The 72089-nt window shown below is 34.5% G+C and overlaps 1 protein-coding gene across 9 annotated transcripts; it reads right to left on the bottom strand.

Moving 5' to 3' along the window:
- Positions 1 to 25462: 25462 nt before the first annotated feature.
- On the bottom strand, positions 25463 to 51295 carry LOC110098930 (ubiquitin carboxyl-terminal hydrolase 15). 9 transcript variants are annotated; one of them, XM_020825882.2, is made up of 16 exons: positions 51000 to 51295; positions 50746 to 50917; positions 50079 to 50216; positions 49492 to 49832; positions 44258 to 44678; positions 43656 to 44154; positions 43430 to 43581; positions 43240 to 43328; positions 42470 to 42555; positions 42221 to 42383; positions 41969 to 42092; positions 41587 to 41744; positions 41429 to 41513; positions 26808 to 27020; positions 26526 to 26587; positions 25463 to 26384 (listed from the first exon to the last, which is right to left on the bottom strand). In XM_020825882.2, exons 4-16 carry the CDS (start codon positions 49776 to 49778, stop codon positions 25841 to 25843), a joined length of 2883 nt encoding a protein of 960 aa, XP_020681541.1. In that variant the 5' UTR covers positions 49779 to 49832; positions 50079 to 50216; positions 50746 to 50917; positions 51000 to 51295; the 3' UTR covers positions 25463 to 25840. The 9 variants fall into 9 exon arrangements, with proteins under 9 accessions (XP_020681541.1, XP_020681545.1, XP_020681546.1 ...); XM_020825886.2 differs by having other exon boundaries at positions 26526 to 26581; XM_020825887.2 differs by having other exon boundaries at positions 44309 to 44678.
- Between the last annotated feature and the right edge of the window lie 20794 nt (positions 51296 to 72089).

Below are 72089 nucleotides of genomic sequence, written 5' to 3'. Positions count from 1 at the left end.
CCTCCCCCCAATTTCTTATTGGAGAGATGGAGGTTATCAATAAAGGGAGGTGGAGGATTGCTTATGTATATGAGAGTAAGGATGTTTACAAAAGGAGGAGACTTTGGGAAAGGCTAAAATTTTACTCCTTTAAAGATTTGCCAATGATAATAGAGGGATACTTTAATTATCTTCTTTCTATGGAAGATAAAAGGGGAGGGAAAAAATTTATTTTTTCCATAGGACCAAAGGAAATGAAAAGTTTTTGTCTTGTAATGACTTTCATGAGGTGGGATTTGTTGGACCAAGGTTCACTTAGGGTAACAATAAATCTGGAGCTGATCGGATCCTTGGGAGACTAGACAGATGTTTCTTGAATTCAGCTGCTTTAAACTCTTCTCATCGGATGATGGTTAGGCACCTGGATCGAGTTGCATCGGACCATTGTCTAATACTTCTAAATCTCCTTCAATTTCAATATCTAGAAGAATTATTAAATTTGAAGATGTTTGGGCTTCAAATCCAGCTTCAGCAGTGGTGGTAAGAAGAGTTTGAATAAAGAAATATGATAGTACTATGTCCCAAATTCTGAGTTCCAAAATGAAGAAGTCATTGAAGGCATTGTTCTATTGCAGCAAAGCCAAACATAATAGTTTATTAAAATTAAAGGAATGTTTGTGGAAGGAAATAGAGGAACTTCAACTTAAAGAATGTATGGATGAAGACTCTCAATGTAAAAGTAGGTGAACTCAATTTTAGTCTTGCTCGGTTGGAGACTTGGTGGAGGCAACATGCTAAGGTCAAATGGCTAAAGGAGAGAGATTATAATTCAAAATTCTTTCAGCATTTTGCTTCTACAAGAAGGAATTCAAATTACATTGTTAAAATTAAGGATGAAGATGGGATCATGGTGGAGGATCAAATTCAAATTGAAGAAGTTATGGTTCAGTTCTTCAAGAAAAAATGGAAAGATAGGAATTGTCTTCTTCATGATTGGCTGGATCTGTGGAAGCGCTTAAAGGATGATGATACAAAAATGTTGAGCAAAGACTTTTCAATAGAAGTAGAGGCAGTGATCAAGAAATGTTCTAATAACACTGCTCCAAGGAATGATAGGATCTCCTATTCCTTTATCAAAGCTTTTTGGGACATCATCAAAAAGGATTTCTGGAATGCTATCAACCAATTCCTTGAGATGGGTTGTATGGATCCAAATCAGAAAGAAACACTAATTGTTCTCATTCCAAAGGTGAGTAACCCCTTAGTGCCTTCAAATTTCAGACCAATTAATCTATGAAAAATAGTATAAAAGGTGGAGGCAAAGGTTATCATGAACAGGTTGTCTTCAATTATCCCCAAATTGATTTCTGAAGACCAAGCAAATTTTTTGAAAGGGAGATCATTATCAAATCATGTGTTGGTAGCTCAAGAACTCATTCATAAACTCAAATTTTCTAAATCTTCAAAAGGATTTGTTTCACTCAAAATTGATGTTGAGAAAACCTATGATTCTATGGGTTGTCCTACTTTGGAGAAAGCTTTGGAGTATTTTGGTTTTCCATCAAAGTTTTCAAAACTTATTTTGGAATGTGTTCAAGAACCAAAATTTTCAATTTTGATCAATGGCAACCATTCTAGTTGGATTAATGCTAAAAGTGGCTTTCGACAAGGTTGTCCCTTGTCCCCATTCTTATTTCTTCTTTGTTCTCAATTGCTTTGTAATGCATCTAGGCAAAGAGGGAGTTCATGGGGAATTCGCGTGAGTCCAAATGGTCTTAAGATTTCGCACTAAGTATATGCAGATGAAGTTTTTATCTTCTCAGAAGCCAAGCTTAAGATTTTTAAAGAGATTAAAGAAGTTTTAAATAAATTTTGTGAGTTGACAGGACAAAAAATAAATATCAATAAATCATGTTTGGTTTTTGGAAAATCTGTAAATAGAAGGAACAAAAAAGCCATTTCTTGGGTCATGGGGTTTAAATCTGTTAAGGAGATGATTTACCTTGGGGTAAAATTTGCTCTTAAAAGAAAAGTTATGATTTTCAGTTTATTGTTGACAAGGCCTTGAGGATGATAAACATTTGGGGAGGGAAGTTGATTTCCTTAACTGGGTAAATTCTTCTTGTAAAAATTATTTTATTTTCCTATGCAACTTTCGATTCTACTAATTCTTTGGTTCCTAAAAGTGTTCTTGATGACGTTGATAAGCTTTGTAGGAGCATTATTTGGAACAAATCAGATGGGAAATAAGGGATTCATTATGTAAACTGGAATTTGATGCGTTTGCCAACAAGGTGTGGAGGTAGAGCTCTCAACCCATGTTCTCATAAAGTTGGGCCTCTAAGAGCTAAGCTTGCTTGGAAATACTCTCAAGAGAAAGATACCTTGCGGCACAAGGTAATGTTCTCTAAATATAACTCTCAGTTTGTGGATGAATCAGTGAGGAAGGGTGGATCAAATGCTTGGAAAATTATATTTGATGGTGGGGAATATTTAAAGCCTATTACTAAATGGGTCATAGCTAATGATGAATCAATTGATGTATTCAAGGATACTTGGATTTTGGGCAAATGCTTAAATAGATGGCCCACTTTTGTTGTCGCTCATGAAGACAACAACATCTCAGTGAACATTTTCATTTTAGATAGAGGCTGGAATGTGAATGAACTCAAGAAATATATGGGGAGCGAACTCATCAAACTCATATGTCAAATTCAAAATTCACCTGAACTGGGTGAAGTTAATATGAATTTATGATGTCACTTATCTGGTAAGACAATCTATGCACTTGCATATGAAGATTCAGTACAAAACTATACTCTTACTAATTTCTGGATTTGGATTAAAATAGACAAACTGAACCCACAGGTGGAGAATTTCGGTGGAGAATTTTTAATAAGGCCATCCCAACTTATTATTTCTTATCTTATAAAAGATTGCAAAGAGAAGTTGGGTGTTCGAGAGGTTGTAAGGAAGTTGAAGACATTGAACATGTTGTAGTAAAGTGTGAAAAACTGCTGGCTGATGTACAAAAACTCAACGGGTAGGGATTTAATATTCCATCCTTTCACTCATTTGAGGAATGTTGTAAGTGGATGTCTAATCAGAGATCATTCTTAACAAAATTATATTGCATTGTGGTCTTCTTCTCTTAGAAGTCAAGGAATAAGTTGATTCACAAAGGAAATGATGATAGTTCTTTAGCTATTGCTGCTAATGCGTTGAGCTATGCCTTCTTTTATGCTGATGTGATTAGTATAAATTTGGGTATATTGGGCGCAAACCAACCATCTAGGTTGTCTAATTTGCATTGGCACCCTCTTTCTCCCTATTGAATTGAATCAAAGTTAATGTTGATGTGGTGTTACTACCATCTTATAAAGCTGGAGTTGGTGGTGTTTTCCGTGATTACAAAGATAGGTTTCTTTTAGCATTTGGATATGCTTGTGTTCATTGGGATATTTCTAGATTGGAGCTTATAGCTACTCAATCTATCAAAGGAGTAATCAAATAATGGATGTACAACTACAAGTGGATTATTATAGAAGGTAACATTGCTATCATCATCAAATTCCTTCAAAATTGCAAATCAAATAGTGACCCAAATTTGGAAACTTTTCATTATATCGATAATTTTAATCATGTTATTTTTAGTTTTATAGATAGAAAAATGTAATAAGTTAGCGGACTTATGTGCTAACTATGCTTTGATGAGTTCTTTTATTTGGGAAGACATTAGCATGAATAAGGTTCCTCCTTCTTTCTTATCCTTATTAAAGGAGGAATCAGTTGTATGATTGTTTGTAGGTTGTATTTTCTTTTTAGTTTATTAATGCAGTTGTTGCATTTTCTTCAAAAAAGAAATAATGCTTATATTTTCTTTGATCTGTAAATAATAAAACTCCACTTAATAAATGTAAGTTTATGTGCTGAATTATGTAATAAGATGATAGAGTAGAGTGTCCAACTCATAAGAAAGTGTTATGCTTACTTATAAAAAAAATACTTACATTTACTCTAATTGCATGATTATCCTACTAAAATAAATATGATGTTTTTTTGTGTTTTAATCATTGAATAAAATATTAGAATAGTCAATATAATATTTAATAAAAATGTTTTGGATTGATGAATATAAGTATCATATTTTTCCTTATTATACTCTTCATAATAATATGCTTTATAGTAGATGCATCCTAAGATCTTTGTCGAGCTTGTAAGGGTGAAAAAGATATATGTTAAGCTCCCATAGTTATAATATCTCCTTAAGAACCTAGAATAATTAAAATCCTATGTCTAAGCATACCAACATTCTATTTTAATATTCCTGGTTGCTCTTGTATTCCTCCATCAGGGCTAAAGATCACATTATATTTTAACTACATATATGACCACTAATACATCAAATAAATACTGTGATAATATTAAAAACAACATTAGAGATTTAAAAAAATAAGTGACTACATTAGTACTTAATATGCTCTTTACATCATTAATCCAAAATAACAGATTTAGCCAGACAAAGAATAAATGACAAGCAAACTCATTTTCATTAAATTCATAGAAGAATGAAAATACAAGAGAGTGATATCACCATGAAGGATCAAGGTATCTCCTCTACGCTTCTTCTTTCTTTACTTATAAAGTTGCTCCAATAAATACAGACTAAACACTCTAATGGATTGTATCATGTACTTACCCAACCTCCCTTAAATTTTACTTTGAGAGGGAACTAGAGAAGTACATTGAAAAGTACTAAATTTACCCAAATGATTGAACTCGTTTATAAACAAAATATAACAACTATTTATAAAAATAAATAAAAAAAGATAACTAGTGTTGTGATACTAGAAAGATTTGTGTTGTGATGCCCTTAAAATAAACTAGCACCTCAGCATAGAATTTTCTGCTCTGCCACGATGCTTGATGATATAGAATGGTTGCTTAGTGAATAGTCTTGACCTTTCACTAGAACAATATAGGCCTTGGAAGTTACAATTATAATGCTACTGTGCTATTGAAATTCGAGTGCTTTGACGCCTAATTGAAAAAAATTAACGCAAATGTGTGAGAAATTATGGTGCCACAACATTTAAATTCTTGAGAACTTGGCACTGCCAAGTTGATTTTTTGATGCAGCGACGTTGGAAACACTATGATGTTGGATGTGTGGCCATCGTAGTGCTAAAGATAGAGAATAAGGCACTGCTATGTCAAAAATGTAATGCTTTATATCATTTTGAGTTTTTTCCTATACAAAATCAACTAAAATAACATATTTTTACTAAAAATAAAATATATTAAATAGTACAAAATTTACAATTATCAAATTCTCCTAAACTTAAACTCTTGCTTGTCCTCAAACAAATAAAAGTAATATGTACTTCTGATTAATTAAATAACCTAAGTAAAAAAATGATACTTTAAAATTACTAAAATATAGGATAATATATCACAATCTCGAAGTAGTTGAAATGAATAAAGTTATAATTCTAGTTTAGAAAAAATCTTAACAATTATCCTAATTAATCACCCTTACTATTGCTTGTTTTGAATTTATATATTATGAATATAATTAGTGACTTTTGAATTATGAATTAAATAATTTAGCTAAAATAATAGAAATATTTGTAGTTAAAAATTAAAATTTCATTAGTTCACCATCATCTATATTAGTTCTCCTATCTTATCTTTTGTAAATTTAAGTATAAGACTGCAGTCAGATTCTTAGCTTTTAACTGATAGCAATTTTTTAATGTACTCATATTCTTTATTTTTTTAATAACTCTTTTAATTTTTTTTTCTATACATTTTTATGAAGTACATAGTTAATAATTTTACATATGAGTTTTGCTTAAAATTTATTACAATCTTAATGATTTTGATGTTAAAAATTTTATAAGACCACTAATGCCAATTTTAGGTTATTATGATTTTTAATTTTAATCTACTATATCTATTCTTTAAACTTAGTTATTCATTTTTCAATTCAAAGATCAATGTATAAATGTATAACTTATAAGTTTAAATTAAGTCAATAACTTAAATAATTTAAGTTATTTATTCTAATATATAAAATATAAAATAGTATTAATTTAAACTATAATATAGAGATTTATTATTATCCTAATTTAATATGATTTTTAATTATTATTTTTACTCTTGTTAAAAAATAATCAGAATGTAAAGATCTCTCTCTCTCCCTCCCTCCCTCCCTCCCTCCCCTTCTTAAGCCAAATAAGAAAATTCCTTACTATAAGAATTTAGATCTTCCTCCTCCTCCTCCTCATAATTATCATTTCTGTGCCTCTCACTATGCTACCAAACAAAGGATCATAAGTAGGTGCAAGAAGAAACTAAGGCTGGTCATTGCTCCACAAATAGGAAACTTTAAAACATCCTAATAAGAGCATTATTGAAATCAGCCATGTATCTATAATGCTTTTCTTACTGATCCATGCTTTGATCCATCCTCATCTTCATCACAAGCTGTCATTCCTTAGATTCCTCATAAAAATGAGTCACCTCTTTCATCTTCCCTCTCAAGTTAGATACCTGAACACCGAAAGTCTTAGGAGTTCGAACACTCCTACAACTATTGTTTCTACAAGGACAACCAAATAATCTAGGCTTACTAGGGTTTCTTTCTTCCTCATATTTCTCTCAATTGTTCTTCAATTTGATCCCCCCCTACATCATCTACAACACATAAAGCATAAACCATTGAAGGGTGCCCCAATCTAACAGTAGTGGTACCCTTAATGATATATATCAAAGGAGAGAAAATAGGCATTAATGGAATATCCCATTTGAATAAAATAATTCAAATGGGCATGATCACGAGTGACTTCACTAATAATTCTATTAGGTAGTAAATGGGCTGAAATAAAGTAATGTCAGACTTTGGTGGTTTGCGAAGATAGGTAGCAGGGAAATTAATAATTTTGTTCTCTCTCTTCTTCTAACTTGTTCCATTGTTAGGTCCACACATAATGTTCAAAAATATCCTCAGGATTTATAGGCATCCCAAGGAAAGAGGTATACTCATCAAATTTGAAATATCTAAGTTTATAAATTTTGTTAATTGGTACAGAATTAAAAGGGACCCATATAGCTCTTACATAGCATTTATTATCATTTGCCTCCTTTCTATTAGAAAAAAATTCTCTTACTACATTCACTATGGAAGCAAAGGGCTCCTCACATAAGTGTTCCAACCGCTACTTATAATAATTTTCATGATGGGGTGACTAGGATTCTTGAAGCTTCTCTCTGGAATAAGTTATTTAGTAACAACGAAGTTATCAAACCTAGCCTCAGGGGCGGAGCCACGATGGGGGCACTGGGGGTACGTGCCCCCACTGGCTTGCCAGAAATTGAAGGAGAGCCACAAATGGCTCAGTCAGCTGAACGGAAGGAAGGCTATCAAAGATAAAGAGGCTCGTCTTCCTGGGCGGCAGAACCAACTGCGCATGAGATGGAGGTTGGCACCGAGACCTGCTTGGCGATGTGAGCAGAGTAGGATGGTGATGGAGAAGATGCTGGCTAGTAGGAAGTACAGGTGACGAGTGTTTTGAATAAAAGGGGATTGCAGAGGATGACAAGTTCACACTCATGATTAAAGTTCTCTGCTCTCAATCCTTCAATCTCAACTTTTGGCTGAGCTCATCTACACCGTCCAAGCCATCTTGCTTAAGGACTCTTTTACTCATATATATACACGTGTAGTTGCTGTTAATGAATATTAGTACTGTTTAATGCTTCTTCTACTTAGACTCTATCATCATTCATCTATTAAATTTATTTTGAAATTAATTTCATATATGTATATTTTGTTTTCCACTAATATTAAAATAAATTTAATAAATTTTTTGGTCAATTAAATTAGGCAAAGTTGGTTTTTTTTTTCATTTTGATATCCGTACAACACTAAGACGTAGGATCATAACTCTATCGCTGCGTATATTCTAGTATGCACAAACAATTTACCATCTTTACTCTTATATTTATCTTCTAATAAATCTGATTTTTATATGAAAAAATTTATGATTGCAAGTATTAATGAAAAAATTTGAGATAATATTTATAAAATTTAATTTGTGCCCCCACTATAAATAATTTCTGACTCCGCCCCTGCCTAGCCTCTGCATCTACAAAAAAGAACATTCACTTTTCATAAAAAGAAGAATTCCTCTTCGTTCCAAATATTTTGGGATTCATTTTTCATGAGAAGGAGATTTTAAAAGTAATAAAATTTATGTAATGAAATAAAAAATGGACCCCCTTTTATATGAACTTTTATTTGGTCCGGTGACCGGACGTAGAGCTACGTTTGGCCGGCACTGAGATGGCGCCACGTAGCATGCACAAAACCACGTATTTGTCGATTTTGCTCGACAATAACGAGAAATACCATTATGTGAAGACAAATATCAAGCAATACAGAGGAATACCGAGTTTTTTTTAGAAAAACTTGGTATTGCTCGGTATTACTCGGTATTGGCCTTCAAAGAGCGGTATTTCTCATTATTGCCAAGCAATACTGAGCAAATACCTAGTAACTCAGTGGTGACCGACGTAATAATTGTTCCTTTTATAGATCGCAGGAGCATTGCAGTGCTATGCGAAGCACTGTTCAGCGCTCAATGCATGAATAAAATTAACAAAAAAAGGTCAAACAGATAGGCACGGTTACGATTCAGGCCACATGGTGCAAATGCACTATTTATTGGAAATTATTGCATCGGTTTGAAATCGGCCATCGCTGCAGCTTTTGACACATGTAATAAGCGCAACAACGCTTGAATCAGTAACCGTCGCTATGCTCTTAATGCATTAATAATGAAAATGTTTTGGTGCCATGATGTTAGTTATCAACGCTGTGGCACTCACCAAAGTGTCATGATTAAAGATATGATCATATGAAGAGAACACTTTTTTGACTTGCATGATTGAGTTTGTGACGCTTAAATGAGTAGCACTGCGGTGATTAAACGAGTAGCTCAGCCATGCTAATTAAGCAAACATAAAGTGGTTTGAAATGAGAATTTTTTAGATTCTTTAACGGTCTAGTGCTTGCTTTCAAAATCATGACACTTTGAAGAGTTGCGCTGTTATATTATTTTTTTTCTCATCTCATATTTTTTTGGAATTAAATTATAACTTTAATAAACAAAATAAAATAAAATGCAAATTAATTCATGAATAATAAAATATTAAATATGATGCATTTAAACTAAAAATTAACATGGCATACTAAACACAAAATTGGGTTGCCTCCCACACAGCGCTAAGTTTATAGTCTTCAGCTAGATTTTCTAATTTTTTTAATTTAGTTGGGGTATATCACTACCACTCTTTAAGTGGCCGGTTTTAATGATATATTTCCCTTTCTCTTTTGGGTTAACTTTCGTATTTCTAGGCGATGAATTAAGAGGTCTTCTACTAATTGAAATTATAAGCTAACTTAATTGAGTTTTTTTTTTAATAGAAGCATCTTGATTTTGCAATTGAGTTCCTAACTGCATCACTACCTCTTCTAAAGATGATTTTCTACTTTCAAATTGATTGTTTTTATTACATCGTGGAGGATATGAAGTTCTAGGATTAATAGCAGGTTGTTGAGAATTTTTCTATTCCCTTCTTGATTATTTTAAGTTGAATTCTATTGATTATTATCATCAATATTATTTGACCAATTAAGATTAGGATGGTTCCTCTAACCTGTTATATATATTGGAATAGAGATTATCTTATATCTCAATCAAATTAACATTTTTAATCCCTTACATATTATTATCTTCATTTAAATCTTGATCCTCTAATTATATAGATGATTTAGATCCTAATCAAGAGTTTACTCCTATCATGCTCAACTTCTTAAAAATTGCTACAACTTGTGCATTCAAAATTGATAAAGTATCTAATTCATAAATTTTAGGTACTTTCATAGTATTTATCTTATCAATAGGCCACTGAAAATTATTAGTAGTTATTTCCTCTATTAATTCATACGCTTCTTAAAATGGCTTAGGCATTAATGATCATCCACCAAAAACATCTATGATTGCTCTAAGAGATCCCACTAATTCATTATAAAAAGTTTGAATAATTAACCAAACATGTAAAGTATGGTGAGAGCATTTGTTAAGAATTTCCTTATATCTCTCCCAACTCTCATTAATAGATTCTCTTTGAAATTGAGTAAAAATGTGATAGTATTTCTACACTTGGCACTTTAAAGGTGAAAAAAACTTAGTAAGAAATTTATGAACTAAGTCATATCTGGTGGTTATAGAACCTAGGGGTAAATAATTCAACTACATATTAGCTTTATCTCTTAGAAAAAAATGAAAATAATCTAAATCTAATATCATCATAGCTAGCATCATTATACTTAAATATTGCACAAATTTCTAGAAAACTAGCTATGTATAAATTGGAACCATCGATATGAGTTCCCCTAAAATAGCAATTTTGAACCATTTTAATTATGACATGTTTTAATTAAGAATTATTAGCTTGGATAGTCGGACTATTAATTCTCTGATGAATTTTTTCTACTACATAGTTAGCATAATCCCTAAGATGTATAGAATGATCTTGATCTAGTACTGGTTTAGATCTTTTTAATTTTTTTTGAATTTTTGAAAGGGTCCTTTCTATTTTAGAATCAAATAACAAAGGTTCCTTTCTAAATCTATAAAGCACACAACAATGAACATAAATAGTAAACAAAATAAAATACAAGATAGGTCTAAATATATAATTAATTTAACAATATAGCTAAAATTGTAATAAGAAAATCACTTCCCCAACAACAGCACCAAAAACTTAGTGGGCCTGTGGATCAAACTTTTGAATTATGTAATAATTACATGTTCTATCAACCCTAAATAATGAATAGTTTTCTTTGATATATAAATAATAAAATCCCACTAAATATATTTAGGTATATATGCATAATCAAGTAATAAAGTGATAAAGTAGAGTGTTGAACTCACAAGAAAGTGTTATACTTACAACAAAATACTATCATTTACTCTAATTGTACTCTAATTGTATGAATTATCCTACTAAAATAAGATTGATATTTTTGAAGTTTTTATCCCTGAATAAAATAGTAAAAAAGTGGTTATAATATTTCATAAAAATATTTTAGAATGATGAATGCAAATTCCATATTTTTCCTAATTAGACTCTTCATAGCAATGTGATTTAGAGCATATACATCCCTAGATCTATATCAAGCTTGTAGGAGTGAAAAAAATATATACTGATCTCCTATATTTATAATATCTCTTTAAAAATCTAAAATATTTAACATCCTATATCTAGACATGCCAATATTCTATTTTAATATTCTTTATTATTCTTATATTCCTCCATCAAGGCTACATATCACAATATATTTTAACTACATATATAGCCACTATGTGTATTAAATAAAGATTGAGATAGTACTAAAAATATCATTAGAAATTTAAAGAATAAGAGTGGTCATTAGTACCTAACATACTTTTTGCATCATTAATCATAAATAAGAGATTTAGCTAGATATAGAATAAATGAAAAGCGGACTCATTTTTATTAAATACATAGAAGAATGGAAATACACGAGAGTATTATCACCATAAAGGATCAATGTATCTTCTTTACACTTCTTCTTTCATTTCTTATAGAGCTTATTTAACAAACACTGGCTAAACACTCCAATGGATTGTATCTTGTACTACCCTAGCCTCCCTTAAATTTTACTCAGAGAGGAACTAGAGAAATACACTAAAAAGAACTAAATTTTATACTGGTGATTGAACTCATTTACAAATAAAATATAACATCTATTTATAGGAATACTTAAAAATTAATTGGTGTTGGAGTGCTTGAAAGATTAGCACCGTGAGCCCTTAAAATGAAGTAGCACCTCGGCGATTATCTGCTTCACCGTGATGCTTGATAACATGGAATAATTGCTTCACTAGAATAATATGGGCCTTGGAAGTTACAACTGTAATGATGTGACGCTATTAACATTCGAGTTGTGCTACGCCTGATTAGAAACATTTGCACCAAAGTGTGAGAAATTATGGCAATGTGACATTTAAATTCTTGAGAACTTGGCACTACCAAATTATCTTTCTGACATAGTGGCACTGAAAACATTGTGGCGTTGGATGTGTCACCACTGTAGCAGTATAAAATAGAGAATACTATGTTGTTATGTCCAAAATGTGGTGCCTCAATAATGTTAAAGGTGGTGATGCGATGTGTTTCTTCCTACGTCGTAGTGCTATGGTCTCCTTAGTAGTTTTACCAATTTTTAGTTTTTCCTATATAAAATAAATAAAAATAACATTTTCATAAAAAATAAAATATATTAAATAGTATATAATTTACACTTACCACTATAAAGTGAGAATAATATTATCTATAAAGATTCTCTTAGCAATGAAGACAGTACTTTGGTGTCTAAGAATGATATGGGGAATCAAGGACTTTGATCTATTATAAAGAAGCTTAAAATCACTTTACAAAAAGTATTATAGAGAGAAATTGATCTAAATTTAGAAATCCTAGTAGCATGAGTGGCTTTGGGTGTTATCGAAATAATAGTCACCTTAGCTATATTAGGAAGGTGGCCAGTAGATTTAAAGAACTAAAAGGCATAACCATCTGAGGTAGGTGTAGAGGAGGTCCGAGCGGAGAAAATGATGTGCGTAATTTCAAAATCAGTGACAGAGGTAGTGAAAAGGGGAGCAAGGTGAGGGGGGGAGTCTCATTACCTGCTCTTCTTTAAATGAGACACCCCTATCAATTAGAGATTCCATTAATGACATTTGGACTCATTAGAATACCTATAATAGTTAAAATCTCCCAATATGGCCCAAGGCTGAGATATATTAATAAAAATATCTATTAATTGATCCCAAAGTATTAACCTTTCTTCAAATGAGTTAAAATGCATAAACCACATAAAGTTGGAAGAGGGAGAGAGCAAAAATGAATGGTACTATGGACTAATTGGCTAGAGGAATAAAAGTGATTAAAATGAATAGTTATAGAGTTCCACTTAATAAAGATTCTACTAAATTTGGATAAACCAAAATTGTTACAACTACATTCATTCATAAAACCTTTGTGAGATGTATCAAATCAAGGATTGTCTCAAACAGAGGCATTAATAATATCTTCTTCAAGAATGCAGAGCATATCCAATGAAAGAATATGAGCTAACTCCTTATAGTGAAGAAATTTATATAGGTTGTTAAACCATGAATATTCCAAGTCAAGATAGAAGGTTGGGTCATTAGACTCAAACTTTTGATTTGTTTCCTTTTTGGTAAGTTTGCCTCTAGTGGATTTTTATACCTAAGAAATTGGCAGGCTTGGAGGAGAAACCTATTATGGTTGGTCATCGAATTGCAAAGAAGTAAAGGGGTTTCAAGATATGAGAGTATCAGCGGAAAAAATGGTGATAGGGTTGAATAGAGGAGAATGTTTGATCATATATAAAAGAGTTTAGGTTTGGGATGATGCTTTTATCGGGTTAGGAAGGGAAGAGGAAGAAACCATCATAGGGGAGGAATGTTTATCATGCAAATGCAAGTTTGTTGTGGATTCATTATTTTGTATGTTAGATAAGAGCTAAGAGGAGGAAGGGGGTTTGCGAAGGAGCTTGGATAATCGAGGGTGAAGCATTTTGCATGGATATTCTTGAAGGGGATTTTTTGAGTCTTCTAGTAGAGCTCATTCCTTTGAGAGGGAAGGTAGGGGCTTTGTAGAGGGGTTTTTTTAGGCATAGGGAGGGGGTGAAATAGAGACCCATAACCAAAACATGGTGATAGCTTCTAGTCATATTGCACCTTAAGAAAGATAACCTACCCAACCATAAAGGTACAAATTTCATTAGGTAAGAAAGATTTATTTTTAACATGAACACAAATTCTAGAAAACTAAAGCCTAGTTTTTTTAGCAATTGATGCATCTACAACCTATGAGACACCGATGGAACTCGCTATTTTAGTGATTCCATCTGAGTTCCAATGAATGAGGAGAAAATTATGGATTTTGATTCAGAGAGAGATGGAAGAACTCATCCCTCTTTGATCTGAATTAGGGTGTGTGTGTGTGTGTGGGAAAACATCAAGGAATATGTAGAGAAAGGCAAAGAAAAGGTGGAGGGAAAGAGAAGGGAAGTCACTATAATAGCCTTTATTTTGATCTTTTCAAATAAAGTTTTTAGAAGTTAATATAAGTCCCAATCATAAACTATCTTTGTCATACCATTGATATTATAGTATTTTAATCACATAATTTTTGGACATTGGTGAAAAATCCTTAAGAAATTGGCACCTATAAATGCAAGTGAAGATTTTGGGATAGCTAGTTGTTCATTTTAAAAATCAATTTTACAATAATTTGTTTTAATAAAATGTGTTATTTTATAAAAAAAAATTATAATTTTTGAAGCCCCAAAATAATTTATATTACTTTTAAATTGAAAACTAATTAAATTATATATTTATATTATTATTTATATATAAATATCTTAAGCCAAACTATTAAATTCATTAAAAATCTTATTTAACTCATTAAATTGGCTAACAAAGAATAGAATAAGAGAAATGAAAAGAAAATATATGAGAGAGAAAATAAAAGCTACGATTTTGAGGGCGTAGAGCAATTTTTGTCCAACACTATTGAGAGATTTGCTCATCTCACTATAAGGAATCATTACCCTATTTTTCATTTCAATAATTTTGTATTTTTGAAATTTAGTTGATCAAATTTGTATTTTTATTAATAAAATATGAGGATAATTTTGTATTGATAAAACTTTCACCACATAATATTTATATGTTATAGAGCTTAAGATTATAAACGTATTGAATATTTATTTGTTATTTTTTGCCAAGTGATTTTGAAAAAGTAGTAATTTTTTCCTATTCAAAAATTTATTTTGACATCTAAAAATAATGCTTTAGTTCAATAAAAGCTTCATAATGCTAATATATACAATCTCTGATAATTTGGTAATTTTATGAAAAATATGAATTTTTGCTTAGTAGGGTTTTTATTTCTTATCGTTGGGTCATTTTGGCACTTTTTAAATTAAGTCAAATCATGCATTATTTAGTGCAATGTATTGAAAAAGAGTATGGATATCTGGTTAAGTGATAGCTAGTCATTTATTACTATTATAGTACTATGATAATAATATAGATGTGGAAGAAAATATGTAAAGACTAATTATTCACTAATGTTGATTGTAGACTAATTGACCTATACAAGATGGTGGGCCAAAAAGTTTTCCATTAAATATTAGGATTGGGTGTTATCCTCTAATAACTGATGTGATACACTTATTGGAGTTATAATTAGATAATTACTAAGCCAATGGGCAAAAAATGATAACTATATTTATTGAGCTAATAGGTTACTTGTTGACCCTCAATTTGCCAAACCCCTTGTCAAAGGGGTTGACCTAGTCAAATTGACCAGTCCAGGACCCAAGACCTCTCCCACTCAATTCTTTGGGTCAAACCAAATTTGTTGGGCCCAAACCTAGGCCCTAGGTCGACCTGGTTAACCAGGTCAACCTGGGTTGGCCCAAATTGACCCAAACCCCATTTATTTGATTCTAAATCAATTTATGTGATCCTCAAGCCCAATTCTCACCTCCACTGGACTCAATGTGTCATACCCAACCCATTGGGCCTAGACCCTTAGCCGAGGTCAACCTGGTTTGACCCATTTGGCCCTTTTAAGCCCAAATCAAATTCCAATCAATTCAAACCTATCCCTGGCTCAATCCACTGATTCCTTGGACTCATTTGACCAAATTGACTAGGTCAACTCATGGCTTGGTTAACCCAAGTCTTGTTTAGTCAAACCTAGCTTATTTTGGTTAAATTCAACCTAATTAAAACATTTAACACATCCCTTTTATTCCTCTCATTCAAATCCAGTCTAATTCAGCCTAATTCCCTCCTAATCAAGTTTTGATTCAATCCTAGCCGTCCATATTAGGTCTAAGGCTTTAAATAAGAGAGTTAGGGAAACTTACAGAGGACATTTATATTATTTCCATTTCCAATAGCTCCCAAATCAAGAGATCTCGTTTGTGAGCTCTCTTAATCTTCCTCCACCCTTTTCAACTCAAATCCACTGGGAAATCCTCGCCGGTGGCTAGCTTTCCGGTGATTACAGGCTTGAAATGTTCCAACGAAGATTCTAGTTGATCTAGAGCTTTTCAGAATGTGATTTCTTCTACAAATAGGAGCATGGATAGTCTACAAGTGCAATAAGCCCATTTACGGTCCAATCCATCCATAAACTAAGGTAAAAAGCTCAACCCTAGTTAAGGACACTTAAAGTTATTTAGCATTTCATTAAGCACATTTTAGACCGCACTTTTGCTCCCCCACAATTGTTCTTCACGTGTAGAAGCTAAGTTTAAATTTTTCATGAGATTTGGTGCACCCAATCAAGCGAATGAGCCAATTTATTATTTTAGGGCACGGGTTCAGTTTCGCATGTGATTGGGGTTGATCTCAATCGTTGATTGCTCAGTAAACAGATGAGATTCGATCGTTCCACAGTTCAAAATGATCGTGGGGTTTGATCCCATTGATCAGTGCTTCATCTGGTGTCATCAGCATCGTTGATAAAAAATGCACGGAATTAATCGGACAGCCTGCGGACCATAATGACGTGGATAAGTTAAATCGCAAATGAAGCAATCATCGCCGGTGGCACAATCATTACACAACCAGGAAATGATTGCCCCGTAACTTTGGGACCACTCCTAGGGCACCAAATGTCATCCCGAGGGCTTTTCTGTGTTTTTGTTTTAATAGTTTTAACCTATTTTAACTTTAAAAAATCATAGAAAATCCATTTTTATCCAAAAAATATATATAATATATTGAATTGATCATATTTTAATTCCCTTTAATTTAAATTAATTTAAATTAAAAATATTATATATTTTTGAGATATTATTAAAATAGTGATATAATTTTCTTTTTATTATTATTATTCTTAATATTTTAAATTATCATTATTTCAATCTTTTTTTAATCATATTATTTACATTATTTTGTTACTGTTTATTATTATTATTATTATTATTATTATTATTATTATTACTCCCATGAGTATGAACATTGGATTACTTTGAATTACATTAATTTCTAAATTTAAATTATTTAATATATGTATTTTAAATTATTTTAAAATTAAATATTTTAAATTTCCTAATTTCGGGAGATCAATTTCATGAAATTTTAAACATTGATTATACTTATGAAAAGCATTCATGGGGGAGAAGATTAGTGGGTAGTTAAATTCCAATCATCAAATAATTGCATCGTAAAGCATGCTCAATTACTGTTTTATCATCTCTTGCATGTGTAGAACGTATGAGCACTTAGTTTAGGCCCTCCTAGATCATAGGAATTGGTGTGTTTATTTTATTTATGTACTCCCTACATGTTACTTCAAGGGTTAGTCTAAAACTCAATTTATTCTCACTCAACGTAGTGACACCCTAAGGATAATAATTAAGGACTAGTTTAGTAAACTTAGAAAAATTTTACGAGCTAAGATAAAAAAATTCTATGAGCTAGGATAGATCTCTGATTGATATAAAACTTTCAAAACATAAACTTAGTAACATCCTAAAACTCCATGAATTTTCTAAGAATTTTTAGGAGCCTTTAGACTCCTTAATTAATAAACCCTAATTTACCCCATAATTAGGCCTTGATAGCTTCCAAAAATTATAATAAATCAATTTTAATTCATAAAATTACACATAATATGACAAACTACTCATAATTCAGCCCTTAACCTTAGATAATTATGGCCTTTTAATTGGACATCAGTTTGAGCCTTAATTTAATCTTAATTAAAAATTACTTTTTTTCTCTTATTAAATAATTAAAAATTATTAAAAATTCCAAAATTTCCCCAAACACTAGGGAACATTTTCTTAGGTCATTTTTGACCTTTGGGGGTGATTCCAATCAATTTGGAGCTGATTTGGATCAAAACCTTAAAATCACCCCTAATGAGATAATTTTTGATAATTCAATAATTGTATGAATCTTCTAAAATTCATATCTTTGCCTAAAGAACTCTAAATCCAACAAACTCAAAGCCTAACCACTCCTTATAAGTCCTAATATTTAACTAAAATGCTAGAATCCTCAAATATAACCTATTTTCTATAGTGACCTTTTGGACTCCCTCAGCCTAGTACATAGGAGGACACGAGACCTTCCAAAATTGGCTAATACAATTTAAACTTTAAATATCACTACCCTAAGTATTAAAATTGATCCACAAATAAAATTAACAAAAATGAATCATAATTCATTAATACTTAAATGTTAAATAAAGTTCCTTTTCAGACATTTAACAAACTTGAACTTTTAGGCAATCTGAATCAATTATCCTACCTAAGATCTATCCAAAGCCATATAAGACTACTACACACACATAGATTTATTAGGGCACCACTTCTAGCTTTAGGATTAGGGCTGATGTTTACTTTCTTTCTCTCCATTCTTTTCTGTTCTCTATGATGTGATTGTGTGTGACACGTATGCTGCTTGAATTATTTTGCTCTATTTTGTTGTGATAATGTTTATTTTATTATTATACTTTCTGTACTTTTCTTGTGATGATATTTATGCGTTAGAATGCCTATGGGCTAGAGCCGCTTTCATACTAACTCAGTCTTATGTAGGTGGCCACACTCGTGCAGCGCAAATAAAGGGGAAATTAATAATCAAGCTTTAAATACTAATGATGTTTTCTGCATGTACTCCAGAGAAATGCTTAGCCCCCTAAAATTAAAAGAGCGTGGCTAAGTGTGTTTATTTATCTGCACATATATAACTGCTTGTGATGTGACATATTAAAACTGATTGAGATGATTTTTTTTAGGATAACTATGTAGGAGTCTGGGTCTAAATTTTCACTTTAAATGTAATTTGTATGTATATTGTGTTGTGAAAATCTCTAAAAGTTTTCTGGTTCTCTCACCCTAAGGCCGCCAGGCAGACCCCGACACTTCAAGTAGTTCCTATAGCTCCAATTCTCATGGTCACCCAGGCAATGGGTTCAGATGTTCCTTCCTCCTCCACCTCCGGCCTTGAGAGAAGTGACCGAAGGAAAAGAAATAGAAGACTACATTTGGCTACATCTGAGGCAGATAGATTGAGGATGATAGAGTCAGTAGCTCACTAGGAGCCTGTTCGAAGGATAGTGGTCCCCGTGTAGCGGGAACCACGACTAGTTAGAAGCAGTCCAGGGAGGATGCTTCTCTCCACAAGCACATAGTGGTGATGAGGAGGATGTCGCTCGCATTACGGTGACCCCTCCTATCACCACTACGCTACCCCGAGCTAATTCCCCTTGGGATGATGCTGTCTAAAGCCTCTCTCAGAGGATTCAGAGTATCGTCCGCCTAGCACAAGATCGAGGGCCTGTTAATCAAGAGAGGTTACTCCGCCAGATCTCTTAGACATCCTTTTAGTTACAGAGGAAGACCTTGAGACAGAGGTATAGGTGGTAGAGAGGACAGCCACCTAGGCAGCCATTTAGTTTAGTTCTGGCAGTCCAACCACATACAGTTACTCCTAGAGGTGGACGCTGCCCTAGTCATTGTGGAGCGAGACAGCGGTTGGAGCGTACCAATGCTTAGATCAGTTTAGTAGTTGTGGCCCCTCAGCAGCCAGTTTCCCCTTCTGGGCCCTACTATAGTAGGTGGGTCTGGAGACAACAATAGCCAAACACCCCTGTCTAGATAGAGGTAGTTGCTCCTATCGGGTCTGAGGCAGTTTTGAAGGCCGTTTTGGTGGTGTGCGATACAGATGTTATAGAATCCTCTGATGGTTCACAGAGTCCACACATAGAGGCACTTTGTTAGATCTTCATCGAGGACTTACTTAAGGATGAGTCAGACGAGGAGTTATCAGTACACAAAGTCTGTGTGATTACTCATTGAGATCACTCAGACGAGCAGAGAGAGCCCGAGGATAACGAGGAGCTGGTAGAGCCTAAGGTGGGTGATCTCCCCAGTTAATTGATACAGAGGCTACCGTTCTACTCCTTCAAACTCAGATGGCAGAGATGGCCAGAGCCATGGTGGCGATGACCGCACAGTTGACAGCACTAGGGGCGATGCCTTAGATGATGGGCGTAGCCACTCCTACTATGTCCAGGAATGAGCCCACAGTCCCCCCATTAGCACCATGCCCACCTACAGTAGCTACCACTATAGTTCAGAGTCAGTCAGAATAGTTATCAGTATGACAGATTCAGGACTTAATCGCCTAAAAGGTTGAGCAGCAGATTTCCTCCATGAAAGATGGAGAGGTTATTAGTAGAGGGAGACCCTACCCGGTTGAGTACGAAAGGGAGCCCTACCCTCTTGGGGAAATGCACAGTTGACAACACTAGGGGCGATGCCTTAGATGATGGGCGTAGCCACTACTACTATGTCTAAGGATGAGCCCATAGTACCCCCATTAGCACCATGCCCACCTACAGTAATTACCACCACATTTCAGAGTCAGTCAGCATAGTTGTCAGCATGACAGATTCAGGACTTGATAGCTCAAAAGGTTGAGCAGACGATTTCCTCCATGAAAGTTGGAGAGGTTATTAGTATAAGAAAACCCTACCCTGTTGAGTACAAAAGGGAGCCCTACCCTCTTGGCTTCGTTTCCCCATGTTTTAAAGTTTTCGAAGAGTTTGGGAACCCGAGGCAGCACGTGGCTCAATACCAGGCTGTGTGTTGCAACATAGGGGGAAACAATGTACTGATGTTGAGACTCTTTATTAGCAGCCTAGTTGGGGTGGCCTTTGCTTGGTACGCCGACCTCCCCAATGACTTAGTCCGGACCTTTGCACATTTATAGTAGCTTTTTATTTAGAGGTTTGTCAGTGCAGAGCACTGGGTCATAGTTGGAGAGTTAGTTGTGACTAGACAGCATCCTCGAGAGAGTCTCATGGATTATTAGTTAAGTGGAGGAACCTTAGCCTGTAGTGTGAGCCTCAATTATAGAAGTAACATGCAGTGGAGATCCTATTAAAGAATATTGATTGTCTAATAGCACCCTACCTTAAGAGTTTCAGTATTAGAACCTTCCAGAAGTTGCTGACGAAGGTTATTAGCCAGAATATATTGAATGCACGTCATGGTCGAGAGGTAGAATTTCTTTAGGAGTATATTTATACCCTTAGGGACAATGCGGGAGTTGAAAATAAAGTTATTGATGCTCTTAGTCATCGTATGATGACAACCACTGAAATGAGAACCGAAGTCATAGGATTTGAGCAAATTAAAAAGGACTATCTGAATTGCCCCGACTTCAAGGAGACTTACTCTCTTTTGTCTATAGGTAGCACACACCTTGGGGGTGATTTTCTTCTAGAAGATGGATATCTTTTCAAAGCTCAAAATCTTTGTATTCCTAGCACTTCTCTTTTAGAATTCAGTATTTGGGAACTCCATGTCGGAGGACTTGCTGGACACTTTGGTTGTGATAAGACTATAAAAGCTATAAAGTACCACTTCTTCTGGCTCAGCCTGAAGAAGGATATTGGTAAAATGGTTAGTAGGTACTACACTTTCCAATTGACCAAGCAATATAAAGAAAACATCAGTCTCTGCACTCCTCTAAATGTTCCCAACTGCCCGTGGCAAGATGTTAGCATGGACTTTGTCTTAGGCTTGCCCAAGACCTTTCGTAGGAATGACACCATCTGTGTTGTAGTTGATCGCTTTTCTAAAATAGCCCATTTCCTAACCTGTTCCAAGACATCTGATGCTTCCCATATTGCCAAACTTTACTTCAATGGGGTCGTCATATTACATGGTTTGCCTAAAATATTGTATCTGATAGGGATGTCAAGTTCACTAGTTATTTCTAAAAAACCCTCTGGATGAAAATGAGCACTGATCTACAATTTTCAACAGCCTTTCATCCTCAAACTGATGGCCAAACTGAAGTGGTCAATAGGAGTCTAGGTAACTTGTTAAGATCTCTTGTAGGTGAACACATTAAAGATTGAGATTTCAAACTCCCTATAATCGAATTTGCCTATAATAATTCTGTGAATCACACCACTTTCTTAAGTTATTTATGGGTTAAAACCTAGATAGCCTCTAGATCTCATACACATGTGTTCTAAGTAGGATTTATGAGTCTGCATCCTCATTTGTATCGCATTTGCATGAACTGCATAAGAAAATTGCACTCCAAATTGAATAGAGCAATATTAGCTATAAACTTCATATTGATTTTAAATGAAGATTTAAAACTTTTGAGGTAGGTGATTTAGTGATGGTGTGGATTCGTCTGGAAAAGGTTTCCACAAGAAATTGTTAAGAAGTTACATGCTAAAAGTGTAGGACCTTTCAAAATAGTCAAAAGAATCAATAAGAATGCTTATGTGGTGGATCTGCCTGCAGAGTTCAACATTAATGTCTCTTTTAACGTAGAAGATTTAGTAGCCTATGAGGGTCCATAGTTTAACCCACCAAATCCACTTCAAAATGAGCCTTGTGTGACCCCGCCTCATGAGAACTCAAGCCTACGTCCACTCCAAAATATTTCCAAAATACATATGGCGGAGAAGGATGACATGATCCTAAATGATGATATTATTTTCGCAAAAGAGGGTGGATGAAGAAGGTATTTAATAAGGCGGAGAGGAAAGCTCGAGTCAAAGGACACCTGGTTAGAGCGTGAGGAGCTTCAGCAGATTGACCGAGACGCATTAGAGTTTTATGAGAGCACTTGGGATACGTACTCGACGGAGTCGATCTCTTTTTCACCCTGGGAGAATGATGAGGACATCCGACCTTGGAGAGTCTACCAGAGACGGGGCTGACATTCGACGGCCACGATTACTCCACTTTATTTTTAAGTTATACATTCTATTTGATTTATTATTTTTTCTTTTCTAATTTTACCCTCACTTGAGGGAGTGGATGTTTATGACCCCAAGGGGTACTATTGTTTTTTGTTTTGTCTTTGTATTTGGGGACTACTCTTATGCTTATGCCGGTGAATAAAGATGATTATGAAAAATTCAATAATTGAGTTCTTGTTAGAGTTTCAGAGTTTTTGGAGAGAAATCTCTAGGCGAGGGAATTGAATCACCCACCAATTGCAGGAAGCATTCGGGCTCGTGGTTACCTTCTCTTTCCTTCCTCCCCTCCCCTTCCGCCTTTAAGTCGTCGTCCTCCCTACTAAATCCCCTCCCTAATAGACGAACAAACCCCTACTTCCCCTTCTCGGTCAAATCAACACCACCCTCCCCCAAGTCAAGCCGGCCGACCCTCCCCTTGCTCTACACATTCATTACTTTCCTAATTTAGTTTTCTATTAATTTGGAAAGTATTCAAATTTGAATTCAAAGGAATTTGAAATTCAAAAACCTTTCCTAAATTAGCAAGGCCTATTTTATGATCCTTCCCAATCAATTCAAAATCTAAAATAAATTGAAATTAATTCAAATTTAAACATTCAATCTATTTGGACACAATCATTGAATGTGGACAACTCCCCCTCCTCTCTTTTGAAAGGCCCCATACCCTCTCTCCTATCTTATTAATTCCTCCAATCAAATCTCCAATCAAACCCTTGCATAGGCCGACCCCTCTCTCCAATTAAAATATTCCACAATATTTCCATCCCCTTAATCTCTCCCTTCATTAGGAATTTAATTTACATTAATCCCTATACTTCCTCCCTCTCCTATAGTTGAAGTCCCTCTAATGCCATCCCCTTTTCTCTTTTGACTCGTTCTCCACCAACTTCTCCAATTAATTCCCCAAATCATTAGGAGATGTTTTTCTCCTCCCCATGGCCGACAACATCAAACCCTAGCCTCCTAAACCAGCTCCCAACTGCTGTCCAGATTTATGGATCAAGGGATTGCTATCCAGAACACCCTGACTAGCAAAATTGCTGCCCAAACCCTCTCGTGCTTGCTGTCCAGCAATAACTCAAGTGCTGTCCAGAAATTCCTGCACTCCTCCTTGTTGTCCAGTTGATTCGAGAAGTCTTTGTTCTCTGTCCAAAGGTTTCCTAGCCTCAAGTTGCTACCCCGGAATGTATGGCGAATCCTGAACAATATCACAAATTTGTTTACGATGACCAATGCCAGGTCGACATCCTCAATTCAATGTTCTTCAACCTCAACTTAGAGATTGACCAAATGATAGAAGAATACATAGAGACGATCATTTTCACTCTGGTCGAAGCCATCGACAACCAACTTTCCTCCATGTAGTGGCAGATCATTTCATGTATGCTTTGCTTGAGTAATTGACTATTCTATGATTTTAACTTCTAGTTGTTTGACTTGGCCTAAACTAGTCTCATCTCTTTCTTGTTTTATTTCATCGTTTAATAACTACAAGTATTTTAGTTAATAAAGCCCTCTAAATTAAATTGTGCAATATTCTTTTCTAACATCACTTAGGCATTTAAATCATGCATCACATGACGAGCCGAGAGCATGAAGTGTTTTAGATTTTTCTAGCATTATCGAGAAGATAAGAATATGATGTAAAAGACTTAGAAAGATTATAAAAAATGATTATGTAAGGTTCAAAGGAGGAAAATAAATTAATGATCAAGTCATTAAGAGAAAGTTTGTCAAAAGTCTATGATAAGAGAGATTATTCTGTGCGGCGTCCGGAGGCCAATCCGGATGTGTCATATCATCCAATGTATTATGCAATGAGTGATGTGACACATCCGAACACCGCACCTAATAATTTTTCCTATGATAGAAAGCGAAGAGCATCAATTAGGAGTTCTAAGTATGAATTTTTTAAGCCTACTTAAATTAATCTGCAGAGGAATATACTCAATCTGATAAATAATCATTTTATCCTTAATTACTGATAGATTAATAGATGATTATAATATAAAAGAAATAACTAAATCTAGTAATGCTAACTAAATCTAATAATATATACAAAATGAGCATATACATGAAAAGGTTGGAGTACCTCCAGTAGAAGATAAGATTAGAGAGAGTCGCCTTAGATGGTTTGGTCACATAAAACAGCGACATTCCGATGACCCGGTTAGAAGAGTAAAGGTATTAGATTTGACTTATGTTAAGAAAGGTAGAGGTAGACCTAAAAAGACTTGGTTAAAAAATATTAGAAATGACCTTTCTTTATTAGATTTAAACGAGAATTTGACTTTTAATAGGACACAATGGAGAAAAATGATTCATGTAGCCGACCCCACGTAGTGGGATAAAGGCTTGTTGTTGTTGTTGTTGTTGTAGTAATGCTAACACAAATAAGACTCAAAGCTAATGACCAAAAGTAAGCATCTCGTACCGTTGATCGTACTGTTGAGCTGCAAATAACACAAATAAGTTGAAACTAAACTCCACATTCTCCATTTCAAAATATAGCAATAGCCATATCAAATAATAATTCATCTCTAACCGAACTCTATTTCTAACAGCAAAACAAAATATTCCATGTAAATTTTTTTTCATCTTCTCATTTCATTGCTGAAGAGAAGACTGATCACTCTCATGTAACCAAAGTTATAACAGTCTAATGCTTCCCAGTAGACCATCTGCTAGCTACAAAGTGGAATAAGTCTTATATTTCTCCTTGGCAAAAACCTCATTGAACTAAAAATCATGAGGCGCAACCAGTTACTAACTTGAAATATAGAAGGATTTCAGTACAATCTAATGACTATAATCACAACAATGGGATTACTCCCCATTTTGGTCTTACAGACTAAACACTCACATAAGAGCTAAACAAAAATGCTATGGTATCCTTGCCTTATGTACATCATCGCCGAAATGGTCGAGGTGGCACTGAAGAATCCAAGATGAATGCCCGTTTCTCTCGGTGAATTCTAGTTTGCAGAGTAGACAACAAGGACTTTGTACATGAAATGCCATTACCATGAGAGCTTTCTGGCATATAGAAAGGACCAAAGATAGAAGAAATAGTATCGAGACCAGATGAGTCCCCATGATCAACAGTACTGATTGAATCTCTGGTGCTCTCGGTGGTAAAGGATGAATCATCTGAGCTTGTAAAGAGGGACAATTCACTTGATGTAGCATCAGAGAAGTCTGTGCTGACCAGATTTGCAGAAGCTTTTTCTCTTTGAAATAAGTATCTCCCATTCCTGTTACAGTCATCGCGTTGTTTTTCGGGCCTCAAGTAAGTATCACCATTTACTGAGCTAGAGTGTGGATGGCCAATTACAGTTTCCTTGTGTTGCCCATGCCTTGAAGATATCATAAACTTCCATGAATCATGCTGAAGATGGGGAGCTTGAAATAATGGCCTCTCTATGTAAGCACTTGGAGGGCGTGGGAAACACCTGAAATAGCATTTGATGACTGTCACTAACCTTTGCCAAATGCTATTTTGAGCTTCTATGGTAAGGTAATCAATGAAAGCTCTGATTTCATCTCGAAGATATAGAGAAAATATATACATATATGGAATCTGGTGATTGTACCTTGAGTAAAATAGCATATATGCACCTTCAGACATGACCTGACTCAAGGGAACAACCTGCACCTACACAGTGTGAATTTATGTAAGATGTTCAAGTCTTTTCCAAAAGAAAAGAAGAAAAAAAAAGGCATGTTTAACCTTGATGAAAGGAAACTATATGGAGGCATTCAAAAAATGTACACCAAAATCTCTTTAATTGGTATTGCCATCAGAATGACATTCAAAAAATGTTCAACATCATAAGATTGCAAACGGTAAAGTGATAATGGGCTTTTTAAATTACCTCAGAGTCATCAATTCGAAACCACGTTCCTTGAATGTCTTTCACATAAGATACATAATGACCGGAGAAAGAAGTATTTTGGGTATCCAAATGCACAACAACAGCATACAGCATGTAAAGTGGGGGACTATCAGCACTCCCAGTTACAAATGGAATCATATCCAACAAATCTGGAAATGTGACACATTTGCTGATTTTCCCATATTTTCCTGTCTGATCAAACAACAAACAAAGTAGATGGCGGAGTCGTTAACATGTAGAAAAAATCCAAAAGTTTGTTACAGATACCTAGAAACTTGTAGGGAAGAGAATAGATAAGTGTTGAATTATTGCGGTCGGGAAGTAAGAACATAACTAGAGCTCTTCTGCAATTATTTCCTTTTGACATAATATAAACTCCAGATTTTGTTAGTTAATTTTGATTTGATTGCCTTACATAAATGCATTTTCAATTATTTTGCCCGTAGTGAACTTTCTATCACAAATAGTTCGCCGATGAATAGAAGTTTGTATTGTCAGCACATAATAAAGAAGAATAACCTTTATATGAAAATATATTATAATGACAAATAGTATAGACTTCTAATAAATGTTAAGCATATGTGAAGATCTTAAGATGATAGTATAATAATTTTAATAACTCTATCAAAGGAGAGTTTGTCAAATGATCCAATTTAATTTGATACAGGATAACTGATTTATATAAATGAAAAACTCAGCACTTTCAAATTGTATTAAAATTTATGCAAAAGAAAGAAGAATCTTTAGAATTAACACTTTGTTATACTTTATTAAAGACGAGTTTCCAAATAAGTGAAGCACAAGAATTGCTGTTCCTCCTAGTTCCTTCACAATTCCTAATCCTACATTTGGAACAATATTGCTTATGTAAACCTGAGCTCTCTCTAGGGAAAACTTATACTGTAAGAATGTCACATTCCAAAATAACCAGTATATCCAGCCTAAAAAGGAAAAATATGTTTGTATTGATTCCTGTACAAATCAATGGAACTTGAAAATCTGACCTGTCAACAGAAAGTTGAGTTTCCATTGAACCAGCTATTCATTCATACAAGTAAACAAACAAAGAGAATCTGTGCTCACGTGAGTTGAAAAGAGCATCCCTATTTGCATAGAAAATTTTTGTTTTTTTAAGGCATAAGCGTCTCGAAAAGCATCATTGCTGATGAGTAGACAACCAAAAAATTATCCCACATACCATCATGTAAATCCCTTTAGTGGATGTAAAGGCTGTAAGGGAACTACCACAATGTCCAAGGATAGATAAGACTTGGAAGAGACAGAATCTCCAATGATGTATAAGACTGGAAGCAAGAAAGAGGTTTCATGTCTCAATCATATACATACACTCTAACTCAGTTGTGCAGTTCCAACGAAAAAGTTACTAACAGCCAGCCACTTTGCCTAGGGCTCTCAACTAGGATGGCCTAGCCCTGATATAATCTCAGCCGCATAGACGTAATATTATAAGGACTGACATAACCCAATCCAATTAACATTATCCTATAAACGAGATTGAAGAGATGTATGTCTTATATGCGTTAGAAATCATAAATGACCCAATTTTTTATTTGATTAACCGTAATGCTAGTAGAAATATGCTAATATAAAGTTAAGAGAAAAGAGCAATAAGAAAAACACAATAGATAAGAATATTGTCAATAATAAGGAAATATAACACTAATAAATACTATAGATTCTTAATAAATACTAAGCCTATATAATGATATTAATATGATAATACGATTATTCTATTAACTTTAATATCTCCACACAAACTCAGAAAGCTCTAGCCAAGAGTTTGTAGATTGCAAGAAGAATAACGAGATATAAACAAAGAAATGTTCAACAACCTTCCAAAAATATTGATCCATTGATTGATGATAGAACTAGAATTCTCAAGGGAATCAAGAATAGCCAAAAGATTGGCATTAGCCCCACTAGTGCCAAGACTAAAGATGAAAAAATCATCATAGGATATCAAGATAGAAATGAGAACAAGGTGTTGTATGCCAAGTGGAGACAAGACTTTAGCTTGAGAGCTAGTGCTATTTAGATGAAGATGAAGATTTAAAAGCAAGGAGTCATGCAGAAAGCAAAAGCATTAGAGTCTTAAAATGATATGTAGCCATTTGAACTTGGGTGATGAAGGCTTTGAAGCACTAGAGAAGTCGGGTGAGTCAACACAGATGTCGGAAAGGAGGAATATATTGGGCAATGCAAATGTCAAGCAAGTCGACATAGATATAAGGTGAATTAAGATAAGGAAACAAAAGCTGTGAGCCAGCAAAGATAAGTTGTTGTTATTTGTTAGGTGAGTCAAGAACAAAGAACGAAAATGCTAGAAGACAAAAAGAGATGACATTGGATACGCAAGAAGTAGAAGAGCTAAGATTCAAAATTGATGCTTCTTAGAATGAGATTGGTGCTAACCAAGAAAGACGACAATGTTGATGCTTCTTAGAATGAGATTGGTGCTAACCAAGAAAGACGACAATGTTGATGACTAACTAAAGTTGTCAAGAACTAACCAACTCTGATACTATGTTAGAAATCATAAAGGACTACGCTTTGCTTGATCAATCCTAATGCTAGTGTAAATATGGCTATATAAAAGAAAAAGGAAAGAGCAATAAAGAAAATATAATAAAAGGAGAATAGCCTCAATAATAATGATATAATATAAATAAAAAAAATATTATGGATTCCTAATAAATACTAAGCATATATAATAATATAATAACTCCATTAACTCTAATGATTTGGTGTGTCCCGTTTAAGCCCAATAAATTCCAATAAGCTATCTTACTCAACTTTCACGGTTCCCACCAATGTCTCATCACTCTTAGCCAAAATACAAAGGATAAGTTCAAAGAGTTAGGGTAAGAAGTGACACCCTATAAAAGCCACGTAAAAATGTCATATTATCACATGCGTTAGGCTTAATTCATCATAGGAGGTCCACTGCCTTTTCTATAGAAGAAGAGCAAAAATTGATTGCATTCTCTCACCCTTAAATCTTTGTGCATTTTTGTTGCAGGTAAGTGCACACATGCATCATAAATGAAGCTTCATTCTTTTACGTTCACATTTTATCATGTCATTTTTTCTTTGATCTCATATTATGTCTTCTAGATTTGTAATTTAAAGAAAAAATAATGCAATGTTCTTGGACTATAGCTTAAAATTATGATCTACGTTGAACTTCATGGGTGATTATAATTACATGCCAAAACTTTTTATTGTTGTCAAAATAGAATGATAGAGAATGGAACATCCTTTGATCTTTAATGGACCAAGTTACTCCTACTATTAGAAGGAATAAAGAGTAATTAAATAGTCATATGGTTCAAAAAAAATTATATAAATTATTTTTAACTTTTTGTTATGATTACATATTCGCATTTATGTTTATATTTGTATTTGATTTCCTTTGTAAGGTCATGTAACTAATATGATGAGTGATATTCTTTCAAGCAAAAAACTAATTTAATAATTCACAAATTACTAGCTACTTATCTTAAATTGTAAAATAATCCTCAAACTATTCATTTGCAGTTAATTTAGTCCCATAGTATCACATTTCTCCAATTTAATTAATCAACGGTACAAAATTTATCCAAGATGGTTGAGATCAATTTTGTATCACAATGTCTACATATGAGACCAATTTGGATCAATATTTTATAATCAACAATAACAACAACAAGCCATTATCTCACTACCTGGGGTCGGCTACATGAATCTTTTTTTTTTTTCATTGTATTTTATTAAGAGTCAAATTCTCACTTAAATCTAACTGAAAATATCATTTTTAATACTTTCTAACTTAGTCTTTTTAGGTCTACCTTACCTTTCTAACATAGGTCAAATTTAATACATCTTCTTACCTAACAGAGCCATGAAAAAATCAATGTTTTATGAGACCAAACAATCTAAGGCAACCCTCTCCAATATTATCTTTCACTGGAGCTACTCAGCTAAGGGTGTCAATTCGGGTCAACGGGTCAGGTTCGGGTCGAACCCGGAACTAACCCGGCAATATTCGGGTCAACCCGAACCCGACACGTTTTTAAAAACAGGTCAGGTTTTCAGACCCGAACCCGACCCGACACGAATGACCTGGGGTTGTCCCAAATTGCTAGTTTTCAGGTCAAAATTGGGTCAATCTTCGATTTTCGAGTCAAAATGGATCAAAAACTGGTCGATCTCAGATTTTCAGGTCAAATACGAGTTTTCGTGTCAATTTCAGATTGCTGGGTCAACCCAAACCCGACCCATTTCGGGTTCAGGTTGACCCTAACCCGGATTTTTCCGGGTCATGTTTGGGTTGGGTTTCGATTCGTGTCAAAAATTGACACCCCTATACTCAGCCCTTTTAACGTATTTACTCATTTGCATTTATCTAGAAGTGTAAAGCCACTCATCCACCTAAGCATCCTCATCTCTGCAACACTTAACTCTCTTTTAATTGCTGATGGATTAAATTGGAGAAATATGATTCTAGGACTCAATTGGCCACACATGCATAATCATGGGATTATTTTAAAATTTAATCTAACAAATCATATTCTTTAAATGAAACAAACAAATTGTATTTTAAGCATATTGTTAAAGAAATAATTATAATTATCCAAGAATTTCAACAAGATTTTGGAAGCAAATAAAATAAGCAATCAAAGAAATTAATTTTCATAAAATTATACTTTCAATTTATCACTTTTGACCAAAATTAATGAAACTAAACTAGACAATAATGAAATAAAATAGAAAAAGAATAATATTATCAAAATAAATAAAAATTAGCCCACATATGAGTCCATTGAGATAATTATATTGCACATTTGTACCGTGTAAATGAATCACATTATCAAAAACTAGAAGAGATTTTATTCAAACAAAAAAATTTGAATTACATATCCCAAACAACTATTTATAGATTATTGATAATCTAGGCTAGTAGATATTAGGGGTGTTAATATTTGACACGACCCGAAAACCCGATTCGAACCCGATTCGAACCCGACCAGAAAATTTTGGGTTAGGGTCAACCAGACCCGAAACGTGTCGATTATGGGTTCAACAATTCAACCGGTTTCCAAAACCGGGTCGGGTTCGGGTTGACCATTTCACCCAAAATTGGCCCGTTTTTTACCCGAAAACCCAAGATTGACCTTTGACCCAAAAAGTGGAGATTGACCCATTTTTTTACCCGAAAACTAGCATTTTTTGTCAGCCTCGGGTCATTCAGGTCATGTTGTTTTGACCCATACCAGAATCGGGTTGGGTTCGGGTTCGAAAAACGACCCGTTTGCAAAAAATGGGTCAGGTTTAGGTTGACCCGGATAGTGTCGGGTCGGTTTTGGGTTCGACCCGAAACCCGAAATTGGCACCCCTGGTAGATATGGTTCACACAACCAAATTTAATTTCAATCACTCCAAAATTCAAATATCAATTGTCCAAAGACAAATATGTCATAGTTGAACAGAAATTCATACTATTCAAATCAACAACCACATGTTGAAAACATATGACCACCAGTTGCAGTATGGTATTCAAACTTCATCAATAAAATGCTAGATGCGGTGAACCTTGTGTAACAACAACAAATAATAAACAAATAAATCAAAACAGGAAAAACTATAAAGAGCAACAACCTTATCTAAGGCCCAATACTCATCTACCATGAATGACAACCACATTATCCAAAAGCCAAAAACCCTTATACCATGAAGAAAGGAAACAACCCAAAACTGAAAAAATGGAAAAAAAAATCTAAAATAATCTCCCAACTATTCATGTGTGACCAATTAGTCACCAAAGCATCACATTTCTCCAATTAAGTCTCTTGACTATACAAAATTGATCCAAAATGACCATCATGTTGAAATTTTGATATATAATTGATTCCAATTTAGTCCCTCAACTACACAAAACTGAACCCAATGTTGACCTCCTTTTTGGCATCAATCACCTACACATTATACCTCGAAGATTGATTTATTTGATTGCAGATTGCGTTGATGTGTTTGATCAATGATCAAATTGTATATTTTATTTCAAATCATCATCGGCCTTAAGATTTACTCCTTTTGATCACATGTTGTTCTCTTATCATGTTTTAAATTATATGTGATCGGGTCGACGTCGATTTGATAAGTATTTTGCATGTATTTGAGTTTTTATCGCACATGTTTGTTCCGTGTGTAAATTCTCCTGATCGGTATCTCATTTTGTAAAACAGATTGCATGAGCATGTCCAGCTCGTTAAGATAGATCAAATGAGTCCATTCATGTTCGAATTAGGTGTCATTTGACATGTTTTGAGGAGAGAAAAAGTTAGATGTTATTTCTTAATAAATTTAACAATGAAATAAATTAGTATCATATAAAAATCTTTTAGAAGAAATAAAATAAAGTTTTAATAAATAAAATCTACCCCCTCATTCAAATTAGATCTCCTTGAGTTTAATACAAAATAATTTTTGACTAACTCTTTTTCATCTCTCAAAATCTAGTAATTTCAAAACTGATGACTAATTTAACAAACTCAATCATAGCCATTTGATCAAGGGCTTCCAAGGCAAATTCAATAGAGACCCTTTGATTAAGGGTTTTGTAAGATGAGTTCATGTACAGGTAATGGTAAAAAAAGGGGGATTCACGATTCAACACCCCTCACACCCATCCAAGCCACAAGCTCTCCATCTCACACCTTCAACTCACGGCCCTCAATCCTTGGACGAAATCTACATATCTTTTCTCCTTGCTTAGCCGAAATATGGAGCATTCATTCTCCTTGCTTGGACGAATGGTGATGAAAACGAGGGTTGGATGTGGTCGGTCGAGTATCTTGGAGGTCGATGGGCTGTAGAATCGAGAGAGGGAGAGGGAGAAACCATAAGTTGAAGGAGATGTGAGATGGAGAGTTAGAGAGCTTGTAGTTTTGAGGCTTGTAAAGGGGCTTGAACTATGGATCCACTTTGTTTACCATTGCTTGTACAAGAAATTTCCTCTTGCAAAACCCTTAATCAAAGGGTCCCAATTGAATTTATCTTGAAAGACCTTGATCAAATAACTATGATTGAATTTGTTAAATCAATCATCATATATGAAATTACCATATTTTGAGAGATGAAAAAGAGTTAGACAAAAATTATTTTGTATTAAAGCTCAATGGGATATAATTTGAATGAGGGGGATTTCATTTTTATCATTTATTTCTTCTATCTATTATATACATATATATTTTAATTTTATATTTTAAATTATGTTTTAATTTATTAAAAATTTATTTTATTTCATCTAAAATTTTTATATTATACTAATTTATTTCAGTATTAAATTTATTAAGAAATAGCCTCTAACTTCCTCTCTCCTTGACACGTGTCAAATGACACCCAATTCAAACACGAATGAGCTCATTTGATCTGTCTCGACGAGCTAGACATGCTTGTGCAATCTGTTTTACAAAATGAGGTCCCGATCAGGAGAATTTACACACGGAAGAACATATGCGATAAAGAATCAAATACACGTAAAATATCATCAAATTGACGTCAACCCGATTACATATATTTTAAAATATGATAAGAGGACAACATATGATCAAAACAAATAAATCTTAAGGCCGACGACGATCCAATGTAAAATATGCAACTTGACCATTCATCAAACACAGTAGCGCAACGTGCAAGAAAATAAATCAATCTACGAGGTATACAGTGCAGGTGATCGACGCCAAAAAGGATGTTAACATCCAATTTAGCCCCAAAGAGACTATTATGAAACAATTTTATTTGACAAGGGACTAAATTGGAGAAACATGATACTCTGACTAAATAGGTAATAAAAATAGTTAGAGAACTATTTTAAAATTTACCCCTGGATAAATGATGCAACCAAAATATTAGGAAACTAAGGTTGCAAAAAGCTATACGTCTTCCGTAAGCATAAACATTACAAAACTTACAACCATATAACTTATATATAATTTTGAGGAGAAGGATGCATGTGGAGGCGGTAACCATGGATAGAAGAAATAGATATAAGTCCGAGACGAAATATAAAAGGAGAAAGAGAAAATGAACTAGCTCGCAAGCTAAAAACCATTAGGTTTTACTCCAAAATACATCACAAATCACTCTCTAAATTAGCCACAAAACATCACTATAAATAGAGAAAAAGGTGCTTAAAAGACACCCCAAACAGCCGCCCAAAACAGCAAATCATAACAAGGGAAAAGGAGGCCAACAGCCAGCCACAGCCGTCCCCCTATAGCCAACCAAAAAGAGAAGAAAAAGGGGGGGGGGCTTGCTTACATCAATAAAACATAGTAAGGCTTCATATATATTACAAATTGCTGGCTAGAAACTTATTTAATGGTGGAACAAATTACAAAACCAAAAATAGTGAATAAAAAATTACAACACTTGAGCCTAAGATCAAGCACAAACTGAAGTAGCCTGAATTCATATCAAACCATAAAACTACTCCAACTTTAGGAAATCAAATAAAAAAAGAATAAACCTCATTCTTGAAAACAATCATTATAGACATAAACTTGGAACCTATAAAATAAAATAACTATCAAGAGTGGCAAAATCAGATTGATCAAGTCATTTATTCAATCAGCATTTAAATTGAGTATAAACTTGTAGATCTCTATTAAGTCTAATAGAATTGAACAAATTCAATTTTAAAAAATTTCACTTAGTACTTCCTATAAAGTAACCGATGAATCATCAAAAACAAATTTGTCAAGCCAGTGTACAAGATATCTCTAGAATCCACCATTAGTAATAGACATAATCTCATCAATTAAAATAACTTTAATAACTAACTGTATAAAATTATCTAACAAAGAATTGCATGTTAATCATGAGGAGATGAAAACAAAGAAGAATCGATGAAGTTGGCAGTAGACTCAAAAAATAAGGTTATACCAAATACATTGAAAATTGGATATATACCATAATTTCACAAAAAATTCTAATTAAATGGATTAGTTCTACCGTATTGCCCAATGTTAAAAGGCCTCACCTTCCTTGCATTAAACTTCTTGACGGTTCAAAATCAAAGCCTTGTGGACTTAAATGCATCATTACCACATCATCAAGCTTAAATTCCACATACCTCTTGTTCACATTAGCAAAAAGATTTTGATTTTCATGAATGGTAGTTAATTTTTTTGGAATATCCTCTATCAATCCATACAAATCATACAACTGACTAATCATATATGAGGCAAATAATTAAATTATATGAAACTAAAAATGCACATTAAGGAATACTAATAATTAAAATACAAAGCAAATCATATGCATCTACAAGAAGTACAAACCTTGCATAATATTCAAATATGCTAAAATCTTTTTATTTACAACTTTAAAATTGATTATGGAATTCATCGCGATATTCACCAAATGATAAATATTTCTACCTAAGCTTATGTTTCATTCTAGCCTATAGAGTTTATTCCATTTCAAACACTTTAAAAAAACAATTAAGTATATCTCACTAACTGTATTTCACCAATTTTAACTTTATGAGAATCAAATAAATGATGTAATAACATCAACAATATCAAGCGTTTATCCTACTATGTGGGTTTAGCTACATGAATTTTTTTTCTTCATTGCATCCTAAAATTTTGTTAATAAATGATGATATAAAAAAACTCTTCCAAATAATTGATCAATCCTAAAAATTTGTTAAGATCATGTTCCCTCTATCAAATGTAAGAATGTAGTTTTGAACTTCAACATAATTATAATGTGTCTAGAATCACAACTTACTTCAGCTTGTCTAAAATGCACAATTAATTAATCTTTAAATGTCATAATTAATGTCCTATATTTAGTTTACAAGACAATGCAACCATAAGCTTTGACACAAATTTAATGCAGAATGACTCGAGATGAGTTTCCTAATGCAATCAATATGGCATGTATGCTTTCACATCAACAAAAAAAATACTTTATGATTCTTAAATTACAAGTTACCAATCAATCCAAAATCTCACTGTTTTAATGAAAGCACGCAATAGTAGTTGTTTAAGTTTATAATGAATTGATCATAAACATCAAATAATTTCTGCAAGAATTTTAAAACTATTAAAAGCAGAAACCAACAAACTAATTTCCAAAAAATCAATTTCTGACACATCACTTGTTGACTAAAATTAAGAGCACTAAGCTACTAAAAAATAATTTATGTTAAAAAATTGCACAAGGAACAAACTTATCAAACAAGAGAAAAATTAGGCCTCACACTGACACAAGAAAATGGCATCCCCCAAAATCATGTAGTCACGTTTCTATCATGCTTGAAGGAATCACACATCCAACTTGAACATTCAACATTGAAAATTAAAAGAAATTTTATTTAAGCCAAAAATAATGAATTACATGTGATAGATCACTGTTTATGGACTCTTTATAATCTAGACTAATATTAATGATTGACACAAAATCAACCCAATTCAATTAGAAGTAATCCAAAATTCAAATATAAAATATCATTTTCCATGGATTAATGTCGCCATTGAATCCCAATTGATATTACTTAGATTAGCGACCACATGTTGAAAATAGAAGACCACAGGTCTTTTATGGTATACTGCATCTAGAAATTGAACACCCGGGGAGGTGAACCACGTGTAACAAATAATAGAGAAATAGGGAAAGGAAAAATTGTAAATAGTAACAACATTATCCAAGGCCCAACTTGAGTGATAGCTATAAAACATTTTCAAAAAAGAGTCTTCTTTTAATCCCCCTGAATAAGTCAGGTTGAAGCTAGAGTCAAGCTTTCTTTCTGTCGTTTAGGTTGCGTTTGGGACGACTTTCTTCCTGCTTGTTAAAGCAGTTTTTTAGTAAACATTTTTAATTTTTGTATTAGAAAGCTACTTTATGAAGCAATAAAAAACTGTCTCAAACAAAGCCTTAGAGAGGGAGAGAGCTTCCCGAATTGATTAACCATTGGTCGAAAGAAAAATTCTTTTTAGACGTATGGAATTGCCGGAAGACTTGAGAGACTTCATCCTGAAAGGCTGCATGAACCGCGTTTTCCAAAGGAGAGTCAATCTCACTTAATATTTTGGGGAAAGGCTTTGGCTTACTTATTCCCTCGAAATAGTTTCTCTAAATTCACTGTAGAAAATGAAAGATATCTGATTTGCCCTGCTTTCAAGCCAACGAGGGATGAAAGTAACCCATCCGCTATATAATGTGAAAAGCAACAACCTTATCCAAGGCATAATACTATATTCCAGGACCATGAAGAAGAAAAACCCCCAAGATTGAGAAATTGTAGTAAGGCTCCATTCATGGAAAACAATCCACTTGCCAAACTTATCAAATAGTAGAATGGCTTGTAGAACCCAAAATAGTGAACAAAATTACAATACTTGAACTTGAGATCAACTATAAAATAAATTAGCAAATTAATACATAATGCATCCTGTTCTTGAAGACAATCATCTTAGTCATGTTCCTAAAATTGAAACTTGTAAAATAAAAGGCCAAAAAAATAAACTAAAATCATATCCCGGCCCTATCACTTATACAATTGATGTTTATTCAGAGTATAAACTCTATGAAACTCTATGATCTTCATTACTATATATGTTTGTAAGTGAAAAGTGAAATATAAACAGGCAAAATTATCATATATCAGGTCAGTTTACAGTTGAATTGAGTTAATTTCAAGCGGGTCATCCATGAGTCCAATAAAATCAATTTTAATTTTGAATCTACTAAAGTACAAGAGATTATTGAATAAGTTTTGAGTTTTAAGCAAAATTATCATCCTAACCAACTAAGAAGACCAAAGAATAAGATTCAATATTAAAGTATAGCCCTTTTCTAGCATTTGTAGATGTTTCTTATCATTTTGTTATATTTTGGGGCTTTCCCTGCATTAAAAATCTTGCTTTCTTTATTCATAAAATAAACTTGTTGAAAAAAAGAATTTAACTAATGTTTTATTTGAAATAAGGGCTTAAATGGGTCCCTAGCAAGATTTAATGGGCCGATTGTTTAAGCCATTTTAAATAAATGATTATTATACATGGTTAACTTACACCAATTAACATATTTAGTATAATGTAATAAAGCTCACCACAGTTTAGCTCTACAATCAAATGGACTAGCTCTATCCAACTGACAACCCTAGCCTGGTTAATCATGGGAATGCAGGCTACCCAATATAACAAATATCCAACACAAATCATGTAGCTTTCCTGCCTCACTACAAAAAATTCATCAAACACTGGCGGAATTTCTAGCAGCTCTGGAACCTCCGAAAATTCCGAAGATTAAGCCGGCGGATTAACCACCCATAATAATCGGCAGTTTGAATGCAGGAATTTCCGGTGGGTCTATAACCGTCGGTATTTGATAAGTTCGACATCGTTACCGGCAGAATGACTGCCAGTTTTAAGTGAGCTATTGCTGTGGCTATTGCCGTCGGAAATCTCCAGCGGTTGTCTACATGACAGTAATTTCCGACGGTTTAACCGCCGGTAATACCGACGGATACTTTGCATCAGCTGCCGATCTGACAGCTGCTACAACCACAACGTAAAACCGTCGGAAAGTTCCAGGAAATAAGCCGCTAGTTTGCATTTCCTATGCTGTTTATATTGGGGGAAAAAATTTGCCGGAAAACCTAATTTCCGCTAGAAAATTGCTCATTTCCGCCGGTAATTGACGATTTTTCTATACTGCTCGTGACAATGACCCATCAAAACATAACAACAACAACAACATCAAGCCTTTATCCCACTACGTGGGGCCGGCTACATGAATCCTTTTTCTCCATTGTGTCCTATTAAAAGTCAAATTCTCGTTTAAATCTAATAAAGAAAGGTCATTCCTAATATTTTTTAACCAAGTCTTTTTAGGTCTACCCCTACCTTTCTTAACATAAGTCAAATCTAATACCTCTACTCTCCTAACCAGGTCATCGCAAGGCCTCCGTTTTATGTGACCAAATCATCTAAGGCGACTTTCTCTAATCTTATCTTCTACTGGAGCTATTCCAACCTTTTCACGTATATGCTCATTTCGTATCCTATCTCTAAGGGTAAAGCCACTCATCAAAACATACACCCAAATTTAAAAAAAAATGCAAGACACGTTTCTCCATGTCTATCAGACAATTAAGTCAAATGTTGGCCAATATGCACGCATCAGTGGCTTTTTTCCAAGTATTCATGCAAATCAGCACACATAGTTGGACAAACCATCTACCACCGACTTGTCCTTTGTCCCGCTTGCCACACTTTTCTACATGAAAATAAGCTGCACCCTCTACTTAACAGTTAGCCCATCGATAAGCTAGTCAATAATAAAACTAATTAGGGCTCAAGGCATTATGAAGATTAAAAGTGATCAGTTGGCAGTAACAATGTTTAAAATTGCGTATTCAGGTATTGAGGCGTTTTTCATTCGTGAGGCGAGGCGTAAGCCTCAATGCGTTTTGAGGCGTAAACCTCAAAATCAAAAGATTGCGTAAACATAAAATGATAAATTTGTTATATACTAATGAGTGAATTATATAAAACATAAAAAAGCATAAGATATGAAGTGAAATCAAAATATCTCAATAGTAAGACAACATGAAATATAGTTCAACTCAAAATTCTATCTTTCTAAAATCCCAGTATTCTTTTGATTAACATATACTTCTGATTTCCAAAAATAAATAGCAATAACATATCACATAAGAACTTATAAGTCATCAGCACTGTCATCACCAAGGGGTTCTTCATTTGAATCATCATTATGGTGAACTGCTCTCTCCCCTTCCTCCTCTCCTATAGAGTCCAATGTCGGGCATTTACTTCAAGATTTATGTAAGTTTTAATATATATAGTGTGAGGCGTAAGCCTCATGCCAGTGAGGCGAGGGCGGGCCTCAAGGCGGGCTGCAACCAAGTTGAGGCGCAAGCCTCATAAAAAAAAACTCGTGGCGTAAGCATCGAGGCATTTTTTACTGGAATTGCGCAAAGGCGAGCCTCATATTGCGCAATTTTAAACCATGGGCAGTAAGCAGCTGTGTGGTAGATTATTTCCACGCAAAACGATTTGAAAACTAAACTATTAACCCTATTTTTAAGTCTGCTTATACGAAGCTTCACGTTAGTCCATCAGCCTACATCCAGAATTGAAAATTGGTCTCAAAAAATGCATTATTTGTTGTTTCCCTACTTTCTTCTCATTGGCACATCAAAACATATCAGAGCTGATAAAAATACGTAAGAGGCGATTATCAAACTACTCATTAAAAGAAAAACATTCCGCAGGATTTTTATATTTTCATCATATATTATCGACAATGCAAATGAGAAACATAATGTAAGCAAAAATTTAACTTCATAGATAATAACAAGTCCCACATAATTTTTCTTCATAAGCTAAAATGCTGCAGAAATAGAAAGTTTTGTGCTTGTAATTAGAATTGCAAGTTAATAAGCCCAAGAGAAAAAAAAAACTATGTCAATATAGTTAGCAGTATTTTGAGTTCATTCTTAAAGACCTGAATAAACTAACACAATTTTTCAAAAAAAAAAAAGAATAAACTAACACTGTCACCTGAAATCTCTTCAGTACAATTGTCAAGATATTTGGCACCTCATGTAAGCTCAACTGTTTTCTTGCTCTAACATATGCAGAGCACCTAAAATGGTTTGTAGATAATTAAAAAACAGCACATAAATATTCAGAACATAAGGGCAATGACTATGCCAAACCTTCCACATCTATACATGTTTTCTCCGTCTAAATCCTCGGGGGTAGTAAACTGCGTGAGGGCATCCTCCAAAGATTCAACCCATCCATGAATCTCCAACGTAAGATCCATTATGTTTTCGTATCGCTCCGACTCTTGATCACATCTCAGGCACTTAACCTAAATTCAACAAAGTGAAAAAGTCAGATAAACTAATTAAGGTTTCATTTGGGTCAGCTTTTTTCTTGCTTAAAATAGCTTTTTAGTACAAAAATTTCTTGAATTTGAAATTTTTGTACTAGAAAGCCGTTTTAAAAAGCACTACGAAAGTTGTCCCAAACGAACCCTAAAAAAAAAATAGAGTAACAAATCTGGGAAAGAATTTAAATTCAAAGAGATTATGCCTTAGATTTGAGTCGGCCACCAAAAATCTGCTGTACAAGAGTAGTTTCCTGCAATCCGGGATCAACCTTCTTTTCACCACCTTGATCCTCAAGGCATACAACTTGCATAGACATAACTAACAGCCTGGTTCAATACCAACAATTTTGTTTTTACAGAAGGAAACATTTACAGACTTGAGTATCAAAACAAAGGAAGAAAGAGATTGTTAGGAAAATCCAAAAGTATTAATTGAAGAGTACCATTCACAATACCTAAGAAATTCATGAGCATCTTCCTGTTTTCCGCCACCCATTCGACAACCAACACTCCTCATGTTTGACAGAATATTACCGGGAGACAGCGGGCCGCCTTCTTCCAACAACATTGCAGTGTGCCGTTCAAGTTCGCATATCAGACACCAATCACTTATCCGACCTAAAGAAAAACAAAATCAGGGGCTATAATTATAATATTATCCATATGTAGCCAGTATGTGAAAATGTCTGACAATCTGAATTTACAGGATCTAGAGTGTGATCTACGAAGTAAGTAGACCATTAGAGGCTTTGTAAATGTCAGACACTGCAAAACAGCATTGGCATAGCAACTGCAACAAAAAAGTTAAAGAAATCAAACAATGGAAAACTGTTTGCAGAAATTATCGGTAAAAGGAACAACATTTCACAATTAAAAAGTACAAAGTCACTAGGCTTCATAAACTAATGTTGAAAAACTTCCGAAATTCTTAGAAACAGTCTTGATAACTTACATGAAATCAATCTTAATAATCTGTTAAAAGTAATTTAATTTTAGTGTATACTTGCTAATTGTAAGATAGAAGTTATATTTCTTTTTTAAGTAAAGCTCCAACATTTTATTTTTTTACAGGCATCTTTTTCAGCAAACAAGATGCTACCTTTATTAGTTTCGGCAACAAAAAATGTGGCCCTCCCTCGTCATTTAGATCCACTTCCCCAACATTGTTTAGAGAGTAAAAAAGAAATAATTTCGCACTTGCTATTGAAAACCCATAAAAGTGGGGAAGTGGCATGCAAAAAAGTTGGGTATTTACATATATTATTTAGCATAAATATTTTTTGGTGTTCCATTCACCAAGAATGATGCAAATCTCTGAGATTCTTGTACCCACAAAATGAGCCTCAAATTCATATCCAACAATCTTTAAAAATGTAACAATAATCAATTCACTATAGCTTAACCTTTCTCAAGAATTAAAACCATGTAAACGAATGAAAACAAACTAAAAATAAAAAACTTAACATACATTTACCTGTTTCCACAATTGAGAAGACCCCTTGGTGATATGCCTGAGACTTCACTCTGAAAAAGTTTGACTAGATCTTCATAGGGAAAAAGCACCTAACGAGAGTTTATAAGACATCCAATTCAGAGAAATAAGCTGGTAAGTATAAAAAAAGACTACATACTTTGATGGGAATGTTTAATTGAAAAAATTAGACCTTAATTTTTTTATAACTATTCATCAATCCAAGAAAACTCCTCTTAGGAAGTTTAGAAGAATTTCTTGTCGCTTCCAGGATAATCTCTTCCAAGTTTGATGTTCCATTGCAGCTCTGCCCAGAAGCGCTTGTGGGAACACGTTGGGGAGATCCTTTAGAGACAAGAATAAGAACCCAAGCACATAAATACAATATCTGAATTGCAGGAAATCTTTGCTCAACTTACTTAAATCAGTTTCTTTGTGGCTTTTTCTTTTTTCAGTTTGAGATTGGCATTGACTTGGCACTGTTGCTGAAGTTTTAAGAGGATCCAGTTTGTATGGAGCCTTTTTGTACATGTCATTTCCTTTAACTGATTTCACTTCAGCTGATGAGGCCAAGCCTGTCATCTCATAGGAAGAGGGAGATCCATCTTCATGACCAACTTTATTTGAAATATACTTTTTCCCAGTTTCAATTCTATCTTTCGATTTTTCAGAAGGGCCACTGGAGTATCTGTGCCTAGATGTGATAATTGTTTCCTCTGTTGATTTTTGTGGTAGATCAAATGTTTTCTCTGAAAGGTTAGTGGGGCTTTTTGGATCATGTAATCTCTTATTTTCATCTGTAATATTTTGGAACTCAGAGAAAGAATTTCGGGCACTGGATAGACTGGTATGAATTTGAATGCCTTGTATATCATATCCATGATCTTCATCGGTTGCAGGAAAATTTCCAGGTCCTAACTGAACCACAAGAGGGATAAGCAAGATATTTAAATGAAGGGTCGTAAGCTTATTAATAATTAGTGAATCACAGCAGGGAAAGAAAAATTATAAAAAGCTCAACTTTGAATGTAGCATCTTTAAGAAAATTGCCTGTGGAGAGTTCTGAACTCACACCCAACAATTGAGCATCAGCACAAGTGATACCGGTCCCTGTAAAAATACTTTCACCATCATTTGCCAACATTTCTCTTTTCAGTTTACCTCGAGCTCTCTTAACATGATCTTGCGACTTCCTTTCGATTTGTGGATCAAGGGATGAGTCTGCTTTCCAGTAAAATGCCTCATCGGAGAAATCAGAAAATATTGGATGTCCCTCGGTATCATTTCCAATAAACTCTCGCGGGCCTGCTGTCAAGGACCCTCTATGAACAGAATCTGCAGTAGGGACAGGACCAGTAAAATTATTCAGAATACCAGTTTGCCATTGCTGACATTCTTGTTTATGCCCCTGCCTCCAGTGTAATATTTGGCATTTCCCTGAACTGCGAACATGTCATGAAGATAACTTCTGAAGTATGATAAACTCTAAATGCATAACAAACCTAAATCAAAGAGGATTACTAAGTAAACAGGCAAGAATAATACACAACCCTGAACATCCTTTTTGGAAAGAAATTTTGAATAATAAACCATGTGATAAATGTAACCGACATGTCCCAAATACAACACAACCGAAATGAATGCACGACTTATACCAAGACGAAATTACAGAAGGAATACCTGGAAATTCAAACTAACCTCAAGTTGAAGGAAAATACTTTGATACACTTCAACAATGCTCTCAACTTCCTCGGACACAATCCCTTTGTTATTAAGTTTAGATTTATAATAAATGGTCCCCGATCTTTCTAGTTTCTAGGTATACAATGACAATGATGCTTAATTTAGTCAATGCAAGATAATCTTATGCATTTATAGCAAATAATGAATTCAAAATAGGCTAACTGTCATTTGATCTAATATGGTAATTTGGCATTTGAAATTTTGGACAGAAATGGACTTTATTGGTAAGAAATAATAATACAATAATAAAACAATTATAATAGATAGCGAGTGTGAAACAAAGAGAAATCAAAATTAGGCCTAATACACCAATGGTCAAACACTAGATATTTCTATATGAATACATTTTTCAATGATTCAATACGAGACTAAGCCCAATACTCCCACATACCTTAACAATCTCCCCTTTAAATGAGAACTCTCCACATCAACAATCACTCCTTTCAAATAAGAACTTTTTAACACCATTAAATATAACGTAGCAAGAACACACTTAACCATATCACCTTCATGTGAGTCACGCACTCTTGAACTTTATTTAATTGTTGCGTAAGTAACTTTGCTCGTCTACGATGTCATACAGTCGATGACTTATAAGCCAAAAATAGCATGGGCAACTTGATCCTAGCCAAAGAATCATCTCTGATACCAATTTTTAATAGGGTTGTCAACAAATGACCTGGCCCATCAATCTGATCCAAAAAATTCGGGTTCGGGTTGATTCAATTAATAAACGGTTCAGGCTAACCTGTTTAATAACTGGGTTGGGTTCAAGTCATGTATTCGAACTTATTTATTAAACAGGTCGAGTTCAGGTTGAGCCATCAACCTGATTTTGACCAAAAAAAACTTTTTTAATATTTTTTTCATTAGATTATTTTATTTGTTAGTATTATCTTCTCATTTTTATCAATTAATCTTATATCTATGATTAACAAGTTAATAAAAGTATTTTTATTTAAAATGGTTTATCGAATCGTGTTCGGGTTACTAGCAGGTCGTGTTCGAGTCCACTTTTTTGGCCAAATATATTAAACGAGTTAGGTTCGGATTGACCATATTTAAGTCATATCAATTTCGAGCCAAACTCAAATTCAAGTCGTTGACCCATTTTGTCTGCCCTAATTTTTAAGAATGAGTACCAAAGTGAAATTAAAGTTGGGTCAAATACACTAGAGTTCAAACCACATTCAATACAAAAGCTTAAGCTTATGGCTTAGGGAAACTATTTGTTATTTCTACAATATTTTTTATCAATTTAATAAGAGACTAAATTAAACATTCTAACAAACTTTAATAATAACCAATGAGAAATTTACGATGAACCATAAATATATATTTCAACCAAGCAATTAGAGGAAAATATTGAATAAAAAGAGTAATGCAATGCTTCCCAAATAGATCATAGCTTTAAATGAGGCTGCATCAACAACCATTAGTTAATAATAGAAAATATATGGGCAAGAATCTTACTATTAGATAGAAGATTTTTATACTAAAAAAATAACTTATTAAAATATGGTTGTTATAACACAAGGACTTAGTTTTGGATACAAGGACTAATCAAATATGGTTTGCTATGTGCCGGAATATTCACGACAGTATAGAAAGGGATGTAAAAGTCAGAAGAGAAACTATGATTTTTACATGGAAATCCTAAAAGAGGAAAAACCATGAAATCTTATCCAGTTAAAATGATTTCACTAATGTTTGTTATTGGTTACAAATGATGCCCTTCCTCGGAGGAAGGCATTGACATGACATGTAAATATACATTATGAAGAGCATGTTTTATGGTCGGAGTTGGAAGAATCCCATGGCATAAGAATTATTCTCAAGAGAATATTAACTTTTTTGTTTGGTCAGTAGAGTCGTGGTCAGATGATGGTGGCCCAATGGACCGTAGTCTCACTAATAAGGTTGAAGGCACCGTAGTTAGGCAACAGAGGTTAGAATGACCATAGTCACGCGACAAGGGTCGAAGGGACCGGGTGCGGGCGATGGAGGTCGAAGGTACCTGTGCGAGCGATGGAGTTCGGAGGGACCGTTGTTAAGCGGCAGGGTTGAAGGGACTGTAGTTGACGAGTGACTATGGTCAGAAGGACCGTAATCGGGCAACTGAGGTCGAAGGGATTGTTGTCGAGTAATAGAGGTCAGAAGAATCATAGTCTGTCAGCGACTATGGTTGGAGGGACCGTAATTGGGCAATGGAGGTTGGACGGACTGTAGTCAAGCGATGGAGGTTGAAGGGACTATATTCGAGCGATGGAGGTCGAAGGGACAGTAATCGGGCTGTTGGGTGACAAAGGTCAAAGGTACTGTAGTCGGACAACAGAGATTGAAGGGACTGTAGTCGAGCAGCTGAGATTAAAGGGATCGTTCTAGGGTGACAAAGGTCATAGGGATTTTAGTCGACCGGCAAGGGAGGTAGGAGGGACCGTAGTCAGTTGAGGGAGGTCAAAGAGGCTGCAATCGAGCAAGACGGAGGTCGAGGTGACTGTTATCGAGAGACAGAGTTTGGAGGGACTGTTATTGGGTAACGTAGGTCGAAGGGACTGTAGTTAGCAAGCAATTATGGTCAAAGATACCATAGTCAGGAGACGAAGATCGAATGGACTGTGGTCAAGCAATTGAGGTCGGAGGAACCATAGTCAGCGGGCGACAAAGGTCGGAGCAACCACTATCAGTGAAAGAGGTCGTAGAGACTGTAGTCAGTGGATGATGGAGGTCGGGCGGAGACCCAACTATGGAGGCATAATAGAGTTCCAACAGCAGTGGCCGAGTGGCGAGGATTCGTAAGCCGTAGTGCTTGGGTGGAGCTTCGAAACTTTTCGAACTTCAGAGCTCTCTTGGGTCTTCAACCCATGGCCCAAGCCTTCAAAAGTCTCCTTCATGTACTATTTATAGATTTTGAGATTGGCATGCTCCATAAATATAGAGAAGATCCAAGGAAAATTTAGAGAGCTCTATCAACCAATCCATATTGATTCCATTAATCATAGATCATCCACTCAACATTTAAGTGACTTAATGATTTCAAAATTAAATGATCATGGTCTCGCTAGATTCGTCTCGTCAAGCCGCTCGATTAAACTATAAGCATGTCATATTTGGATATCATTTGGTCATCCAATTAATGCTTTGGAGCTTCCAAATATGCTTCGGCTCCTTGATTTTGGCCCATTTGGGCTCATATTGTACCGATTTTGGCCCATTTGGGCTCAGATTGTACTGATTTTGGTGTGGTTGGGTTTGTCTCTTCAAGACGTTCAATTTGACTATAAGTTTGTTGAAATTTGAGTTTGGATGTTCCCAAATTTAATTTCGAAAGTTTTTAACTTGAATATGCTTCACGATTCATGTTTGATCAAGAAGATATTTTGTGACGTATCAAGCTCTTTCACCAAGACATAAGATTATGATATAAATGTTTTGTTACTCAAATACAAGATATTTTACTAAATAAAAGAATTGTCATCAAAACATAATATTTATCAAATATAAGAACTTTTAATTAGAGATAAAACATTTTACTCATAATAAAACGGTTAAGTCAAATAATGGCATCTACGAAGATCATTAATTTAACACACCTTTTTTACAGCATTAGTTACTAAATATAAATTTAGACACCGATTCTACGCACAGATTTATATTAGTATAGTAGTATTCATAAAAAGGGTGTCAAGTTGCTTTAAGAATATGTAATGAGAACAAGAAGTTGAAAGAAATGTAAGGAAATTTTGGCAATTCGACATTTAATAATTGATTTGAAACGATTGATTTAAATCTTAAAACAGCAATTGTTTTTATATTTCCTTCTATTAACATTACAAGCATCATGATTTTACGAAAATTAACATTTTCCATTACTCATTCCAATTTCATTTTCCATTCCATCATGTGTCTTTGACCTCTGTGGAACCAGGCATGCATTACACAAACTTTTGGTACTCACTTTGGTTCTTCTGTTGATAGACCAAGGGATCTTATCTACCTACGTCAGAAAATCAAGTAAACTTGATTGATGCTATGAGCACCTCGGTTCTATGTTACCTACCTGGACATGCAATATTTCATAAGCACCATGCACTTAGAAATGCTTAAAAATATTATCGTAGACAGAGCCCTTGTAACAAGAAATCAACCTCCCAGCTGATTGCAAAATGGTGAAAGCTTTTTTGCGCCTTTGTAACAAATGTAAATAAACGGTGCGTGCCTGATCAAATCTCTAAAAAGAACAAATCCCTTAGATTTTCGCAGCAAATTTTATCCCATCTATCATTTCAGATGACTTGCTAATCATGTCCCCGCTGAACCACTCAGCAATATCTATTAGTATCTATTTATATATGAAAAGTAAAGCAAAAGCGTTTTCCACAAACATGAAATAAATGGATTTAAGAATGTGAACAAAGTAATTAAAGATAGTCAAGAAGGAAACAAGCCAAGAGAGAGACTCTTGGTAAAATGAAAAGAATAAAAGAATCAAAGTTAGCATGCTCATCATACCAGTATCTAACAGACTTGCATCTGGAACAGCGAGTTGTAGCAAGGGCAAAACATTTAGCACACACATGAGTGCTACTCTTCAAAGAAGGAACTACTGGTAGAACATCAGCTGGTGCTATAGCTTCTATTCTAAGGGCTTCTTCAGATACTATCTGTGCAAGCATACTTATCTTGGTCTTCTTCTTTGAAGCCTCATTCCATTTTCCAAGTAAAATGTAAGTGACGATAGGCAGCACAATTAACACCACAAACAGAACAGGTATATCAGCTTCCCTTGGCTTGAGCATGTCCAACCCCACATACTGATGTCAAAACTACACCAAATGCCTCTCAAAATTGACCTGCAGAAATTAGTGAACACGGTAAATTCTGCAGAGAGAATAGACAATACACGCACAACACATAGTTAACGAAAAAAAAAAGGTATTAAAGAACAACTCAAAAGATCTTGGTTCTGTACTAAAACAGAAAATGAGGACCAAAAGACAACTAGTTATCATTATCATTCAATATTCATTAAAACAATAGCAGTAAATCATGAGTAAATGAAAGAAAACAAGCTTGACAAAGCTTTTTCACTGACGCGCCTTCAGGAAACTTATAATGATGGCGATTCAGTTCTGCCCAGAAATTCATTCTGGATACAAAGAGAAAAAACCATCACTAACGAGCTTTAGCATGACGGGGGGCTTCCTACTTTAAACAACTGAGCTGCAATAAGCAATCTGAATTCAAAATTTTCATGAATTAAGAAGAAGGTAAAACAGAAGAAGTGTTAATTTTCTGACAAAAAAAATGATCCTGCCGAATACCAATGTTCTACGGAAATAATATCTGACCAATGTGCAGAATAGTAGGATATAGAACAAGATAAACAATAAAATAGGAAAAGGCATCTGCATTTGCACCTCTTGCAGGAAAACTAATTAGAGGAAGATGAAAGGGTATTTTTAGAGGAGGGCAACGGAAACTTCACCAAGGTCCTCATTTCACCACCAGAAAACATATATAAGCAATGGAGCTCACTAATCCGCAAAAGGAAGATGAAACCTACCAATCCTCCATACTCAAACAAAGTCGCAACGAGCTCCAACGAGCTCCATTGCTCGCAGATTCAAGATAAACAAAAAAAGGGAAGAAATGCGCATTTTTCGTACAGAATTTCTGCCCATGATTTTATTTTATTTATTTTTTTTTTTTTTTTAAAAGAAACAAATGATGGCAATTGAAAGGGAGAAAAAGGAGAAGTCTTACCACTTGGTACAAGGAATCGAAACCCACAATAGCCAGCTCCGCGTGATCTCGAGATTCGCCGATTCCTCAGTAGCTACAAAGAAATGAAGAAGCAAGGAAAAGCACGGGGCTGCTCTTTTCAGCACCCGTCTTTCTCCTATTCTGAGTCTTCACTCTTCTTCGTCTGTCCTGCCTATCAAAACAAGTGATAATAAAGATTATCAACAGCAAATTTACACATAAAGAAAACTGAGAGAGATTAGAGAAGCGCTCACTTTTTTTTCAGATATGCTTCAGAATTCCTGCACTGTAATCCCTCCCAAATGCTGTAAAACAAGGAGGGAACAGAAAGCTTTTGTTTTTCTGGGGAAATGAACAGAAAGCTTTCAGCTTGTACAGCAAAACTATGCCTTTTAATTGTTTAGACTGGCAATAAGTAACATGATTAAGATAATGCTTTAAAGTAGCTATATCAATGAATGAATTTATGTAGCATTCATTGTTCGCCGTGCAAAGAGGACGGTTCTATCAGGCAACCAAAGTGCATGCGAGGCCCACATACTCCATTTCCAACATATCAAGCTAATGCGAGCACTTATTATTGCAGTCCTTGGCTAAAAAGTAGGTCTCACCGGCTCAGTAAAGATTGGGCAACCTGATTTTTTTTTATTATTATTAATCAAATGATAAGAGTCGTACCCCAATTAAAGCTAAATAGGAGAATACAAAATAGTCTGTCTGACCAGGAGTTGGCTTCTGACTGTGATACCACCACACTACCGCCGAACTCCCCGCCTCATGAAGATGTGGCTGGAAAATCACACAACCCCAACATTTCTCTGAAAGTTAACACTTCCAAGGAAAAACCGTCATCCTCCTCGCACTCAACATCTACAAACTCTTCTACAAAAGCCACAAGAGCAAAAACGGTCAAAAAGGCCACCACCCCCTCCACCAAGTCCTAATGACTGGTCTCCCTATTTTGGCAGCCTGGAACACAAGGGGGTTTAACAGCCCTGACAAAGCCATTTGCTGCAAAAACCTTATCAAAAAATTCAAAATTGATCTTCTTTGCATTTTGGAACCTAGAATAACAATACCCTCTTCTCCCAGCCCCTGGTTTCTCTCTTCGCACTCTGTTTTTCCTCATGAAGGCTCATACGACAATTTTCATTGCTCTGCTCCGGGAAGGATTTGGCTTAAGTGGAACTCTCTGAAAGTGAGTTTTACGCCTTCTTTTACCTCCAGTCAACTGATACATGGCACTGTCTATACTGGTTCTACTGTGGCTTTTTGTGTTTCTGTGATCTACGCTTCTAATTCTATGGTTGAAAGGCAAGCTCTTTGGAGGGATCTTATTGACATTGCTGCTGATATTTCTATCCCTTGGATTATTTTAGGAGATTTTAACTGTTGTAGGTCTTCTAATGAAAAAGCTGGTGGATCTTTACTTTCCAATAGCAAAGTGGCTGACTTCAATAACCTCATTTTTAATACTGGCACTCATGATCTTAGCTCGGTGGGACATTATTTCACTTGGTTTAACCAAAGAACGGATAGCCCGATTCATATTAAGCTTGATCGGATGCTTGTGAATGATCTTTGGCTCTGCACTTATCCTAACTCTTACTATGTTGTTGATGATCCACAGATTTCAGATCATTCCCCCATCATTCTTCAATATAACCATTTTCAGCATCACAAGCATCGTTTCCTGTTTAAGAATTATTGGCTGTCAAAAAATGAATTCTGGGATGCTCTCATTGATGTTTTTTCTCAACGGTATCACAGCAGCCCTATCAATGCTTTTCTACAAAAGCTCAAAACTCTGAAGCTTAGTATCAAAGGCAAACACTGGATATCTTCTAATTCTCTTTCTCAGGAAATTTTTGAGCTTGTTAACAAACAAAACTCTCTTCTTAGCATGTTACAGGATTCTCCTTTGATCCGGGTCTCAATTTGGCTTTGAAAGACACCAATCATAGCCTTGCTTTAAAAAATTTGGATTGGTCGGGTTGGCTTCTTCAAAGAGCTAAGGTTAATTGGTTAACTAATGGTGAAGATGACCTTAAGTTTCTTTACTCAAGGATCAATGTTAGACACAATTCTAATCTCATCAAATGCATTACCACTGCTGATGGTACTTACTATAATCCCTCTGAGATTAGTCATGCTACTATTAATCACTTTCAAAAGCTCTTCAACACTAATCAGCAGGCCACCTTATCTTCTTGGGAGACCCCTATTCACCTTAAGCTTACTGAAGACCACTCTCAACGCCTGATATCTCCTATTTCCGTGGATGAGATAAAAAATGCCATTTTCTCTTCTCCCAACTGTTCTGCACCTAGACCTGATGGTTACACCTTTGAATTCTATAAATCCACGTGGAACACTATTGGCATACAAGTTTGTGAGGCGGTTTGGAATTTCTTCTCTACTGGATCCATGCCTAATCATGCTAAAGCAACTGCGCTTGCTTTAATTCCTAAGCGGCCCCATGCTCAAGATATTTCTGACTTTAGGCCTATCTCACTTTGCAACACTTTCTACAAGATTATTGCTAAAATCTTAGCTAATAGGATGAAGGATGTCATGCCTTCCATTATTCATCCTAGTCAATCTGGTTTTGTTATGGATCGTATTATTTCTGACAACATCTTACTTGCTGATGAGCTTCTTAAAGATTTCAACTCCAATGCTAAGGAAAAGTTTTTTTGTGCAAAGTTTGATATTCATAAGGCATTTGACACGGTCTCGAGGGAATTTTTGCTTGGCCGTATGCTTGCTAAAGGTTTTCCTCCTCAATTTGTCACTTGGATCCAGGGTTGCATTACTGATGTGCATTTCTCTATTATAATCAATGGGGCTCTTGAAGGTTATTTCAATTCATCTTCCGGATTAAGACAAGGCTGCCCGCTATCACCATATCTGTTTTGCCTTGTCATGGATTGCCTTTCTTCTTTATTTGAGGAAGCTACCCATACTAATTCTATACAGGGTATGACGGTTGGTAACCTTAAGATTTCTCACCTTCTCTACGTTGATGATCTCCTTGTTTTTGCCAAGGCCTCTCATGATAATGCCATTGCTCTTAAGAATCTGTTGGATAATTTTGGCAAAATTTCTGGATTGGTTGTTAATAGCAACAAGAGCACCATCCTTTTCTCCAAAAATGTGGCTACTGAGCAACCTATCTGCACCACCCTTAACATCCAACCCTCCACTACCCCAATCAAATATTTGGGCATTCCCATCTTCCACAAAAGATTAAAAAATGTTGATTTCCAGCCGCTTATCTGTAAAATCAGGACTTCTTTGGATGGGTGGAAAGCTAGAAGCCTCTCTCTAGCAGGTCGCTTGCAATTTTTAAAATACACTGTGTGTAACATTCTGGCTTACTGGGTGAGAGGGACCATCATTCCTAAAACCTGTGTTAAAATTATCAATAGTCTTTGTTCCAAATTCTTATTTTTTGGAGATGTTGACAAGAAAGGTCTGCACATGGTTTCGTGGAAGGGGACTTGTATGCCCAAACTGTATGGTGGCTTGGGTATCTACACGGTTGAGGCTATGCTTTTTGCCTCTTGCTGCAAGACTGTTTGGAGATTTTATACTTCCTATAACTATCTGTTTCAGTGGTGGAAAATTAAATATGGGTCTATATGGAATTCTTGCAATTTGAAAAGATCTCAGTATTGGAAAGCCATTGTTAATGTGGCTAGCTGCATGGTTCGCTCCCTTAATTTCAATATTACGCAAGACAGCAATCTATCTTTCCTTTGGGACCCCTGGTGTCTTGGCAAATCCATTGCGGAAAGGTTTAGGGAACTTAATTTGGGTATCCCCTCTAGCCATACTCACCTCACTACTAGCAGCTTCATTTCTAATGGAGGTTGGAATTTGCCTCTGTATATCCCTCCACCTATTGCTGCTGTCATCCAGTCTGTCCCTATTTGTTTTGATTTACAAGATTGCTGCTGGGCTAAACCTGATAAACCGTCTTTCAAAAACTTCATTAAAGATTATTATGATGGGAATGATGTGGTTTCCTGGTACAAATTTGTATGGTATAAAAATTGTGCTTTGCGCTTTTCTTTATACTCATGGTTTGTTTTTAAAAAGGGTCTCAAGTCGGCTGATGCTCTGATCGCTAGAAACATCTCTGTTAACCCTATATGTATTTTTTGTAATACTGAAAGAGAAACCTCTGACCATCTGTTCTTCCAATGCGATTTCTCTTTCAACATCCTCAAGAGCTTCATGCCTAGGATGAACTTCATGCTGCTTCAACCGAACATTTGGCAGGTTTTTAACGATATTGATGATAGGGAAACTGACAGTAATAGGAAGAATTTCTGCTTCCTTTTAATCTCTGTTATTGTCTATTTCATCTGGAAAGCTCGAAACGACCGGATTTTTGGTGAATCTGCTGAAAGTCATGCTAGCATTGCTTTGAAAATCAAAAGGGCTGTTTACCTCAAATGCTATAAGAAGAAATGCTTCAGCTCTATGCATATTTTGGCTTCCTGACTCTGGCCTCTTTGGATTGGAAGGCCTGCTGGACCACCCCTCCTAACAATCTCCGATTTTTGGCGTCTCTGGACGGTCATTTTTGGCAACCAGCGACTGGCGTTTTGAAGGACGATGATGATGGCAATCCTATTCTCCCCTTGGACGGCCTGGGATCGGGGCCTTTTTGGCAACCAGGGGATCAGTTCATCCTCTTGGATGATTTTGGCTAGCTCACTGTATTCTGGGATTGCGCTGAGTCCTCATCGTATCTCTGCAAATCTGTGATTCTTTATTTTCTTTACTTCTTATAGGTTTTGCTTGTTCTGCAGCCTTGGCTGTTAGTTTTGTCATTTGCTCCTCTTTTGTTGGTTGCAAATGATCTTTTTTACTCCTGTAATTTGTTTACTTAGTTTATAAAATGGGCTGTCGCCCCAAATATTCCCAAAAAAAAGAATACAAAATAGTAGGAAAATGAGCTAGTAAATTAAGAATGATTAAAAATAGCAGTTAAAAAAAATACAGCAAAATTGACTTTATATATTCTATAAGCTTTCAAAGTGAAGAAACATGTCAAATATTTTATTTATTAAAACAATAATATAAATTCCTTTCATAATAAAAAATATGTCATATTTGACAACAAACTATATTTAAAGTATGCTAGAATCAAATTTTGTTTACCGTTGAGATCATATTTGAATATGATTTCAACTATATTCAAACAATGTGTTCTAAACATGATTCGATTATATTAGACAAAATAAAATCACAATGAAAGCAATACCTTAAAATAAAGCAGATATAATATTCATAAATTAGGTGAGTGCAATCGGAACTATTATAACATAACAGACAAAAACTTTGATACAACAGATATAATTAGAACATCTATAACATAATATCACTTAGATAATAATAGTACAATCATTTTTCGGATATAACATAACATAAAAACTTTGCCAATCAAAAATCTCCAAATTACTTCAATCACCTTCTCTCTCCTCCTTTTGCTTTTTTCCCTGGCGAAACCTCTTTCCCCTTCTCTGTTTTTGCATTTCTTGAGTTGTTTTTTTAGGATTTCTCCTCTCGTTCATTTTGTTGGGGTTGGAGCGGCCTCCTCCCTAGGGCCTTTGTGGCCTTAGGCCCTTATCGTGGTCTGCTATGGCTTCATCGGCTAACCCATGGGGTTCTCCTCCTGTTATTCCTCTCACGGCTAAACCAGGTTTTTTTTGCTCTTTCGGATGGTGAGAAACCTGTTAGATCCAAAGCATGTTGTCATACAACTTTCGAATGATCTCAACTTTAGTCGTATTTTTTTCACGCAGATCTTACTACATTTCTAATTGTCATATGAGATTGTTAAAATGGACACCTTATTTCGATATTAAGGAGGAATCTCTTATTGTCCCAATATGGTTGTCTTTTCCCAATATTCATCTTCATTTTTTCAATCAACATGTTCTTCATGCTCTCAGTTCTGTTTTTGGGAGGCCCTTTCAAACTGATCAAGCTACTACCTCTAAATCTAGTCGTTCGGTTGCTAGGATTCTTGTCAAAATAGATATAACTAAAAAGCATCCTAAAGAAGTCTGGCTAGGTTCCAAAAATCTGGGCTATTTATAGAAGGCGGAGTTTGAGAATGTTCCTAATTATTGTAACCATTGTAGAATACATGGGCATTCTTTCAATGAATTTTTTATTGCTCATCCTCAGTTAAAAAATAAACAAAATGAGCCAAAGAATCATCATTTAGAATATGAAATAGTGGGAGTGGGGGAACCTGCTCAAATACAGCTGGTTACGATGGAGCATTTAGATGATGAAAAAGCTAAGGAATTGGGTATGGAATTAACTCAAGGAACTGAGAATAATTTAGAAGATAATTGTCACAAAGCTAGTCAAGCGCAAAATCTGGGCGAGGCCCTTAAAATTTGTCATACGAATGATCCTTCCATTGAGATTGCCAATAACGATCCGAATGAGTTTTTTTCGAATGAATGAGATGTGAATGATAATTTTAATAATGTTTTAGGCAACAATGAAGGTATTGTTATCAATAATAGTAGGGAAGAGGATGTCGATGAAGGGGAGGTTTTACCTTTAACTATAATATCCTCTAGCAACAAGGTTACTAAAGATGTTCATTATCAATCCAACTTGCCTAAGTCTACACCGAAATCTGATGAAGGATCGGAACAATTGAATAATGATTTTACTAAAGTCACTAGCCAAAAAAAGAGCAAAAATATCAAGGCTATTCTGGCATCCGCTCCTAGAGTTGTCGGATCTTCAATTTTGTCTAAGAACTTTTCTAATGTTTAGTTCCCTTATCTGAAATATAAGGGGGGTGGGTGGCTCTCTCTCTAGGGATATAGTGAGGAATCTCTGTATAATCCATAAGATTTCTTTTTTGATTTTAATTGAGCCTTTAATTTCTGCTGAAAAACTTGATGCTACTCATAAGTTCCTTGGTTTCAATAAGGCTTTTTGCTAATTGCACTAATAAAATTTGGCTTTTTTGATATAGCACGATTAAAATTGATATCATCTAAGATTATGCTCAATCGATCAAAATCTTATTTGTTATTCTTCCTTTGTGTATGCTGCTTGTAGTAGACAAGGTAGGCTCCCCCTTTGGGACAATCTACAAAATTTAGCTACGGTTATTGACAAACCGTGGCTCATTGTGGTGATTTTAATATAATCTCCAATTCTAATGAAAGAATTGGGGGTTGTTTTCCCAATGCCTCGGCTATGGATTATTTTAATAGTATGATTTTAGAGTGTAACTTGCATGATATTGGTTTTTCTGGTAACACTTTTACTTGGAATAGAGGTACTATATGGCAAAGGTTGGATATAATTCTTTTTAATGATGATTGGCTCAATAAGTTTTCCTAATATCATATTGATCATCTTAGTAAAATCTTGTATGATCATTCACCTTTATTGTTGAATATCAATTTAGCTAGCTCTCATATGAATTCTAACTTTCGTTTCCAGAATATGTGGTTGCTTCATGGTGATTTTTTCACTATTTTGGATACTAATTGGTCTGCCCCTTTAAATCGTAATAATAATATTAGTGGGATGCATAGGCTTTGTATGAAACTTAAAAGACTTAAGCAAATGTTTAAATGATTGAATAAGATGGTTTTTAAAAATATTTTTGCTAATTTTATGGAGTCTGGAATGCTATTAATTCCTTAGAAATGGCTTATATTCTTGATCATTCTGATGAGAACTTTTCTACGCTTAATGAGGCCAAAAAGGTTCTTTTTAAGTTACAAGAGAAGGAAGAGGTATTTTGGAAACAAAAGCGGCTTCTAAATTCTTGGTTGAAGGTGACAAAAATACAAAAAAAAAAATCATTGTATTGCTAATCATAAGAAGGTTTCTAGACACATTCACAAAATTAATCAACCTAATGGCATGGTTCTTAATTCCCCCGATATGATTTATGCCTCAGGTGTTGATTATTTTTCTAATATTTTTAACAAGGATTTCAGTCCTCAAATTAATATTGATACTTCTCTTATTCCCCGTCTTATTGATGAGAATGACAACATTACCTTAATAGCCATCCCCTATGAGGAGGAAATTTGGGACACTATTAATAACATGAATTTGGATTTTATTGCTGATCCGGATGGTTTCACTACCAAAGTTTTTCAAAAATCCTGGAACATTACTAAAAAGGATCTGGTGGAGGCTGTTCTTGATTTTTTTTTTTGGTACCCATACCCTAAGTATTTTTCTAACACTGCTATTGTCCTTATTCCTAAAAGAGAAGCTATTAACTATTGGGATGATTTCAGGCCTATCAGCTTATGCTCTTTTTTCAATAAATTAATATCTAAAATCATTATGGGGAGAAAGTCTTTAATGTTGCACAAAATTATTTCCCCTGGGTAAACTAGTTTTGTTAAGGGTCATGCTATCTTTGATAATATTATTTTGACTCAAGAATTGGTTCATGATATTCTCAAACCCATTTTGGGTGGTAACATGGTTATTAAGATTGACATTATCAAAGCCTATGATAATTTAAATTGGGATTTTCTTTATACTATTCTTGCTCTTTTCGGTTTTAATGAGTTTTTTTATTAAGCTGGTGAATAATAGTATTAATAATTGTTATTTTTCTATCATCATTAATGGGAGTTCTCATGGTTTTTTTACTTCTTCCCATGGTGTTAGACAAGGAGACCCCCTTTCTCCTGCCCTTTTTATAATTGCTATGGAGTATCTGTTTAGAGCCTTGGAGAAGCTTTATGCTCTTCATCCTTCTTTAATTTTTTCTACCTATGGTTGTTTTCCTATTTCTCATCTTAGTTTTGTGAATGATTTTATTATTTTCACGAATGGTTATATTAAAATGCTTAGTATTCTGTTCAAGTGTCTTGAACATTTCCAACTTCTGAGCAGTTTAATGATTAACAATAGTAAAAGTGGATTTATTACTAGTAAATCAATTGATTCTCAATGTATTGCTAGAATTCATGATAAATTTGGTATTTCTCATATAACATTGCCTTTCACTTATTTGGGTACTCCTATTTACAAGGGTAAGAGGAAGTCTCATCTTTTTTATGGAATCATTCTGGTTTTGCAAAAAAAAAACTTAACATTTCGGCTTTTAACTTCTTATCTTTTGGTGGGAGACTTATTTTAATTTAAATTGTTCTTTTCGCTCTGCCTATTTATCTTCTTTATACTTTAAATCCTACTATTTCTATGTGCAATAGAATTGAAAAGATGATTAACAAGTTTTTTCAGGGGGGGTTAAAAATGGGAAATCTACTATTCTTTGGGCTTCTTGGATGAAGTGTTGTGATAGTTTGGAAGAAGGTGGCCTGGGCTGTAAGAATTTGTTGGATATGAGTAAAGCTTTTTTCTATAAGCTTTGGTTCAACTTTAGATCTAGTAAGAGTTTATGTACTAATTTCTTATATAACAAATATTGTGGTATTAAGCATCCTCTGTTATGTATCCCTAAAAAGGGTGACGCCTCCATTTGGAAAAGGCTTTATAGCATTAATTGGGAAATGGAGAAGTTCATCCAATGGGGTATTAGTAGTGTTGATATTTTTTCTGGCAAGATCAATGGATTGGCAATTGCTCTGTTGACAATTTACTGAACACTAGATCTATTTCTACTTTATTAGTTAAAAGCTTAATTATTAATGGGAACTGGAATATTGAGATGTTGAAAGATATTGTTCCTGATACTATTGTTAACATTATTGTTAATATTCCTTTGCAAATTGACAAAGAGGATTGCATCCTTTTTAATAAGTCTCATGATGGTAATTTTTCTTTTAAAGAAGCTTGGCACTTAATTAAAGAGAATAGGCCTACTAATCCTTTTTTTTTTCAGCTATTTGGCACTACTCGATTCCCATTTCCTTTTCTATTCTTACTTGGAGAGTGATTAACAACTTTATCTCTTTTGACAATATTCTTATGAAAAAAGGTTTTCAGGTTGTTTCTAAATGCCACTGTTGTTATCATGTGGAAACCATGTTTTGGCCAATGGACCTATTGAGACTAGAGTGTGGATTCATTTTGAAGAGCTTTTTAACTTAAATGATACTCAAGGTTACAACAGCATTATTGATATTATGAAATGTTGGCTTGTTAATTCTAAATGTCACATTAGGAATAGTCTCATCACTATCATCATTTGGTTCCTTTGGAAAAGTAGGAATGATGCCAAGCATGATGAGATCAATAGGAATGTTAAGCATATCATTCTTAGTATTAGTGATAAAATCAGATATCTTCATGTTGCCAATCTCATTAAACCTGAAAATTTCAAAGGCTGCTATATGGTTGCTTCTTACTTTGGCATTTTTAATATTATGTCTAACAAGGGTAGAAGGGATAGGGTTATTCATTGGCAGAAACCTTATCTTAGTTGGGTCAAGCTTAACACGGATGGCTCTTATGATGGGAAGGTGGCTGGCTGTGGTGGTATTTGAGAAATCATTTTGGTAAAGTGATTAAAGGTTTTGCTGGCTCGGTTTCAGTTTCTGCAACCTTTATGGCTAAGCTTTATGGCCTTAACTATGGTATCAACTTGTGTATTAAATTAGGTATTAACCAATGTTTGGATTGAGGTTGATTCTATGCTTATTTTATACTACATCAATAGCTCTCATTTATTTAATGCTGATAATTTTTATTTGGTTAGACAGATTAAGCAAGGTCTGTCATGTATTAATTTCAAAATTTTACACATTTGGCGTGAGGGTAATATGTGTGCTGATGCTCTTGCAAAACTGGGTTATACCAACCCTCTTTTCATTGAGTTTAATGAGAAGAAATCCCTTCAGTTGTTAAAAGGCTTTGTGGGTCTGGATCGCACTAGCTTACCTTATATTAAATCCCATTAATTTGGTTTTTTTGTCTTTCGGTTGCCTTATTTCTAGGCATTTGCTGCTGTGTGGGGTTTTTGCTATGAAATATTTCTAGAAGAATAGGGAAGCTATGGTTCAATGTGGTATTTTTTTTTCTTCTTATCATTTTTGGTGGCTCAGGTTTTTGGCAACTCCTTTTGCCTTATGGTTTACACTTATGGCCATTACCTGTTGTTGCTTTGGCTTGCTTTTAATGATCATTTGAGTTTAGGGAAGTTGTGTTTTATTATATTCTATTCTCTTCCTAATATTATTGGTTGGTGGATTCGGTTCTGGCCTCTCCATAGCTGTGTGGTGGGCTTTTTCTCTCTCGGTTGCCTTGTGGTTTATATTCATGGTCACTATCTGCTGGTGGTTGGCTCGTTGGTAATGGCCTTTGGAGAAGCTGGGTGGTTGGTTTGTTGGTAGGGAAGCTGTGGTTAATAATCTCCTGGCCTTTAACTGTTGGTGGCTTTGGTTTAGGCCATTCCAGTATCCTTTGTGTAGCCTTTCATTAATTTTAACCAACTTCAATTGTATCCTTCTGCTTAAGTGCTATGATACTTTTATTAAATTTTATTACTGGGAGTCTTTTATGCTTTCCCTTTTGTCTACTTGCCATTTCTTGGGTGTTTTGGATGTTTTTTTCTACAGGTCACAGGCATTATAGTTTCGTGAATGTTTTCTGGTGTAATTTTGATTCTCAAATTTTGGAGGAGGTTTCCTTTGGTACGATGATGATTCTTTATGGAGGCAGAGTCGAGTGGATTTTCTTTCCTGTGACTTTATTTTTTTTTTGGGTGCGGCCTCTCGGCCGCCCTAGGCTAGGTTTTCCTTTTCCTCGTGTAATTTTGCTTAGTAAAGACCACCGGCTCATAGGTTTTTTTTTTTCTTTTTGTACCTCTTCTGAGCAGTAGGGAGCTAGAGGCCTTTTTAAGGACTTGTACCTTTTTTGGATATTAACTCGTAGGCCCGGTGGTGGGTTTTAACCAAAATAAAAATGAGTGCAATCATTACAATTATGACGCAACATAGTGCATTATTTACAACAAAAATAAAAATCATGAGATCATGTTAATTCTATGAAACAATAAAATAACCATAATATAGAGTTCAAATTATAAGAAATTAACACAGTAATCGCAACACAGTATTCTAATAATATAGTCGATTATAAGAAGAATAGTGTATTTCAGAAAACTAATCTAAATTTATGGCATCTATAATAGCATCTATAACTTTTATAATATAATTATGTAAAGTGGAGTAATGAATACAAGCAAAGAATGACATTACATTAAAATAAGAATTGGACATATGACTCTACATTATTGTGAATTAAATCTACATATAAATTATCATGAAAAATTATGTATGACATATGTAACTTTTAGAATATATTTTTTTTTTCTTATTAGGCATATGATAAGTTGTATTATAGTCTTCACTACAAATAAAATATCGAGGCATTATCAAATTAGATGTATGAAGGAATGCTTAGGTAAGTTTTTTTTTTTTAATTTAAAATATATTACTTCATTGTATCCCTTGGAACCTCATCTATAATTGTCCTCCTTTATGTCCATGGATATTTAGGGGGAAAAAAGTTCATAGAGTTTTTTAATAGCCTTAACAATTAAAGTAACAAAATGGAATTATCACACTCTATAAGGCCTCTAGTGAGGTGCAAGAGAGGTTATAGTCATATAATTGTTGACATCAGAAACATTAATAACATTTTGATGCAAACTTGAATATATCAATCATTTGATTGGGTTTGTGGTCTACTCAAAGATTTTTCAAACATCTTCCTTTACTACTTTTCATCCTCAAAAAACTTAGATCATCATATAGGATATTTTCTTAGCTTAGTTTGCTAGAAATTCTAGTCTTAATCTTCAATTAGGTTGGATATAATGTGATCTTAAAATGCAACATGATGTCTCTTAGGCATAGAAATGGTCATAGGAGGAACCTTTAATCACTAATGGGCTTGCCTTTTGCTAATTGTGAGGAAAACCACTACTTTTCTCAACTTTGGTTGTCTCAAGGGACATAATTAGTAGTATGAGTATCTAATTTTTCCAGCATCTAACCAATTACTTATTTAGCAATGTAATTGACTATGATAATCAGTACAATTGGTTAGTGAACATTGGCTTACCCCATGCTCAAATAAGTATTAATCACCTCAATATAACCTAGTCCTGATAAGATCATTTATCGATCTTAAAAAAATGAACCTCTTAGCAACCAAATTCTTCTAGAAATTTAAAATCATTAATTTATAAACTATAATCATTTGCCTTCAAAAAGACCTATCCAAATTAATGTTATCAATTTAACCAGATTGATCATCATACTTGACCTAATAAAGTCCTAATAGGTTAGTTTTAAGGTCTTTAACTCTAACTAGATGTTGAAAAGGCCAATTCGTTAATTTAATTTCCTTGACTTTTTGTAACCCTTTAAGGGTAATTTGATTAAGTTAATCAACTTGAACAAATAGATTAAACTAATCATTCCTAGTCATTTGATTGATACTCAAGTGAGTCCAATTGATTATTGAATAATTCCAACCCAATTAGATCATTTTTTCCAAGGTGATGCATTTAGGAAATGTCACCTATTTGAAGCCCAGTTGCCAATTTAACCAAATTAGACCAATTGGATTAAACCAGATCTTTATTAGACTATTAATATTTAGAGCTTTAAGAACCTTTGACTTAACTTTGGTTAACTTACTTTATTGACTTTTTTATATGTGCTTTATCATTTGTTAGCTAGGGTTAGCTAGGACAAACCCTTTCAGTTTTTGTACCTTGTCTATGTCTTCTAGCAAGCTCATGAGATTTTAACACTCCTTGATGTCATACCCATCATCCTTATGAAATGCATAGTACTTTGAGGTGTCTATTATGAGCCACACACGTTCATGGTTTTGTGCCATTTAAAATTCTTTATTTTATATGAAGTACTATAACTCAGCCATTGACATTTATTGCAAGTGATATAAGAGTATCGATGAGCTTGGTGAACCCCCTCATTTTGGTACTAGTGAGACACACTTGAAACCTCTTCAGTTTGTGTGTGTGTGTGTGCGTGCATACATGGGGTGGGGGGATGGGTTGACTATCCCATGATCCTCAGTAATCTTACTAGCCGAGGTTCTCTCCTTAGTAATAATAAGGATAGTTTAGTGGGTTTTGTTGCCCCATATATGTCTCATGTTCCCTTAGAAAACTTCCATTATGCTTAAGGGAATGGTAATGATCATGTATCACAAGCATATTTTTTTGGAATGCAAGTGAAAAGGACTCAACAATGTTATTATACTCAATAGAGTAGATATGGTCATTGACAAGTTTTAACAACTCTACCAATGTTCTTAGTTATTATAAAATAAGTTCATATATGAATGGTCCTTCCCTCAATCCTTAAGTTAGAGCCACTTGGGGGACTATCAACTCCAAGACCTTAACCTCTAGCATTTCTCTCGAAAACCTAACAATAAAATTCCTCAAGGACTTGCTCAACTCTTATCACATCTTTAGGAGAGCCTTCGAGTTCTCTAGAGGCTTATGAGCACTTATTTATGACATAAGAAATATCTTTTTAAACTAGACAAAGGTGAGACAACACCAAGTTGAAGGCGTGAGAACAACCAAGGAATTGAATCCTTCAAGGTAGTGAAAAATGATATTTCAGTGCATCGTTGGTGCATCATTGGTGTTCATCAACAAGGTGGATGACTCCAAGTAGGTGACATGGTTACCATTATAGAAATTTTCTTTGTATGACTTTAGGTTGATTACTTTGAATTTTATTGGTAGTATGACTTGTGATCTCTCTAGACAATGCATTAATTAGTTGTCATGGTGGGAAATTGGATTCTTCTATGCTAGTATGGTAGTAGATTTTATATATTGTGCATATTAATGCTAGGACTTTGCCATTGTATTGTGCTTTTTGAGCTATTGAGTCAGAGATTTTTTTTGCTTGTTCACATGTGGGATCTCTCTAAGGTTTTGCTCCAATGCTCCCATATCATTTTTGCGATTCTCTCTTTCATCTCTATCAACTCATGGTGGGTCACAAAATTTTAAGTTTGTTCCATATTGATTAATTTCTTTATATTCTAGCTCGCATTCCATCTCATTTTGCTTAGTGTTTTGTTAATGACATCAATAAATGCTCATTATACTTAGAGAATGTTTGATTAAACTTTTCCAGGGCTGACGCTATTACCAAGCCTAGCTGATGAGGGCGGTGAGTTACACATAGAGATAGAGTGCAATATGAAAATGCTTAGATTTTCTTTAATATAAAAATAATAAAAGCCCATTAGATATGCAAGTATATGTTCCAATCAAGTAATAAAGTGATGGAGAAGAGTGTTGATCCCATGAGAAAGTATCCTACTTAATTGTAATTAAACTACTACTATCTAACATAGATGCATGATTTATCCTAATGAATGAAAATATGTTATTTTTGAGTTTTCTTCACTTCATGGAGACTTGCAAGAAAAATATATACTAATGTAAATAAAGTGTTTTGGACTAATAAATGCAAAATAACACTATTGTTTCTACAAGTATTCTTAATTTTAGATGTCGATCAAAGCATATGTATTCCTAGATTTATGTCGAGCTTATAAGGGTGAAATGGGAGGTTTGTAACCTTCCTACAATTATAGCGTCTTCATAGAACCAAAAAAATTTAACATCCTATGTCCAAGTATACTAACATTCTATTTTAATACTCCTATTTATTCTAATATTTTTTCTTCAATGCAAAATATCACACTAAATATTAATTATATATATGACCATTATATGCATTAAATTAAAATGTAAGACATTAAAAACATCTATAAACTAATTCAAGGCACAAACGTCAACATTAGTATGTTGAGCTCATTTATGTATGAGATCACTAGGACCTACCTGAATTTTCTTTTGGTGATATAATGATTGATAGATGCCCACCTGTCAATCATATATGTCCCAATCAAATCCCAATACAACTCTTAATCAAATCCAGTATATCTTCCAATCAAACCTTCAGTCTAGTTTTCATACTCCTAAGCTCTAGTCCAGCCTTCATCCAACTTTCAATCAATATTTAAATCATATCCAATTATTGATTTGGATAATTCAAACTCAATCATTCAATTCCAAAATCTATTCCAAATCCAACATTCCAAACCAAACCCCATGGTTAAGGACCCAGGTCTTGAAACCCTTTCTAGGTGGTTTTTGCACCACCTTAAAACCCCATCAATGACATTTGATTTAAGGTATAATAATTGCATATTGTTTAGATATGTCTCCAAGATCAAGCCACCAAATTTGAACTCATTCTGAGGTTTCTAGCCCCAAAAACTGAATTGATTTCCAAAGGTTGCAAACCTTTAAATATTTATGGCTTATGCTACTAGACTAACCATTCAATGGAATTTGACCTTGGGGCACTTTCCAAAGCTTCTAACCACATCCACAACCTTTGTTATAACTTTTTAATCAATTATCCACACTTTGTTGTACCTAGTTTGACCACATATTAACTAGGAGTCAAAATAACAAGAATGCCCTTTAAATGGTTTTTTGGTCTTTCCCCCAAAATTTAACATAACCTAGCCATTTCAAACCTTAAAACCTATTCCAATGACTCCTAAATATCATTGGGAACACATTGGACCCAAAGTCACCTTTTGTTTTGACCTGATTGACCAAGTCATCCTTGGTTGACCAAAATGCCCTTTAAGGGTTTAAACACTCATTTCCGATCGAATGAGCTCCCCTTGACTTGGAACTGAGTTCATATTATCAATTTGAACTCAATGGATCCAACACTTTACCTTAGTTTAACTTGACTGACCAAGTCAGCCAAGTTTGACGAAACCTCCCATACACTTCTACCCATTTAAACCCTTTGACCAAGACCCTTCCAAGCGTACCCAAATCCATGGGATGACCTCTTAGGTTCCTAAGAGACTCCTCTTGAGCGCCCACACCATGATTCTACTTGGGTTAGCCATTTGGTTTGACCCAAGTGCCCAACGAGAGGTCTCCTATGAGCTAAATTCAACCCTAGATAAACCAAATCAAACTAATGGTGGCATTGGGTCCCCCATGACCCAATACACCTTCCCTAGTTGACCCAACCCTTGGGTCAACTTGAATTGGGAGGTAGGCTAACTCAAAGTGGTCAAAACCACTAGGGGTTGAACCATTTCACAACATAGGCCCCACCAACCCAATTTAACATTTGCATTGGGTGACCCTAGACCTAAGGCACCTATCCTAGTCAGCCCAACCCTTCGGTTGACTTGGGTCAACCTCTAGGCTAGCTGAAAGTGGCCTAAAGCACTTTGAACCGAGCTAACTTCCACCATAGACCAGACCAAACCCAATTGGCACTTATATTGGGTAGCCCTTGACCTAATGCACCTTCCACTTCAATCCTACCCCCTAGCTTAACCCAAGTCGCATCCAAACCATCTAGGTTTGGGTCAACTCGAGCCCATTCATCAAATTGGGCCCCCTCAAGTCCAATTGAGCTCACCATTGAGCTCACTAGACTCCCAGCGACCTTTCCACTTCAGCTTGACCCAATTAATGGCCGACGGCAGTTGGAGCAAATCAAAATGAGCTTTGGTATTCCCCTTTTCATGAGACTTTAATAGAACTTTTTCTAAGGTTTGAATTCACTCCTTTTGTTCTTAGGAGGTCACCCCAGGTTGTCTCCTACCAGTTGACAGCCATCTAATGGCTAGCCTGATCAATTCACTCCTTTTATTTTAATAGGGCCTTCATCTCCACATTGATTCTTTCAATTCCAACATTTAAAAAAGCCTCTTCAGAGCTCCCCGAACAATCCCATAGCATTCCCCAGCTTCCTAACTATTTCTAGCCATCACCCCAAGCAAAATCTTGCAAAGACTCTCCACCCTCTACTCAAACTCCTACCTCCGGTGATCCTCCAGCCTTGGTGTCTAAAGGAGAATTGCTCACTTTCACCTCCCAAAGCTTCTTGATAGAAAATCCCATCTTTTGGGGCTTTCTATATAGTGATATCCTCTTCATGAGCTCCCTAGATAGCTAGGTTGGTCATGTGTGAAAGGAACTTTCAATCCAACGTAATCCCACCATTGGATTGAAAGCCCTTGCCGTCTTTATCCTCCTTGTGAAATTTTGTGAGAGTTTACTGGCGGGGTCATTTGAATCACACCGGAGAAGTCATGAGGCTAAGAAGATATGCGGGAGGTTAAAGACACACTTAGGGCCTTTGATCTCAATCAACAGCTTCAATATTATCCTGCGGTCTTGGGCCACTTTAAATTCTAACTGTTCGATCCTCCATCCAACGATCAGGGCGTAGTCTGTGTTATTCAGTTAGTCGTTAATCATTTCCCCACCAATTAGAATGTGCCACATGGAAAGCGTGCTGCTGACTGGATAATTTGGTATTTAATTCCACAAGAAAATTAAGGAAACTTCAAAAATTAATATCTCTCATTGCACATGGCCAATTTAGGAGTTGTTAGAAAGATCTCAGAGAAATTCTTAAATACCTTATGGTCTCAAGCACTGATTAGAAATGAAACTTAGTTAATTGCAGTAACTATCCTCGGGGTATTTTAGGCATTTCTCTCAAGATTGAACTCCTCACAGCTTAATACTTTAGGTAATTGAATTTGGGCATGTCTCTAGTATGTTTAAATTTTATCCACCCTGTTTGAATTCTTTAAGGGCCCAATTTGGCAAATTTAAGATCAAGGGTCATGATTTTTCTCTTAATTTCAAATTGCTCTAATGATCTTTCCAATGAAATTTAGGATTTACTTACTTTTGTGTTAATTATGCTTAATCTAGTGAATTTAGATCCACTAATTTCATCCCCCTCCAAGCCTAAGATAGCGACTTAGAAATTTTCCAAGGTAACCTAGCTAGTGGTTACTTTTGGTAGTTTGGTTAATCACCTTAGGGGATTCAACTTAGGCCCAAATTCAATTTTCTTTGGCATTGAGATTAAGTGGTCTCATGGCCCAAGTTTCAATGTAATTGGTTCCCATTTGGTCCACCAACAAAGAACCCCAAAATCCCTTCAAAGAATTGACCAATTATTCTAATTAATTCATGGTTAATTCATTTTAAATCTTAAAAATCTATATAAGGTCTCTAATTTTCATAATTAAACCTTTATTTCATGAAAAATAAAAGCCTCATGATCAAACCTTTAATTTAATATTAAATTATTATTTTTTAAAATAATTTATTTAATCAATTAATTAAAAAAATTTACAAATTTCTAAAACAATTTCATGACATTTGAAAACATTCCCTTAGTTCATTTCTGAACTTTGGGGGCAATTTTAAGGAGTTTGAAAATGATTTGGATCAAAATCTAAAAATCTCCTCTAATTAAACAATTTTAAAAATCTCAAAATACCCTAACTTTGAAAAATCATAAATAATTCTAGAAAATCAAATTTATTCAAACTTATTGTCATTCAACTATAATTAAAATCTAGTATTTTCTAAAAATTTCAAACTTTCAAAATTTAGTCAAAGTAAAAAAATTAACTCTCCAATCAACCGTAGTTCAAATCTAGGTCAAAACTTCACAAAAACCATAACCTAATGTAGACAGTTTTAAATTAAGCAAACTTAGAGTCAAATTATTCATCTTAAAATCTAATATTTAAGCAAAATACTAAAAATATAAAATCACTTTAATTTTGAAAGTCAACTTTTGGCCCCTTATTCAATGTAATTAAATAATTCCAAAATTCCTAAAAATTTAATAATTCACTTAAAATCTCAAAAAACTCTAATTTAATTATTCAAACTAGCAATCAGAACATTTACTTTAATTTTATCAATCTTTAATCTTCAACCAACTAAATCATCCCCGATTACTACGAGGTGACACGGGCTTACGAGGCTATTAATTAGCCTCAATGAAGAAGAAATAAACTTCATGGCCTTAGTAAACAATAAAGGTAGTAACTATTTAACCATTAAAATATACTTAAATTAAGATTTTAATATATTAATATTTAAATTCAAACTTAAATTTTTCCTTCAACCTTTAACAAACTCGAACACTAAATAACTTCAACAAATTGCCCAGTTCCGGACATACCCAAGCCACACAGCCTACCTCACCCATTTTAGATGATTTTCTATGACAATCAACTCTAGTTTAGGCTAGGCAGTGTTTGCTTTTTACCGCTGCGCCAAATTTTTTGAGTTTTCATTGTATGTTGTGATTGAAAATTGATTGATATGAGTGTTTACATCCTTTAAATTATAATATATAAATTGATATAATAGTTGATAGAATATCCTTAGGTTAGGAATGATCTGATTACTCATTGAGTTTTTTGCAGGTGGCCACGCTCATACAAGATAATAAAGTAAGGGGTAAAAGTTAATGATTTAACTAATGAATTCTTATGCAGGTGCTAAAATTGCTCAAATCCACTTTAAAATTAAAAGAGTATGGTCAAGTGTATATGAGTTTTCAGTGTAATGCACATATATATACTACTTGGGATTTATTTGATTTTAAATGCTTAAGAAAACCTTGTAGAAGAGTCTAGATTTTTTTATTTTAATATTGATGTAATTTATTTAAAGTTAATAGTTTTGAAAGTTAGACATTTGAGTCAAGATAAGTATATCTAAACTAAAATTCCAAAGAGGAAAAGGACATCTCTCAGGAGAGGCACCTTTCCATTTGGAAGCCCAAATTCAAATTATTTAACTACCCAAAGTGAAAGAATAACCTCCCATTCAGGGGAAGAGTTTTCTTCTTTGTTTGGGTATCCAAATATGATGAATCTAAGGAGCTCGAAGAAGAGGAGGATGAGGAGTTGAATACAAAGAGTATCACACTCAAAGTCAACTTACGTCAATCCTAGGATTTGAATCCAAGTTTATTATTAGTGGTGCTCAACCACTTTTAATTTATGCAAATTTTGGGTTATAATAAAGGGACATTTTACATATGGACATTAATTTATAGAATTAATTTGATTAATTGATACATTTGATTTATTTTGATTGTTATTAGGATTGTATATTTTTTTTAGTATTTTGGTGATTGCATGCCATTTTTTTTAGCCTGGATATGCAAAGGCTCGTGAGGGTACGCTAAGAAAATATTTTCTAATTAAAACCAATAAATTTTTTTTGGCTAATATAGAAACTCTAACGATCTAAGAAGTAAGCCCGGGACCTATGGGAGTTAGCATGAGCATATTATTGACTTTATCTTCCTTGTTAGGAACCTCCCTTCCTTCTGGTTCTGGCAAACTACCTGGGCTTTGAGGGTGTGGATTTGTCAAGAGGATCTTTTGCAATCTCTAGGAAAAAATGATTTTCAAGTCTTTTTAAATTTTCTTCATATACATTTTATACATTTATTCTAGTCAAT

The sequence above is a fragment of the Dendrobium catenatum genome, unplaced genomic scaffold (assembly GCF_001605985.2).
Source record: "Dendrobium catenatum unplaced genomic scaffold, ASM160598v2 fragScaff_scaffold_1180, whole genome shotgun sequence".
Taxonomy (NCBI): domain Eukaryota; kingdom Viridiplantae; phylum Streptophyta; class Magnoliopsida; order Asparagales; family Orchidaceae; genus Dendrobium; species Dendrobium catenatum.
The sequence above is the reverse complement of the archived record's forward strand: the minus strand, read 5'-3'. Positions and strand labels throughout refer to the sequence as shown.

Excerpts from the sequence above, each read along its gene's own strand:
- LOC110098930 (XM_020825882.2), bottom strand. The coding sequence starts at position 49,778 with ATGCTCAAGCCAAGGGAAGCTGATATACCTGTTCTGTTTGTGGTGTTA. Across the intron at positions 44,679-49,491 it reads TGCAAGTCTGTTAGATACTG|TTCAGGGAAATGCCAAATAT; the intron begins GTATGATGAGCA and ends ACATGTTCGCAG. Across the intron at positions 27,021-41,428 it reads TTGTACTGAAGAGATTTCAG|ACAGGAAAATATGGGAAAAT; the intron begins GTGACAGTGTTA and ends TTGTTTGATCAG.